This window comes from Callospermophilus lateralis, chromosome 6, assembly GCF_048772815.1.
Source record: "Callospermophilus lateralis isolate mCalLat2 chromosome 6, mCalLat2.hap1, whole genome shotgun sequence".
Lineage (NCBI taxonomy): Eukaryota > Metazoa > Chordata > Mammalia > Rodentia > Sciuridae > Callospermophilus > Callospermophilus lateralis.
The window spans coordinates 148,681,377-148,753,465 of NC_135310.1; the positions used below are offsets into that span (position 1 = coordinate 148,681,377).

General features: G+C 40.9%; 1 pseudogene; it reads left to right on the forward strand.

Moving 5' to 3' along the window:
- The first annotated feature begins 40,849 nt into the window (after positions 1-40,849).
- On the forward strand, positions 40,850-50,548 carry LOC143402209 (charged multivesicular body protein 2a pseudogene; annotated as a pseudogene).
- Positions 50,549-72,089: the final 21,541 nt, after the last annotated feature.

The following is a 72,089-nucleotide window of genomic DNA, read 5'->3' on the forward strand; positions in this document are numbered from 1 at the left end:
TGTTTTTCTGTTTTTCTTTTTTTCAGGGCAAAATATCATAAGCCAAGTCACAAGACAGATGACAAACTGGGGAAAATATTTCTAACACATTTCACAGGAAAACAGCTGACATCCAACTGCATAAGAAATTCCTAGAGGCTGTTAAAAAATGACCAGTCATCTAGGCAACGAGAGTGAAAGAAAGTTTCCAGAAAATCAAAAATAGACAACTTTTAGATACATGAAAAATCGCTTCACCCCACCTGTAGTAAGAGAAATGCACATTAAAACTATACTGTGATATCAGGCTTTATCTAGTAAATGAACAAAGCCCTGAAATCCATGACAAATGTGTGATAGGACAGCAACCCATTAGTTACCAGGGAGGAACACAAATCTTCACAGCCCTTATAGAGAGCAAATTAGCAATGCTTACCAACATTAAAAATATACTTACTCTTTGACTTAGTAATCCAATTTGAGAAATCTGTCCTACACATCCATCACACATACACCTTTACATAATTATATATGAACAGATTTTTTATTGTGACATTTGTTTTTAAGCAAAAGATTAAAACAATGTCATTCAGTAAAGGACTGGTTAAATAAATCACAGCACAGCGAATGATTGGCATACTATACAGCTATCAAAAAAGGCAGGGAAAGAAGGAGGAAGCAGCTCTCTCTCTCTGATACAGAAATATATTCAGAAAATATTAATAATGTATCAATCCAATATGCTATTTTGATATAAGAACAGGGAAATAAGTACTACTTGAATCTCTTTCTGTGTGTACAGCTCAGCAGTGTTAAGGATATGCTATGCAATGCACCTGCAGAACTTTTCTATTTTGCAAAACTGAAACTTTATGCTAATGAACAGCCATTTCTCCGCTATTTCGTTTCCCCTCCTCCCTCTCACTGTCGTCAACCACCATCCTACTCTCTGTTTCCATTCATGTGACCTTGTCAGATGCCCCACATACTGGAACCTTCCGGTGTTTGTATTTTGGTAGCCAGCTTACCTCCTTTAGCACACGTCCTCGGGGTTCATCTGGGACGGACCAAGTGACAGGGATTCCTTCTTTAAGGCTGGACGTGGACACCACATTTGGTCTTTCCATTCATCCCACCTCGTGGTCACTATCAATAATGCTGCCACAAACACAGGTGTGAAAATATTTCTTCCAAATTCTGCTCTTAATTCTTTCGTATACATATACCTAAAAATGGGATTGCCGGGTCATGAAAACTAGCATATTTGCATAGATACCACTGTGAAAATGTGAATTTTTAAAATAGTTTTTGAAACATGACTTTGGTAGTTCTATTTTTTTTTTTTTTTTTAGAATCTTCAGAGCTTTCCATAGAAGCTGCACCATTTTACATTCCCACTGACCACGTGCAGAGTTTCACCTTCTCACATCCTCACTGGCAATTATTATTCTCCTTTTTGTTTTTTTTTTTTAATAGTAGCCACCTTGATGGGTAGGAGACCATATCTTATTGTGTTTTTGATTTAGTTTTTAATGATTAGTAATGTTGAACAACTTTTACATGTTTTTTGATCATTCATATGTCTTCCTTGGCAAAATATCTGTTCAAAAACTTGGCTGATGTTCAAATCTGGTCAGTTGGTTGTTTTCTGTTGTTGTTGAATTGTAGGTGTTCTTTACATATTCAGATTATATCAGTTTTATGATCTGAAAATATCTTCTCTATTCCACAGGTTGCCTTTTTACTCTGTTGTTTGTTTTCTTTGATGCACAAAACACTTCCCGGATATGACTCAAGAGCATAGGTACAAAAGAAAAAACAGACAAATGGGTCTAGAGATAATTTGTTTTCCCCCTAAAATATCTATCTAGTCATAAATTTGCATCTCTCTCTCTCTCTCTCTCTCTCTCTCACACACACACACACACACACACACAAACACACACACCCTCACCATGTATCCATTGCCATATTTACAGCATCTTCTACCCTCTACACAACCACCGGATTTACAACTCCCTGTGTTTATTGTTATATCTGAGAAATTGGGGACCAAGTTCTTAAAAAGTTGGGATATTTTACCTAACTTATTGTGCCCATTTCATGCCTGGAGAATCCTCTTCTTCCATCCAGGGGCACGGTCCTGCTTCAATTTTCTGAAAATACATCAACTTCTCTGTGTCTCCCCACTTGGAATACCAAACATTTTCTCGTTTTTTACTGGCATCAAGAGACACATTCATTTAATATTGAAATTTATGATGCAGTTGGAAAAACAACACAGTGAATTTGGGGATTACTTTTAACTTTTTCTCTTAGAGCATTGGCTGCCGCAGATTTTCGTTAGCATTTCAATTAATGTCTTTAAAGAAAAACTATTGTAAAATGAATTATCTCCCTTATGACATTTACTCAGATTTATCAAACATAGCAAAATATGTAATTTCAGCAGCAAATGTTGTGCCCCAGTTGCTGAATCACGATAGTTGTTGGCTACCATAGCACAAGTGCTATAGGAAGGCTCTCAGCAGAATCGTCCCTGGATATGTCCCCACACCTCCAGTCACCTGCCCATACCCTAAGTCCTTTCCTGTCCTCATTCCTCTTTGTTCTTTAATAACTACCCAGTCCTCACACTGTGGGGTCCACGCATCCGATGATGGGTAAATATTTACAATATAAATCAAGCTAACAGCTATTACCTAAAATAGGTGCAGCTGACCCTCTTGCAGATTTGGTATTTACTAATTTACCTACTGGCTAAAATTCACCCATAACCCCCTCAATCGGTTCTTTTTGCTTTTATTGGTGCATTATAATTATACGCCACAGAGGACTTCATTGTGATATATTTCTCTATGTCCAGAGTGGTCTCCTCCTCCCCTTGGATCTTCTCTCTCTCTCCTCCATGGATCTCCTTCTCTCTTCGTGAGATCCCCTCTTTCCCTAAGCCCTTTTCTTCTCTGGCTTCCGCCTGTGAGGGCAACCTCTGGCCCTTGCCTCTGCGACTTGCTCCGTGGTCCCTCCCAGACATGCACAGAGGGGTGAAGCGTGTGACTCTGCAGTACCCAGCTCCTCAGCTGAATCTGAACGAGGGAAGCTCTGCCCCGTCCTTCAGCTCTCGTCCTGTACAGAGGTGCCCTTTCCAAGGTCCTTTCAGAGCCATGTTCTCCATGGGCTTCACTGTTTAGGATGGTCCTGAGCATCACGCCGGCAGGATGACACACCTCGTGGACCAGGCACTTGTGTTTGCATGAGCTTCACCAGGCATGAGCGACTGTGCTGTTGGCCAGGAGTTCAGTGCTGACCAATGAGTGGCATGACAGTGGTCCCTCCTTACCCACGGGACAGCCCTACTGGGTGCAGAAACCGCAGGTAGCACCAACTCTGCTAGGGGATTTTTTTGTTGTTGCTCCTCCTCCTCCTCCTCCTCCTCCTCCTCCTCCTCCTCCTCCTCCTCCTTCTATCTAAAAAGCTTCTTCTCAGTAAAAAAAAAATAATCAGTGAGGTGAACAGAGAGCCTACAGAATGGGAACAAATTTTTACCACATACACATCCAATAGAGCACTAATCTCCAGGATATAGAAAGAACTTCAAAAAAACTTAACACCAAAAAAAAAAAAAAAACCCCACAAATAACCCAATCAATAAATGGGCTAAGGAAATGAGCAGACGGTTCACAGAAGAAGATACACAATTGATCAACAAGTTTATGAAAAACGTTCCAATATCTCTAGCAATCAGAGAAATGCAAATTAAAACTACTCTAAGATTTCATCTCACTCCAGTTACAATGGCAATTATAAAAAAAATCGAGCAACAATAAATGTTGGTGAGTATGTGGGGATAAAGGTACACTGATTCATTTCTGGTGGGATTGAAAAACGGTACAACTTTAGAAAGCAGTATAGAGATTTCTTAGAAAACTTGGAATGGAGTCACCATTTGACCCAGCTATCCCACTCCTCAGTCTATACCCAAAAGACTTCAAATCAGCATACTACAGTGACACAGCCACTTCAATGATCATAGCAGCTCAATTCATAATAGCTAAACTGAGATAGCAGCCTAGATACCCTTCAATATATGAATGAATAAAGAAACTATGGTATATATACATAATGGAATACTACTCAGCCTTAAAGATGAATGAAATTATGGCATTTACCAGTAAATGGATGAAATTGGAGACTATCATACTAAGTAAAGTAAGTCAATCCCCAAAACCAAAGGCCAAATTATTTCTCTGATAAGTGGATGCTGATCCATAATGGACAGGGGGGCAAGGGAAGAAGGGAGGAAGTTTGTATTGAGCAGAGGGGAGACAGGGGAGGGAGGGGTGAAATGAAACCAGAAAAATGAAAAGTTGTGCTCCATTTGTGTAAAAAAATAGAATTTAAATTAAATTAAAAAAACACTCTTTTCACTTAAAAGAAGCACTTCACAGCTTCTCTTTGGCGTATCTGAGTTGCCAGCATCACTACTCTTGTGCTTTAGGACTAATATTAAGTAAAATGAGGATTTTCAAATACAAGCTCCTACTCAGACAATCTGGTAACTGAGATAGCTACAAAGTAACAAACGGGCAAGTAGCATATATAGCTCTGATCCACTGGACAAGGAAGATTCATGCCCTGGGCAGGATGGGAAAGGACCTGGACAAGATTTCATCATTCTACACAACTTACAACTTGTTAATTATTCATTCCTGGTATTATTCCTTTTAGATCTTTGGACAATGGTTGACAGCCTGAAACTGAAATTGGTGAAAGCAAAGCCACAGATGTTGGGGGAGTGGGACATCTTTAAACAGAAACACACATAAAACAAAGTTATATATTGATTGTTTGATGAAAATACCGGCTGGAACGAGCCCTGCATTTTCCTGGGGCAGGGTGTACTAATTTGGTGTCCTGTGTTTTTGTAGCGTGTAACTACTCTGAACAATGAGAATCAACTCCTCCTGTCTCCTATCTTAGCCTATACACATCCATAATGACAAAATAAAAGATGTGCATGGTTTTAGATGACCAATGTTATATTTTAAAATATCAAAAGAAATATCAAAGAAAATGGAATTAATTGCCATCATGGGTATCTTGAGGTTCTGTAAAGTAGGATGGCAATACATGGAACAACAATAAAGACACAAATAATCTGTGCATCATCCTCCTTGTATTCTATAGATTTTGTTTTTCTTGCCCTCATTTCAACAAAGACCCTAGTAATGCTGTTGTAATAAAGAGCTTCATATAACTTATTCTATGGTCAAGAATAAACCAAAAAGGATTCAAAATATAATTGTGTGCAATGCATGTAAAAATGAATATATTTTTATCTAAAAAGCAAATTCAAATAAATGCGAACATTTCAAACGTTGAAATTATTTTCACATCTCAAAGTTATTTTCCTTCCGAAACATTTCAAATTTTCCATTGAAACTAGAAGCAAAAGCAAGTGATTTGTGAAATAAAAATGTATAATAAAAACTAAATAAATAGAAATCATGATGAATGAACGGCAAATATTAAGTAAAAAATTTTAAATAGAATCTATGTGTTACATTTATTAAGTGTTTTCATCAAACTCTTCACAAGTGTACGTTGGAGGGTTCATCCAGCTGCCAACAAAGACTTGATATCAATGATCACCATTTAACATAGAGAAACATCTCCGAATCACTGTGTGAAAGGACTACGGATCCCTGAGGGTCTCCAGGGCCACCAGTTAGAACAGGAGGAGAGGCAAGACGCGGTCACCAACTGCTTCAAAGACACCGGACAAGGCTGTGGGCCAGTGCGTGTCTGCAGCATGAGCAATACCAGTCATGAGAGGTATTTGCACTCTCTGCCTGATGCCAGGTTAGTCCTAAGGAAGAGAGGGAGCAGCCATATTGACGGGGACAGTGGCCACAGCCATCTCTTATCTTCTGGGACCACTGACAGAACAAAGCCAAGTGGAAGTCCCTGGGTGTCCATCTAAGCCTCCAATTTGCGGGGCTACACCCCAGATATGAATGACATATTTTTCTCCTGACTGTCCTGCTTTTACCCTAACAGGGGACATCTGCTCCATTGACTATGAAACCAAGTAATACCGCGAGAGGTCGAGCAGTGTCCATGTGGTTCCAGGGGTGCATCTCACTGTGGGATCTCGATTCATTGACTGGGGAGGATCGGTGGTCTCTTGCAGGCTTGTACTGAATTAAAGCAACACTTCTCTTTATTTGTAAGCAACTTTTCTTATCCCTTCTATCTTGGGCAGCCAGGTCCTCTCTGTTTTCTAAGTGTGACAGTAGACCCTTTTCCTGGGGCTAGTCTAATTAATGACAATAAAAACACCTATTAGGGTAGCGTTTGTGTTTACCAAGTGCCAGGCGCTGTCTTGGGCACATTAAATGTATGAACTGACTTCTCTCACAGCAAGCCCAGGAGTTGGGTATGATTTTGTCCAAGAGGAAACTGAGGCACAGAAAAATTCAGTCACTTTACAAAGTCCTATTACACAGGCAGCCTCTAGACCAAGTTCTATATCACTCACTCACTACCTGGTGCTATCGAAAATGAAGAAATGATGCTTTCTATGCACCATAAGCATGTTTGCCTTATTTTATAGGAAAAAAAAATAGATTTTCTTCTAAATTGGTCAAAAATGATACAATCAAGAAAAAGTGTGACATATGTTCATTGGCTGCTTTTCCTTCTGGGAGCTGACGCTACCGTTGATGTCGTTAATACCAGAACTGGCTGTTATCTGGAACTCCTGCCTAGCATTCTATTCTACAAAGGGCCTCGGGTGCTCATGTAGAGAAGTAGACCCAAGAAAGCAAGAACACCATCAAACCCACGGCCCCAAACCAACAAGGACCCTGCAAACCTTAGGGACATGTTTGCCATGCCCCCAAGTGTCACTGACCACAGGGCAGGAAGCAGTGAAAGCATTTTCCCCAAGGTCACCGTGGATGTCAGTGGAAGACGTGGGCACAGAGCCCAGTCTCTGGCTCCTCTCCCTGAGTTTCAGGAAGAGAGTCACATTCTGACATTTAACCAGTAAGACGTTTTGTTTGTGTTTAAGCATTCCCTCCCAAAATTTGTAACCTGACCCCTGCAGCATGGAGTCAATGCTGAGAAACTGGGAAGAATATCCGACCTGAAGCCAACGTACAGGCCAGTCCCCAGATGCAGGAAGGGTAAAGTTAAATCTAGCCACGTTCAGGGAAGGGTGGCATAGAAGTGGTCTGCTAAGGCATTCTCTGCCTAACTCCCACTGTGAGCCCAAGTCAGATAAGATCCTAATAGGTATAACCATCATAGTAAAATTCCCGACCTTTCCAGGATAACCCTCTCTGTTATTCGATGCAACCAAATTCTAGGAGATGTTCTGAGAACTTGCTGCAATGGCATTTGACCTTCACCTCACTAAGGTACCATGGCACATCTGTGAGTTGAAGGCATGGCATATATGGTGACTTGCGATGAATAGGAGGGAATCTGTCTCTTTTCCATGACTCTGAGAGCCAGGCCAAGCAGAGAGCAAGAGAATTGCCACGGAGAATGGATGTGTTAGGCCTGGATCTGCTCGAATACAGCCAAGTGTCTCTTTCCCACTTGTCCTGGACAGAGGGACAGAAGATAAAAGCCACCGGATGCTGCTTTGTCCCTACAGCTCCCGCTCCTTCCCTTTAGAGGGTGATTCTATTGATCCGGTTTGCAGAAAAGCATCCCCTCAACTCTTCCCCAGGGTCCTCCTTGCCTTCAAAGAAAGTGTCCAGCGGGCACCGCTCGGAGACTGTGGGAAGATGCGCGGAGACACGAGGAGGAGGCCCCAGGCAGGCTGGCACGGGGTCCTTCCCCTTCCCTTTGCTCTCACACAGGTCGTCGGCCAGGATCCCAACTCCTTGCATCCCCGGGACTTTTCCTAAGTCCCTCATCATCTCCTAACTGGCCCTGGACCTCAGGATGTGCCCCTCCTGGTCTACGGAAACTCTTTCTTCCCAGCCCTGAGAGACTCCACGGACTTCCTCCTGCATCCAATTCCAGAATGGCTGCCCCTGGCACAGGGAAGTCACAGACTGGGTGGTTCCTGGTATACCCCAGCCAACCTGGGCACAGTGATGTCAGGAGGAAACACAGAAATGTTGGTGGGGGCTTAGGACACCTTTCCCAGGAGTCACCTCCACACCACACCAGACCAGACCACCTGTTGCCCCGGTGCCCACCAACCTGGGCTCCACTGATGGACACACGCCTTAGGGGTCCCTCCAGAACTCTTCTGAAGTCCTTTCAGAGATCCTTGTACCTTTCAAATTCGATTTTCTCTGTATTCTTTGTGAGATTTCAGACATCAGCCTCTACATTTCCAGAAAAATAGGTCGGATTTTTCACTTGACTTTTCTACTAACCATATGATCCAGACAATCTGCTACCCTAAAGTGACAGAATGAGGTAATAACTTTGTTTCGTATTAGCCACGTGACTCCCGTCTCATACTGAATAAGATCCCTGAATTGTTAATCCTTGGAATTTCTCCCTGGAGATGGCCTGCCTTCCTTCCTTCCTTCCTTCCTCCCTCCCTCCCTCCCTCCCTCCCTGCCTGCCTTCCTTCCTTCCTTCCTTCCTCCCTCCCTCCCTCCCTCCCTCCCTTCCTTCCTTCCTTCCTTCCTTCCTTCCTTCCTTCCAACAATTTGAAGTCAGGCCCCGAGAGAAGAGTCAGTTACAATATTAGGCAATGCATGCAATGATAGACGTAAGCATACAGCTATATTTGAAAGACCTCATGGTACTTTTTCAGGTTAAAAAAAATGTTAATTCTACAACAAAATAGACTGCAATTGCCTTTTGAAATCGTCATAAATAATTTATCTTTAATGATTTACATCTGTTATGTTTGTTAATTATATTCACAGCCTGATTGAATTAAAAGTTCTCTCACATGCCAATTGATTGCAAGGTAATGACTAAAAGAAATACAAGATGCTCGTGGACACATATCTGTATAGATGCAGGTATGTATTCTGATGTTTTTGCAATCATGTCCACATATCTACACATACATGTGTGCATGTTTACCCTAATATTTAGAAAAGAATCAAACATGGGTTTCTCAACATAACATAGAGAGATGATTGCATTAAGTAATACATACTTAATGGTTTCCTTTATAAGTTCAATACCAGGTCTCAATGATCATTAACATGACTCAGTTGGTAGGTAGTACATTGCTATTTGATAAATGGCTCTAGATCTTGAACACAACCAAAGTGCTCTCATCATTAATCATAATTTGGGGGTGACTATCCCAAGATCATTTCTCATACAGACATTCTGGAAGATGGAATTTGAGTTTTTACATCCTGTACCTAAAATCGGTAAACTATAAAAATACGAATATATACCATTATTCATATTTATATTTATACAAATGTGTGTTTAGTGACTTTTTGTTACTATCATTTGTTTCATTTTTAAAGTTCATTCATGCACTATAGAGTTATAGCCAGAATGAGTCATTGACTCACCTAAGTGACATTGTAAGTGCCAGCCAAGACAATCCCTACATTTTCTGAGCTCATTTATTTGTTTTTCTTCAAGGCATGTTCCTTTCCTTGATGTTAATAATAATAGCAAATTGAAATGTTTCCCCCAAAATATATCATTTGAAAAATCTAAACATCCAGACAACATTGAAAATTGTTTTGCATTCTCTATAAATTGCACTTAAAACAATTTTAATAATTATAATAACCTAGTGACTTTAATACTTTGATATATGATTTTATAGTTCATGGAATAAATAGTAATAATCATGTGAAAGTATTCCTCAAGGAGAAAAGTTTAACATTTAGGAAACATTTATTATTTAAAATAACCTGAAGGCAAATGTACTTTCCGGAAAAGGTGCTTTTATGGGAAATGTTTCCTTTTGGTGATTTCTAAAATTTTCATCAAGATAAAAACATACACAGTCAAAAGTCAGATATTTCATAATGCAAAACACTAGTTCCTAACCCCTGTCCTTCCCCACTTTCCCAGAGACGACATTTCCAACTTTTCATTCTATTTTCTGGTAGTTACACTCATATTCTAAATAATACTCCTTTGCTCTGATTTCTCAATGTACCAATTTTAGGTATTCTCTGTTGACTTCGGATTAGCGCAATCAGTTCTCTCACATCACCATTCACTTTTCCCTCCTGTCTCCTCTTTTCTCTATCAAGAGACATATTTGACTAGTCAATATTCAGTATTCATTCTGATTTTATAAGTATTGCTCATTTCTGAGCCAAGATGATGTTCCCTATCTCAGACAATGTTCTGGGTTTTTCTGAAGATGCTGGTCACCCCTCACATTTCTATTCTTCGTATCTAATTCTCCATCGGTGCTCCAACAGATTCAGTTGTCATTCATTCATTCAACAGACATACAGGTAGTAAGTTCTTTGAGTGGGTAATCCTTCCAGGTTCTGCAGAACATCTGTGCAAGAATCCCTGCTCCTTCACGGCTTAAATTCTAGTGGGGGGGGGGGATAAATATAATGAACAAGTATCATTGGTTTTTTTTTTCAGAATATGAATTTTGCGCTGACGATAAAGTTGCAAAGCTCCGTGCCAATCAATGACCAGGCTCAATAGGGGTGGGGAACCGAGGGCTGCATTTCAAGCACATGGGCAGGGCAGGCTCTCTGAGCTCCCACGTGAGCAAAGAGTTGAAAGAGGTGAAAAAGTGCGGCCGGTAGGATGCGAGGGATGATGCAGAGACAGCTACTGAGACAAGTAAGGCCCCAAGGAGGGGGCACGTTGGGGTGTTCAAGGACTTGCAAGGAGGCTGATGACCAGAAGAAAGGGAGTGAGAGTGCGGGAGGCGAGGGTGTGGGGCCAGAGTGTCCTCCAGTTTGCAGGTCCTTATGAGGATATTGGCTTTTCGCTCAGATGCACTGAAAGGTTTGGGTTTAGCTTCCAATGAAAGTCAATCATAAGGTAAATGCTTAATTTACCTCTTAATTAACAGAGTACTTCTAACAAGAGATGCTAAGTGGCTCCAATGGATGTATGATAACCAGTCTACACTACAAACGAGCAACGACACAAAGTTCCAGTTTAGGCCACCTATGAGGTCATTAGCTCAGATCCAACGGAACACCCAAGTCACCCAATCATGCACGTCTTTCCATTCTTACACTCTTGGTCCAGTTACCATCTTCCAGAGGGACCCAGTTCCCAATCTGATGTCAACACTGCATACAGCATTTCTCCCTTCTCATTCCCAGGGAAACAATCCCAAATATATGGGGTTGTTTTCCCTCAGCATAGCCCCTGAGGCACCATCAGAGTCAAACCATAGACTCCAAGACACAACACTGATGAAACCCTGTTTCAGACTGTCTTCTAGAAAAAACAAAACCTGCCTCTCTTAGTAGGGTACATATTTATCTAGCTCCTTTGCTTTATGACATACATTAAAAGCTGTTTGTCCAAGGTATAGTCTCAGTGTCACATGAATAAAGTAGCACTAAGGGACCAACATGGAGGCCTAGTGGCAAAGACTTAGCCTCCTGGCTTTGCAAGGTGTCTGTTGATTTAACAAGGAAACTTGGCAGAGCATTGTCAGAAAAATCCATAAAATGCCACCCTCATCCCTGATACTCCTGCTGGCCCCTGTGATCCTGTGGCTGCCCAGGATTTGTGTACCACCACCTACTTCAGTTTTCAGATCAATTTGGTTTCACAGAAGTAAGCCCAGGACAAGGTAGGATCTGAGCTGGTGGCAACCTCTCTCCAACAGGAGTGAGCCCAGTCCTTGGTCCACCAAGAAATACAACCCGGTGGACAGGGGTTATAGCTCAGTTGGTAGAGCGCTCGCCTCGAATATGTGAGGCACTGGGTTCGATCCTCAGCACCATATAAAAATAAAATAAAGGTATTGTGTCCATCTACTACAAAAAAATATTTTTAAAAAAGAAAGAAATACTGTATGGTTGCCCCTTGGTATTCACACGGGATTGTTTTCAGTCCACAAAAACTCCATGGATACCGAAATCCATGTATCTGAAAAAAAAAATTTAATATAAAACGATACAGTATTTTTATATGACCCACGCACATCCTCCTATAACTTAAATCATTTCTAGATCATTTATAATATCTAACATAAATGCAGGGTCAATAGTTGGTGTGCTATATTATTTATGAATAATGACAAGAAAAAAGTGTCTGCACATGCTCAGTGCAGATGAAATGTTTTTCAAATGTTTTCCAACCATAGTTGGTTGAATCAGTGGACGCAGAAACCTCAAATGTGGACAGCCAACTATATACGTCTTTCCTCCCTCCAAACCCACAAAATATGGTCTAGTCCTTTTCCCCTGGATACTCTGAGCTTCTGCTCACTCTCAAAGACTAGGTTAAGATTTTAAGGTACCAAAACCTCTCCTAAGTGTTCCTAGGAGAAAGCCTATTTGAGTTGAGGTAACTCTCAGAAAGGAAAAATTTGAAAACTAGAGCAAACTGACAATTAATATCCAAGAGACCGTCTCCAACCCTTCTCGGGGCTACACGGAAGTCAGCATAAAACAGGATTGTCTCGATTCCCATCCAGGGGCTCATTGCTGCCGATCCCGGAGAACACCTTGTTATACCAAATTTATGGTGTGGCAGAGACCCCATTATGGAGGGTGAATCCAAGTTTCCTTTTACAGAGGAAAAGAATGTAGGGACCTTTGCAAATCCTAAAACGTCTCAGAAAAGGAGTGGACCCAGCAAAAGATTTTGCAGTTCTTGCATTTTAGAAATAATGTGATTCTCAAAGGCAGCCCATAATAGAAACCACTGAACAAGAGTTGTCCAGCTCCCCAGGGCTTAGCCTGATTGGGCAGAACAATTTAACTCAGAAATCCCACTTTGCGATTCAGCAGAAAACCGCAGCCCATATGTCCTAAGAAATAAAGGAAGGACAAGAGGAAATTCTGTGGTCCTCCTCTGTCTTGCCTAAACCCTTCAGCCATTTGGGGTTTTAGCACAGCCTCATCTCATCAGCAGCAGCTTAGGAAGGTCTGCACGACCACAAAAGCAGACTCCCTTCCAAGTCTCTCTCTCTGATTACCCTGGGACTGACTAGGAAACATGTGATGGCATTCCTAATTCAAAAACTTCCCACTTCAGACTCACCCAGAGCTTTCATTTCCTATCTTGAGCCCCGAAACACGTCATGATTAGCTCTGAACCAGGGCTGCAGCCTGCGTCAGAGAGTTTCAAGGACGCTCCTCTCTGCACACCGGCAGATCAGAAAGCAGAGCACCTGCAAATAGGTTAATGAGCCTCAGAATTGCCAGAGTTGTCAAGACCAACTGTTGAGAATTCCCGTAGAGTTAAGTAGGATGTGCATCCAGCTCTGAGTAAATATCATTACCCAAGCTTTCCCACTCCTGAGCTCTGGTTTTGCAGCACACTTGGATATTTTGTTTTTGTTTTTTTTTGTTTTGTTTTGTTTTACCCTTCAGCTTAACTGCTTGGTGGCAGTCAGATTGGGGAGGTGGCAGGAATGTCACTTAAAATGGCCCCCTTTGGGGTAGAGCCTCCTGAGGTTCATTCCTGGAGCTTTCTAAGCCCTAGAAAGGGCACTTTGGAAAATTCATCACATTCTATTCATGTTTATATCCCAGGGAGGCAAGAAAGCAAGCGATCGGCTTATGTTCTCAGGAAAAAGACCAGCAACTGGCCACTTAGTGTCACATTTTGATGTCTAATAGACATGGAACTTGGTAAACAAGAAAAGAGCCATAAACACTGCTTGCTGTAAATACAGGCGGTTTTAGACCTCAAATACTTACAGTTGACCTATGCGGAGAACAATTTCAGCCATCTGTCAACCTCTGATTAGATCATAATCTGTATCATGCGACAGAAAGTGCACAATATTTTAGCTGTACGGCGTAGTGCAGCTTCGCAAAAACCACACCCACATGGCTGTGACTGAGATCAGGAAGCAGGAGTCAGGCACCCAGGGGCATGCAGCACCCTGGATTCCTTCTTCCAGTCTAGCCCCTCTAGAGTAGTCCCTGCCTTCCCACACCTGGGATTCTTTTGCTTGTTTTGAACCCTGTACAAATGGAATCAGACAATATTCATTCTTGCATCTGGCTTTTTTCAAATAGGCAGCAAGTTGTTTTTTTTTTTTTTTTTTTTTTTAATTTTAACAAAGCCTTCTCCATCACTGTCCTGTTGATGAGGAAATCATTCATCTGCAACCGCCTGCGCTCTCCAAAAAGTGTCAAGAAAAGACATTCACTTTGGAAATAAATGTATACATGGCCCCATTACAGGCTTCAGCCTGCCAATAAGCAGGTCCAGTTTCTAACAGAGGAGAGGAACTTCCGGCAGATTTTTTTCCTAAAGGAGAAAGAGAAAATGAGCTTTGTTCTGCAGCCACAATGAAAAGTTAAAGGACAGCAGGAGACCAGCTTGGAAAATTTTACTCTCTGAGATGGAGCATAGAGCTAGTGTCATGCACAAGAAAGTGAGATTTATTGCTTGAAATGTTGATGGACCAGAATGGAAAATGAAAACTGGGTGCCTAATTGCAGGTAGTGCTATTTCCTTCCATCTTCTATCAGTATGTTCCCAATAAATAGGCCACTGCAAATGAGAGCTCACTTCCTGCAGTCTGTAGCTGGCTTATCAGACAAGTGATTTCCTTAAGCCATTGGTCAAGGCAAGAACAAGAAGAATAAAATCGTCTTTTATGCTTGAGCTGAATCAAAACGGCACAACAGCTTCACTCATGATAAAGTGAAGCAAATGATTTAAAACAGTCAGAGTCCTAATGGCAAGCTGCGACCCAATGAAATGTGACTGCTGGGTACAGAAATATTTAGGAGCCCACTTTACAGTGCGAAAGTTGTGGGATTATCCAATCATGGGCACAGGGACAACGTATTGCAATCTCAGAGTTGTTTGACCACGCAGCAAGCCGAAGAACTGAGTTCCAAGTGAATCAAGCACTTGTTTGGAAGAAAATATAATCAAATAGGGATTATTTCAGTAACAGCCGGAGAGTTTCCCCCGAGTTCCCTGCCAGCCAAGAACAGGGGATTCATGCCACTCATTTTTTGAGCAAACCACATTTCTCTAATATGGCTGATCCCTCCCAGTCTAAACATTTTCTTTGAAAATGTGAAACCCTGCAATTAAATCCTCCTCCCTGAAGAAAGGAGAGTTCACTGAGCTGAAAAACCAAGCTCATCCCCCATTGAGAAGACTGCGGCCGACCGTGCTGTCTGCTGGGGAGCCTGCGCCTGGGCTGAGAGCAGAGGGTGGTGGAGGAGAGAAGAGGAGAACACTGTGCACATCTGCTGATCTCAGGTACTCAACACACCTGCGAGTGTGCCCGCGCACGCGCACCAGTGCACTTCTCCCCGAGAAACCGAAAATACTGCTGATACTCGGGATGGTTTTTATGCCCAAGATCCAGCGTAATAAGCTTGGCTATAGACTGTGCTCCTTTCAGTCAGGGTTCGCCTCGCAAAGGAAAGGAAAAGGCTTCACTAAGGAAAACAGTAGATCTATTAATAAGAGAATGAAATGGCTCATTGGGTTGAAAAATGGCATCTAATGTTTCTCAAATGTGATTTTTTCCTTTTTGAGGATCTCATTCCCTTCGTGTCTAACCATAGTGGCGGTTGTACGGAGGGTTGCTTTGGGACAGGTTCAGAAATGTGTTTTTCCTCCCGGTCATCGCACTGGTAATAGTGAGGGGATCCTTGGGAATAGGGTCAGCTCTCCAGAATGTAATAAGCCTGATAAAGATGATGCATGCTCATGCCAGTTGCCCAAGACATTCCCTTATTATCTTATCCTAAATCCCCCCCCATTAGGGTAAACTAAGGCAAACTACCTCCAGAATGCCCCCTGCTTAAATTATGTTCATCACACACCCCGCACCCCCCAGACATGATTCAGGCTTAAACGTTGCCAGGAATAAGAGGAAGAGAGAACATAGTGTAGTCACCGTCTCCAGCCGCTGGGATGTCTCTTTAGCTGAGAAGTGACCTGATTCTGAGTTTTAGAGAAATCACCCTGGTGATTAGACACCAAATGGGAGTTGGGAGAAAGGAAACCCGGAAAAGACTCAGAAAGCAATTGTAATGGCCCAGCCAGGCAGGGAGAATGGCCTGATCTCCGGTAGCAGTCAACGAGATGGAGGCTCAGAGGAGGATTTCTGACACACAGCAGCCGGCCCTGTGCCCTATGGTGGCCTCTGATCACCTGTCACTACTCTGATTAAATTTTAATTAATCAAAATAGCATTAAGCTTTTAAATAATAGAAAAATCGCAGTTGCACGGGTCCCATTTCAAGGATTCAATAGCCACTCTTTGCTGGAGGCCACCTTGTCCGACTGTGCAAACACAGCAAATCCCTGCATTCGTGGAACACGCTGCCTATGGAGGCTGTGTCAGCAATTGCTCTTTGGAAAACCATTGATTAACTGTGAAAGTTGGCGACAGAGAATTTGTAACGGTGGAGGGACACGGATCTGAACCCTACCGTGGACCCATGTGGGAGATAGTTACTTAGCTCTTGGTGAGTGACATTATCTCTACTCCCATCAGAAATGCCATCTCAAAGACACTCTGTGACGATCATATTGTCCAGAACATGTTTGTGTGCATGGTGTTACATAGTAACACAGGATGGTGTGTGAGACAGCTACAGACCCATCCACGTGTAGACGTCTAGCAAGATCTAGACATAAAAGATGGCTTGTGATGATGGTGTTAGCTCAAGGCCTCTGGAAAACAGGGCTAAGGTGGGGTTGGTTGTGCAGGAGAGAAATGTCTGTCAACCAAAAGGGGCCAGAGAACCAGAATGGGTAGGTGGAGCCCCCAGGCCACAAAGCTGGGGGGTGGGGAGGTCCTGAAGTCAAGGAGAAAGGAAGTCGGTGGAGTAGAAAGTCTTGTAATATTCCAAGAAATCTTCAAGCAAATTCCAAGAAAGTTTCACCCAGGCTGATGGGAATCACGTCACTGAGCAGAAGGGTCCCAAGGATCTCAGACAAGAGGCCTATGTTCGTCATCCCTGTTGTGCTAGCTGCTTGCAGAATGGGTAAAAAATTTTTTCAAACTATTTATCTAATAAGGGATTAATTTCCAGGCCGTATAAGGAATCCAAACAACTCCATAGGGGAGAAACGAACAAAGAATCCAATTTGTTAAAGGGCAAGTGACCTGAAAAGACATTCCTCAATAAAAGTTATGCAAACAATTAATGCATACGTGGAAAAAATGCTCAACCTCACCCATGATCGGGGAAAAGCAAATCGAAACCAGTATGAGAGGTCATGTCACCCCACTCAAAATTACTACTAATAAAAAGAACAAAAAGAAAAAGACGAACGCTGGGCCTAGATGTGAAGAGAGGGGAACTCTCAGGGGATGTTGGTAGAAACACAAACCAGTATAGTCATGATGGAAAACAGTATGAAGAGTCCTCAAAAAAAACAAGAAATAGACCTAGCATTTAACTCAGCAATCCCACTACGGGGTCTGTCCCAAAAGAAATAAAATATTCAAGAAGTATCTGCATTCCCATATTTATTGCAGCACCATTCCCAATGGTCAAGTATGGAACCAACCTAGGCATTGTATACATGTATTAAAAGGTCACACTGTACCCAACAAATATGCACAATTATTTTTATGCATCAATTAAATCTAAAATATAATTTAAAAAGAAACTCACTTCAAAAGTAACAATAGAATCACATTGACAGGAAAAGGACAGGAAAAAATACATATCCTACAAATTAATCAAGAGAAAACAGAAGTGGCTGCATCAAATCATGGAAACTCTAGGGCAAAGAAAATTACAAGAGACAGGAAAGGAAATTATAATTATAATGATAAAAAATTTCAATTCACCAACAAGACATAACATTCCTAAACATGTATGCCCCAAACAACAGAAGTGCAAAATACATAAAGCAAAAGTCAGAATTGAATAGAGAAAGAGATAAATCCACAATTTGAGGTAAGACCTCAGCATCTCTGTCACAATAACAGAACTCAACACCATCAATCAACGTAATCCAAGGGATATTTATAGAATACTTTACCAGACAACAGCAAGAGATACTGGTCACATAACACACGTCAACACAGACCATATCCTGATCCATAAAACAAACTCCAATAAATTTAAAATAACTGAAATGTGGATTAAGAATTAAAATGATAGTCCAATATTGTTTGCTGCTTTGATGTCTGGTAAAACTGAAAGGGCCCCGTCTGGCCTGACCACAAATTCCCCTTCCCACTCTGCTGTGGTGGATCAGTTTCCCTAGCCAAAAGTCTTCCTTACCTAGAACGCAATTCTTGCATATCCCTAAGTAACAAAAACTCCCCGAACATCTATGGAATTATTCACACAAGTCAATCACATCTCCTGTGGGAAGTCAGAAGACACCTACCCTCTTTTTAAAAAAAAAAAAAAAATGGTACATTACAAACATAATTACACATACTAGTGGATTGATTTCGTGGTGCCCTATTGTACATGCAGGTTACATGATTTGATCAATCTCATTCCCCTTCCCTCCTCCCCAACCTGCTTCCCAGGTCTTGAAACTTCAAACCTATATTTTAGTCAGCTTTTTTGCTGCTGGTGTGACCGAGGATCGGATCAGAACAATGTAGAGGAAGAAAAGTGTATTTGGCACTCACAGTCTCAGAGGTCTCAGTCCATGGATGACTGACTCCATGGCTCTGGGCCTAAGGTGAATGTCATGGTGGAGGAAAGCAGCTCAGGCCCTGGCGATCTGGAGGCAGAGAGAGTGTTCAGCACGATGGTTCCCTCCATTTCTGAGTATAATCCCAGTGCAGCCCAAATGGTGTGCCGCCTTCCCCCCCTCCCAACTCTGAGCAGATGTGACTAGTAACTGCTTAACCTGTCTAACTAGTAACCGTCTAACCTGTCCAGCCTCAGTCTCATCAACGTAGCCCTCTCTGTAACCCTAGGGTAGTGGCTTCTCCCTTACCAGTGGGCGGAGTAGGAGATGACTCCAACATGGAATCCCACGGAGCTATTTTCTCCAAACACCAGGGTGTCCACTGAAACTCAGTAACAGAAAGAGAACATTTTTTCCAACATGCTCTTCTCAGCCAGTGCTGAGGACAGGCCTCTCTTGGGACAAAACACATGATCGTGAGCAAGAAAAGGCCCCTACCATAAAAAGTGGAAGTATGAGCTGGGGTACCCCGCTGCCAGCACCGGCGGCAACTGTCCCCAGCTGCATGCACCCAGTCCATCTCCAGGTTAACAAAGAGGCCATGCCTGAGGCTGAATGTGGAAACCGCTCCTGGGGCTCAGAGCACTGTTTTCACAAAATGAGCATCAGGATGGTGTCCAGAGTGCATCCAGTGTTGAGTCCGCACCAAGACCCCGGTGCAGAACGGCACTGTGCTCATGGACAGCCCAGCACGCGGGCTAAGATGAGACCCGAGGATGAAGAGATTTGTTTAAAAAGTGAGATCAAAGAAAATTCAAAAGAAATATGATGAAAGGAAAAAAAAAAGGATTCCAGCACCCACAGTCCTTTAGGGGAGCAGGTAGGTCCAACAGGGGAGGCCTGTCATGCGAGCTGCATCGAGAGCAGCTGGTGTGGCTGAGAGATGGCTGTGACCAGAGGACGCAGATCCACCTGGAGGCAACCAAGAGGAGAAAGGCCAAGAGGTCCTTCCTCGCCCCCGTCCAGGCTCAGGTAATAAAGGGGCTGATTGTTCTACATCCCTACTGCCTCCCCACCCCAAAAAAGAAGTCTTCTAACACCCAGAAAATGACACACTGTTAAGTAATGTGTGGGTAGAAGATGAAAATCTGAAGGGAAATAGAAGAGATTTGATGAGGGACCAAATAATGAGAAGGAGGAAGGAATAGAGGACACCGTCCAGTTCAGATGATGAGAAGAGAAAAGTGAGCCCTGGCCGGTCATCGCGAGAAATCAACACAGGTTTGTGAATTCTGCTAACGAGTTGGCCACCTTGGGGGTCTGAAGGTTCAGCGTTCTGAAGGGGAAAGTTGATAGGTGGAAGGTGGACAGGGAAAGTTGGAGCAAAACCAGGACGGTGCTGACCAGAGACAGAGCCAGGTGAATCACTTCTGCAGGATTCAGAAACAACATGGCGGAGGGAGGGAAGGGCCCAGGCTGCCATGGGCCACTGAAGGTGTCCCCCTCCTCTCTGACACCTGGTCTCCCAGGGATTGGCCCCATTCAGTGGGATTACTCCAAGGAATATTTTGAGTGTCATAACAGGATGGAAGTTCTCTTTAACTGGTCCACTCTGGACAAACACAAGTTATTACCCTTTCTTTGCCTTGTGGAACCCTGGGTTCTTCTGCCTGTTCAGAGCTTGCAGATATGCAGGAGAGTGTTTTATAATCATCTCCACAAAGGTTTGGGATTAGGGAAGGACACAAGCAGCTTAAGTTTAAATTTTCATTATTTTATATCTTAATTATTTCACTTAATGTATCCCACCAGACTCTCTCTACGCCCATCAGATCCCCTCTGCTCAAACCACTGCAGATACGTTCCTGTCCACCAGTAAGCCAACCTCATTTCTATCCCCAAATTCCTGAAAGTGAATTAGTTTTGCTCTCTGACAGAGTAGGAATGGCTGACCTTTGAAAGCCAGTGTAGCAGAGATCAGCAGCTTGTACTGTATGCAATGAGCATTATAAATACATGCCTAATTACACGAACCATTATATTTGAGTACACATAAACATACACATCGAGATATGTGCACAGATTTATATATTTCTACATTTATATGATTATAACTGACAGGATGATTATGAAGGTTATTGACATTTATCCCTGGGTTATGGCTTACATGTGAGAACTAAAGGGGAAAAGGAGTTTAGTCAGCAATTACTACACACACAGCATCCAGATCAATTACTGCAGGGATTCCCATGGGCAGACATGTACACACACCCACACACACACACAAATGCATAATTCATTTTCAAGACTCCTTCCAGTTCACTTATAAACATCTTCATCTGCAAAATATTCTGAAAAATTCTGTAAAGTCTCAACATATCTGGAATATTAGGAAATCATAATGTTCTTTATTCGACATCATGAACCGTGACTAGATTACCATGAGGTGCTTTGGGGTAATGGAGAAAGATTCATATTCTCCAGAAGGATCCTCTTGTGACTACCTTCCTTTGCCGATCTAGGAATAAGCAAAATAGTTTCACCCACTTTCCTATAATTGTTCAGCTATCTAAATATAATAAAGAGCATCAAAAATTATTACAGAAAAAGATCACTCTCTATTTTTTGTCCATTTTCTTTTGTATATTGCATTTCCCCTTTGCAATACATAGGAAGAAATTTAACACAAAAAAACACAACTTAAAATTTCTAAGTTGCCAACAGGACAATAAAACAGATGTAGCAAATAAGAAAACACTCTATGTATTAATAGGCACACTCATAAAATCTCTGCTATCACAACATTTTTTTCTCTTTTATGAGAATTTTGAAGACTATTAGTTATCCTCAAATATTTGAGAAGTGTTTGGGTAGCTCAAAAGAAGGAAGTGGAAGAGTGTATAATTTATAAAAACGTGCCATATGTAAAAATGCTGATGATACAGCAAGTTCCTTAAAAGGAAGAATACAAAATTCTGCAAATATCAAGGAATCATAAGGTCAGAGTTATGCAAATCCAAACATATCATAGCAAAAAGACCAGAAGGAAATACATCAAAATCTTATTTGCTTGAGCTGGAAATTAGTGAATGTTTGTCTTTGTTCTCTTTTGTAGATTCAAATTTTTCTCTGATGAGTTTATCATCTTTCTGTTGAATAAAAAAAAAAAAACACACAACACTTTGTTGTATAAGGTAAAATTGCCCTGTAGAGCTGAATTTTTAAGTTAAAAAGTTACATTTTCAAAACAAGCCAATCCCAGAAAAACCGAAGGCTGAATGTTCTCTCTGATGCGCAGATGCTAACTCCCAATAAGCTGGAGGCAGGGTGGGGGCGGGGGGCATAGAAGTTCATTGAATTAGACAAAGGGGAATGCAGAGAAGAGGGGTTGGGAATACGAAAGAAGGAATCAGACATAACTTTCCTATGTTCTCATATAAATGTGCAATTGGTGTAACTCCACATCATATACAACCACAAAATGGAAAGCTATACTCCCTGTCTGTATGATATGTCAAAATACATTCTACTGTCATGTATGCCTAAAAAAAACAAATTAAAAAGTTACATTTTCAGCTTAAATTTTAATTGGAGTTGTTTCTTGTAGGAGAGATGTTGAAAGTTGGAAAAAACAATTTCTGGTGTAAGCCAATATTTTTGTACTCTAAGTTCTGTAACTAAAGCAATTTTATATTTAATCCTGTGGTAGAATTGGTTGCTAAGGTACTGAATTACCAGTTTATATAAGTCTCAGCTAAGGCATTGATTAGAAATGAGACAGAAATTTTAGTAATGTTTTTTTTTTTTAAAAAAAAAAAAGAAAACCCCTGATTAAAAAAACTTATAAATATTGAGAAGTAAACATGGTTATAACAAGGCATTTTGTATATTCAAAATCAAGTCATGGCAGTAGCACTAGGAATATCATAGCAACATAGACATTAGAGTCAAACAAACCATTGTTCAAATTCCTCTCTGCTGTTCCCTGTAATTTTTCCGAAAGTAATTTATTCCCCTTGAACCTTACCTTCCTCACCTATAAATGTCAGATAACCGTGACTGCCTCATTATGTTTTTGTGAAGATAAAGTAAAGCAACATATACATATTTGAAAGTTCCTGGAATAAAGTAAATATTAGGAAATGTTAGTTTCTTTCTTATATAAACAAAGCTGATTATTCAAGAAGTTATACTCTTGTCCATTTTCTTAGAGAAACCTTTTACCTTTTCTTCTCTTATCACTTAGGAATGCATTGTCATCAACTAACAGAATATCAGCCAAACAACTGTCTCATATAACAAGATATATATTGGAGATGGTTGCCAGAACTGGTTCAATTGTTCATTCATGCCACCATGGACCAAGTTTCCCCCATACCTTATCCATGATATTGCCTCCTGGCTACAAAATAACTGCTACAGCTCCAGATATCACATAAAAATTTAAGACAGCAAGAAAAACATACAGGGCAAAGTGCTTGCTACTGAGAAATTTCTTCTTATTATTTAAAAATAAAGTCCTTTATAAGAAATTTCTACTTATATATGACTAGCCAGTATCTAATCAAATTACTGGGTCAGGATAATGAGTTTTAAGATATTCCTTCACAGCTATACTGAGATACAACTCACATACTATAACCCACTCATCTTAAGTGTACAATTTAATGCATTTTATGCATTTTTAGTATAACAAAAAAGTGGTTCAATCATCACCACAATTGATTTTAGAACATTTCCTTCAGCCCAAAATAAATCCTGTACCTATAAGCGGTCATTATCCACTTCCTCTCAACTTACCCAGGCCTGGGGCAACCAATTATCTACTTTATGTCTCTACAGATTTTCCCATTCAGAACATTTTATAAAAATGAAATAATATAATATGTGGTATTTTGTGGCTGACTTCTTTCACTTAGCATAATCTTTCAAGATTTACCTAGGTTGTAACATATATTATTATATTTTTGCCAAATAATATTTAACTTGTTATAAACAAAACATTTTATTATTTTTCCACTTATCGGTTAATGACATTTGAATTGTGTCTACTCTTTTGCTATTATGGATAAAGCTCCTATGAATATTTATGGGTAAGTCCTAGATGGAACTCTGCTTTCATTTCTCTGGGGTGTATACCAAGAAATATAATTATTGAATCACGTAGTAACTTGGTAATCCTGTGTTTAAACTTTTAAGGGACTCCCAGACTGTTTTCCAAAGTGACATTTTACATTACCATCACCGTGGTCAATCCTGGAGAAATTCCATGTGTAATTCAGAAGAATATGTGCGATGCTATTGCCGGATGTCCTGTACAATCTTAACTGTGCATAATATCAGGTGGTTTATTAAATCTAGTTTGTTCATATTATTATTTGACCTTCCAATGGCCTTCCTAACCTTGCTCCTAGTTGTTGGATCCACTACTGAGAGTGGGGTCATTGTTGAATGGTCTACTCCTCTCTTCAGTTCTTCATTGGGACTAGTATCTTTGTGGTATACTGTGATAGACTGATGCTCTTGTCATTATGAGATATCTCTCTTTATTGTTAATAACACTCTTTGTTTATAATCTATTTTGTGAGATAATAGCAAATCTACTCTGGCTCTCTCGGGTTGCAATCTGTGTGATATATATCTTTTCCATTCTTTCACTTTTAAGCTCTTTGTTATCTTTGAATCTAATGGGTGTCTCCTGTATACAGCCTATAACTGAATCTTGCTTTTGATAAAAAAATCTCATCAGTCTCTGCCTTTGATTGGATCATTTAATCCATTTACATTCAATGTAAATATTAATCTTACGTTTTGTTGCATTTATATGTGCCATCTTCTTTTACTTCTGATCGCATGATTTTCCTTAGTTCTTCAAATATATTTATAATATTTGCTTCAATTTTTGTTTGTACTAGGTATTGAACCCAGGGGTGCTTAACCAGTGAGATCCATCTCCAGCCCTTTAAAAAAAATTGAGAAAAGGTCTCACTAAATTGTTGAAGCTGGTTTCTGATCTTGCAATCCTCCTGCCTCAGCCTCCCAAGTTGCTGGAAATACAGGTGTGCACCACTATGCCCAACCTGCTTTGAAGCAGGCTTAACATCAGGGCCTCTCCAAAGCAATTCTGTTTCCTACTTTTTTCTAGTCTATGGGTCATACTTTTCCTCTTTCTTTACATATCTTATAATTTTTTTGTTGAAGACCAGACATTTTATATAATATTTTGTAGAATCTATGAGTACTGGCACTTTCCTCAGACTACTGTTTGTCATAGTTAGTTGCGTTTGTTTGTTGAGTGATTTGACTGGAGCTACTTCAGTGAAGTGCATTTCCCCTGCCTTGTGCGGGCTCTGATTCCTTCAGAGGGAGAAATGTCATGCCATGGCCATGCATACAGTCACCCTGGGATGACAATGGTTTCATAGGTTTTCTTTCAATATTTCCTTTCCATGATCTCTCTGGTAAGCTTCTACCTTGTCTGCTCCTATTGATATCACAAGGTATTTAATTTCTGGCTGATTTTGCTCCCTCGTTTTCCACAATGTCCTAAATTTCTCTGCCATCTGATTCGGGACTATCTCTTTGCAGGAGTAGTCTTTGAAGACAGACAGTAAGACTTGTTCTGACCCCAAGGAAGGCTATTCTTGGCTATTTCCTTCCCTGGGCCACTCTGTTAATCTTCTAGTTGGTCTATGATGTATCTGGTTGTTATCCTGGGAAAACCACCCAACTTTAGTTTCTCACCCTCAAAGTCTTCATTGATAATAGCAAATCTACTCTGGGCTATTAGGGCTCTCAACAGGGCTCTTAGGCTTCAACACCCACATGTTCTGTCCCAGATAAAATCAGTCCCTCTGCAGAGAATTATCAAGTTCTGTGTTCTTATGACCTCTCTTTCCTCTGAGAAAAACCTCTCCGCACCATGTGTTAGAGCTAGAGGCAGAGACAGTGGCTCACTCCCCTGGGGTAACATTTCCAACTTACAAGAAAGATGCTGGATACAGGAAAGAGCGTCTCAACTGTTTTTTTACTGGCTCCGTGCTTTAGTCAGCTTTGCATCACCATGACCAAAACACCCAACAAGAACAACTTAGAGGAAGAAATGTTTCTTTTGGCTCAGTCTCACCTATCGGCTGACTTCATAGGTCTGGACCTGCGGCAAGGTCACCATGGTGACAGATCCTGGTGGAGGAAAGAGCTCAGCACACAGCAACCAGGAAGCAGAGAGAGGGCTCTGCTCACCAGGAACAGAATACGGACCCCATGGCACGGCCCCCAGTGACCTACTTCCTTCAGCCACACCCTACCTGCCTAATGCATATCAGAGAATTAATCCACAGGATAGGTGGAAACTCTCCTGATCATTTCACCTCTGAACCTTCTTGCATTGTCTCACACATGAGCTTTGCGGGGGATACTTCATATTAAGACTGTAACACTATGAATTTCTAGGGTGATAGGTTTTTGTTTTAGTTTTTAGTACTTTACACATGTCGATCCATTGTCTTCTGGTCCACATTGTTTCTGGTGTGAGTTCAGCTGTCATTCTTACTTTTTATTCTGTATGTACTATCTTTTTTCTCCTAGTGAATTTATGATTTTTCTCTTAATTGCTCTTTTAAATGGTTGCATGCTGATGTCATTTTTTAAATGTTCATTCTACTTAAGATTCTGGAAGTTTATTTTATCTGTAGGTTTATAGTTTTCATCAAATTCATAACTTTTTGACATTTCTTTCTTCAAATAATTTGGCCTCCCCGCCCCACACTTTGACTCTGCTCTTCTAGGTGCCCAAATACATATGTGTTATATTGCTTAATTTATTTTCCACCAATCATTAAGCTTCTATTCATTTTTTGAAAATTTTCTGCACTTGCTTTGGATATTTTCTCCAATTATATCTTCAGATTCACAGATTTTGAGGGGAGAGGAGGTTTTAATTAATACCATCAGGTTTATTTTTCATTTAAGATGCAGGTTTTTCATATCTATAAAATTCTGTTTGGACCCTTTTATTCTTCCACTAACTTCAGTGTGTTAACAATTTTTAGCATCCTGGAGCACATTCAGCATATTTAACATTGATAAAGGTCTAGGTCACTAATTCTATCATGTCTGTCATTTCTTAATCTGTTTTTACTTATTTGATTTTGTGCTTATGAGTTATATTTCCATATTCCATTATATTTCTCTTAAATTTTGGTTGGATGTTAAACATTTTGGATTTTCACATTTCTGAGGCTTAGATTTTTGTCTAATTTTAAAGAGTGCTAGAATTTGCTTCAGCTTGTTGCTATTTGCACATCCGTTTGTACCTATTTATACTCCTTTCGTGCTTTTGAATCAAATCTAGAGGAGACTTGGGGAGTAATTTAGCCACGACAACGAGGCATTACTGCTCTGAGGTCTCTAACAAATACCCTTTCCATTCTGAGGACACTGCTTCTGGCTGGTGCCATTGCAAATTATTCCCATCCCTGTGTGAACTCTAGAAGTCATTTGGCTTAATTAACTAATGGTGGATAAAAGGCTGAAGAATGGCTGTCTCTGAGGGTAGAGGTAGGGTCTGATTAGGAAAGGGCATGGAGGAACTCTTGGGGGAATGAGGTCATGTTCTATATCATAATAAGAGTTGAGGTTAAGTTTCCTGGTTGTCCTTTCCTTGGCCTTGACCACCATCCATGTAAGGGTAAGAACACATAGAAGCCCCAACACAAGGCTCTGCTGCTCCTGTGTGCTGTTCCTTCTTCTGTAAAAGTTCACAGATGCTATCCACCTCTGCCTTCTGGAAGACTGATCACCATCTCCTCCACTCAATGGGACTGGCTGGTGCTGCTTGGGTTTCTTCTCTCTGCTCTGAAGTTGCACTCACGATGCTTAGTTAGTATTCTACTGGCTAGAGTTTAGTCCCGTGAGAATTCCCAGAGAAAGAATGGCTGAGAAACCTAGCTAATTCTGGCTCCTCCCAAACTGAGAGTCCTGTTATAAGAAACAAGAAAAAAAATCAGATAGATGCAGATTGATAACAATCTTTTACATATGAATCTCTTAACCCTCCAAGTGAAAATAGATTCTATTTTAGATTTTTTTTTAGATTTTTAAAAGTCTTTAGAACATTTCTTATTCCTCTAAGATTTCATCTCACTCCAGTCAGAATGGCGATTATCAAGAATTTAAGCAACAAGAAGGGCTGGCGAGGATGTAGGGCAAAAGGGTACACTGATTCGTTGCTGGTGGGATTGCAAAATGGGAAAACCACTTTGGAAAGCAGTTTGGAAAGTCCTTAGACAACTTGGAACTGAACCACCACCTGACACAGCTATCGCACTCCTCAATCTCTACTCAAAGGACTTAAAATCACCTTGCTACAGTGATGCAGCCACTTCAATGTTTATAGCAGCTCAATTCACAATAGCTAAACTGTGGAAACAGCCTAGATGCTCTTTAATAGATGAATGGATAAAGAAACTGTGATTGAGATATATATATATATATATAATGGAATATTACTCAACCTTAAAGAAGAATGAAATTATGGCATTTACGGGAAAATGGATGGAATTGGAGAATATCATGCTAAGTGAATCCCAAAAAATCAAAGGCCAAATGATTTCTCTGATAAGTGGATGCTGATCCATGATGGGGGGGGCGCGGTGTGGGTAGGCAAGAGAAGAATGGAAGAACTGGGAAGAACGGAGGATCTTTGGATTGAGCGGGGTGGGGGAGGGAAGGGAAGGGAATGGGCAGTAGGGGAGATGGTAGAATGATATGGACGTTATTACCCCTATATATGGGAATGATTGAATAAATGGTTTGACTCTACAGCGTGTACAACCAGAGAAATGAAAAATTGTGCTCCATTTGTGTAAAAAAATTAAATTAATAAAAGAAAGTCTCTAGAACATTTCTTATGGTTTGGATATGAGGTGTCTCCCCTCAAAGTTCCTGTGTTCATGCAGGAGGTGAAATAATTAGATTACAAGAGCTGTGACCTGATTAGTGGATTAATCCATTTGATTAATTTGAATGGATTCCTGAGTGGTAACTGTAGGCAGGTGGGGGCGTGGCTGGAGGAAGTGAGTCCCTGGGAACATGGCATGGGGATTGTGTATTTTGTTCCTGGCTCATCGCACTCTCTGCTTCCCATATATCGTGTGCTGTGTGGTTTTCTCCCCCACACCCTTCCGCCATGTTGGTCTGCCTTACCTCAGGCCGAGAGCAATGAAGCTGGCCCACTACAGACTGAATTTTTGAAACTGTGAGCCCCAAATAAGCATTACCTTCTCTACATTGTTCTGGTGATGTGTTTTGGTCACAAGGACAAAAATCTAACTAATATATTTCTTTATCCAGAAGTTTATTGATTTTTCTTAACATATTATTGGCTATGACCTCCAACTCCAATAAAGTTATTGGATTCCACTTTGAATATTCCTGTGAGCTGCATTATCTAAGACCATGAAAGAATTCAAGATTTCATTATGTCAGACATAAATTACCTTTAGTTCTATTAGTATTCAAATATCAAAAGTCTAGAGTTAAAAGGAATATGGATAGACTTAAGAACAAGGGAAATAAAAAACCAGTCAAACAGAGTAGGAGGTACAGGTTTCTGTGAGTTCAAAGCTATCTATGTAATATGTGCCTAGGATAACAATATGGTTTAAGTTTTTGTTTGTTTGTTTTCTACCAAGAATTAAACCCAGATGTGCTTAATCTGAGCTATATCCCCGCTATATGTTTTTTGAACTTAGCATCCCATAATAGAAAATCTTTTAAAAGATACCCAGCAATCAATAAAATGATTTATATGTAATGTTCACAACAACTTTATTCATCATAGCCAAAACTGGAAATAGTCTAGAATATATCCACAAGTTAATGGATAAAACTGTGGTATAAGAATACAATGGTATATACATTCTCAGCAATAAAAAGAAATAAACTATTGATACATGCAATATTGTGGGTTAATCTCAAAAGCATTATGCCAAATGTTTTCTATAGTACATGTTGGGTTATCCATTAATATATAATGGCAGAATTAATTTATGTTAGAAAAAAAGGCCAAACTGAGGTTTTCTGTGGGTGTGGGAGTGGGGATTGATTAGGAAGGGATATGAAAAAACTTTCAGGGGAGATTGTCATGTTCTGTCACTTAATAATAACTGTGGTTACCTGAGTGTGATCATTTGTCAAAAACTCAGTGATCATATACTTAAAGTGTATGCATCTGATTAATCATAAATTTTATATCAAAAGAAGAAATGGTGCTGATATTGAGCTGCATCTAGTTCATGTCATGTCTGCTGATGTGCTTAGGAGGAAGTGCCCTGGTGTCTCCAAAGTCCTTTTAAATATATAAAAGTCATAGATGGATTCAACAGACGAGTGACTGAAGGATGAATATTTGATGATAACAAGTGAAGTCGAAAGTTAACAGAAGAATCTTGGTGGTGTGAGCATGAATATTCCCTGTATAATTCTTTCAGTTTCGCAATGTTGGAACATTTTTATATGCTGGGAGTCAAAGTGAGTGTCTGAGTAGCTTCAGGCAAATATCCAAATAGAATTATTAGCCAAAATAACTGCAGTTAACCAGGATGGTAGCTGTCTTCTTTAGAGTCTATGTAGCTTTGAGCCTGATTAGGGTTTGAATATGAAATACACACCCCCCCCCCCCCCGACACTCCTGTGTTAGGTGATACAGGAATGTTCAGAGGTGAAATGATGGGATTACGAGATGTAACTTCATTGGTGGGTTGATCAATTTGGAGAGTTAACCATTTGAAAGGATTCCTGGGTGATCACTGTAGCAGGTGTGTGTGTGTGTGTGGTGGGGGTTGGGGGGGATTGAAGGAAGTACATCCCTTGGGGCAAGCCCTTGGAGTGCATCTGTCCCTGGCCCCTTCCTCACTCTCTCTGCTTTCTGGCTGCTAAAAATGAGTCACCTTCCTCTGCCATCACCTGTCATGATGTTCTGCCTCTCCTCAGGCCCAGCGCAATGGAGTTGGCCAACCATGGACTGAAACTGTGAGCCCCCAATTAACCCTTCCTCCTCTAAATTGTTCTTGTCACGTATTTTGGTGACAGTAGCAAAATGCTGATGAACACACCTGGAAAAAGTGTAGAAAAGCAGCTCAGGAGGCTGAGGTAGGAGGATCACGAGTTCAAGGCCAGCCTCGGCAACTTAGCAAGACCCTAAGCAACTTAGCGAGACCCTGTCTCAAAACAAAATATAAAAAAGGGCTGGGGATGTGGCTCAGTGGTTAAGCACCCCTGAGTTTAATCCCCAGTAACCAAAAAAAAAAAGCATAGAAAGCTTATAAGATCAAAACCATAATATTAATATTTCCAGATTGAGAAATCCTCGGTGCATGTAATATTTCAGATTGATGTAATGTTTAAGATTTTATCTAATCGAATCACCACACCACTTTGCAACCTAAACTTTTAAAATGTAAATAGCAAAATATGTTTTTTATATTAAGCTAAGATCTTACTAAATTTATTTTAATATTGGAAAATTCACAACATGAATGAGTTCAGTACTCAGAAAAGATTTAATTTTTGTTGCGATTGTTGGAAAAATCGAAATACAATTTTGTAAAATAAAATTAAATACATCCAGTTTATGAAAGAAATTTAAGATGTTTGAACCATTAAACATTTTAACTAAATCTAAATATAACCAAACTCCATTCAAAAATTCCTTTTAAAAACAACTGATAAAGCTTGCTAAACTTAAAAGAGGGATAAAATTTTTAGGCTAAATTTAAAGCCTATGAATTGCATTTACAAAAAAAAACAAAAAACCACTTCCTTCAAGTTCTGCAAAAAGCTCTTATCAACAGAAAGGACTCACAACGTTTCTCAAGGAATATTCACTGGGGTAGGCCAAAGGTAGCTAGTTCCCAACAGATTTCTCAAAGTTCATTGAAGATACCCACCCACTCCCCAGCTAGGCTATTTTTTTTTAGGCTATCTTTTGAAGTGCATAGGTCAGCATATTCCAGGACTTTTATGATGAGCTTAATTTTAATCATAATAGCCAAACACTGGAAACAGTCCAGGATCCATCTACCAGTTAATGGATAAACTGTGGTCTATGCATACAATGGTAAATGCATCCTCAGGAAAGAAAGAAAGAAAGAAAGGAAGGAAGAGAGGGAGGGAGGGAGGGAGGAAGGAAGGAGAAAAGAAACTACCTGATACTTGCAACATTGTGGACAAATCACAAAAGCATTATACCAGATGAAAGACGCCTTATACAAAATAGTACATGTTAGATGATTCCATTAACACAAAGTTCTAGAAGAGGCAATTTCAAAATACTGTTACTTAATGCTATGAAAAATTCAGAGAGACAGCACTATTTTCTGGGTGTATTGGTGAGCTTTCATACCTGGAAAGAACAACTTAGAGGAGGAAAGGTTGGTTTGGATTCACAGCTTCAGAGAATTCATTCCATGTCCGGCTGGCTCCAACTATGGCAGAAAACATCATGGCAGAGGGGCATGGTGGAGAAACACTGCTGAGCTCAGCCAGAAAGCAGAGAGAAGAGAAGGATCTGGTGCAAGATGAACCCTTTCATGGCCAATGACCTACTTCTTCAAGTTAAGTCCCACCTCCCACTATTCCATTCAGCTATCAGTGGAGTAATTCATTCCATAAGGTCAGAGGCCACGCCATCCGCTTTCCCAAAGCCCCTCTCCCTGCCCCGTCTGAACACAGGAGACTCTGGGGGACACTCCAGATACAACCCATAATACTTGGGGTTGCCTGAAGTTTGTGCTGCCCTTCCATTTCATTCCTCCAACTAACCTGAACTTTCTCCAGGATGAAGCCAGACCTTCTGAAGGCTGAACTCCACCCTTCTTGCCTTTCCCACTTAGAACTTCTTGGAAGAGGCTCTTTTTTGTGTGATTATGCCGTCAACCTGCGTTCATGTACACTGTGAAAAACAGAAGAAATCTGGGAACCCCCACCACTGTACCATATATAGTTTCTTGTCAAGGACCAGGAAGACATTCTTAAGGTTGATATTCCTTATCCAAAATGCTTGGGGCCAGAAGTATTTCAGATTTTAGATTTTGGGTGGTATTTTTTTTTCTTTATTTTGGAATATTTGCATAAATATGATAAGACCCAGGTCAAAAAATAATAATAATGTATGTTTCTTAGACACCTTATATACATAGCCTAAGGGGAAGTTGTAAATAGTTTTAGTGGATCTGCGTCTTGATGGTGACCCTTCATATGAGGTCAGGTGTGGAATTTTCCACTGTGGTCTCATATCAGTGCTCAAAAAGTTTCATGTTTTGGAGCATTTGGGATTTTATGTTTTTGGATTAGGGCTATTGAACCTGTACTATGAAAACTTGTGTCTTGACCTGAACTGTTTTGTGACTCAGATAGGTAATCATTAAAATTTCTTTCTTTGTGTTTGCTGCTCAAAGCTACATTCATGGTCTCCCAAAACCTATTGTTGTCTTTTGGCACACGCTAGCAGAGCCTCTCCTTTGATTTTACTTTCCCAGGGCTTGTTTTCATTTCACTAGATCCCGTTCACTTATTTTCGTCTTGCGTTTGAATGTGCGACTAGGAATAGACAATTACATGAGCTGTCAGCCTTTCTAAATCATTCTCAGAACACTTAATAGAACTCCTAACTGTGGAGTTCATGGGCAAAAGGAAGTTTTAAAACCAAAAGTAGGTAACATAGATAAGGATGGAGACAAGAGGACCCTAAATGACAAATGAAAATAGTTGCAGAAACCTATTTTTTGAAAGAGGAAAGATGCATTGTTTTGAATTATCTTCTGGAAACAGTTTGGGGCACGGAGGCTGAAGGAGCTGAGAATATGTGGGAATTCTATAACTTCTTCAACACAATAACTACATCTCATTATTCTGTGCACATTTCATGTTTTAAAATGTCTACAGAAATGCCAATTTATATTTTCTGGGGTTTGCAGTACAGGAAATCTCTATAGTTATTGCAACTCCTATCTCTTGTTCAACTTAAATTAATACCATATTTGCTCAGGGAGGTCAAAACCAAGTTACACTGTTGAGTCATCATCCATAATGCTTTGCTTCGCTCCTCACCCTTTCTGTGCAGAGAAAAAAAGAAAAATCTTGTGATTGCCGTTGTTCTTTAAGTTCTCAGATGTTTCAATATGTTCCAAAACACACCTAATGCTACAGGGGAAATGGCTTTTAGCGAATGCTACTTCCAGTGGACAATCTAAGCTTTGGGTGGCTGAGTACACCACGTATGTTGCTTGCTCTTAGGTAAAAAGACTTCTGGAAAATTCCTGTCCTGTGCTTCCAAGATGGAGAGGAGTCCTCTCCCAGTTCCCACAGTGGGGTCTCATTGATCTTTAAGCCAATTAGCAAACGTCATACCCTGGCCATCGCGATTGACTCATATTACACAGTCATAATAATACACCTTTGCAAGCCCACTGGGAAAGATTAAAAAAAAAATTCCCCCTCTTCCACTAGATTTAATGGTATGAGGATTTAACTATCTGGAGAGAGCCTGGACTACCAGAAGCCTCATGTGTGGCCCAGATTAGTGCTAACCCAAAGGAGAAAGAGCCTCAGGTGGGAGTAGAGGTGGCACTTAGAGCAGGAAGTGCCCGTGCCCAAAAACCTTCCAAGTAATTGAGCCAAAACATTTCTTTTTACTTGAACCAGTTTTGAGTTAGTGTTTCTGTCAATTATGTATCACCTAAAAATATCCAGAGTTGTATTTAATTTTACCTTCCGGCCTGCCATTGGCAAATAGAAAAAAAAAAAATTTCTTCTGTTTTTCTGTATCTCTTCTAACCAAATTACAGGTATCATACTTACTTGCATGATTTCCGATGTTCTCTTATCTCCCATCCTTTCTTTTATTTGAGCTGTATGTGATATTTTTCCCTCTCTCTCTGTGTAATTCTTCCTGACAGTGAACTTTAGGCAGTTAACTGAAAGGTCCAAGGAGGAAGTCCTAATGTATGCTGGAAAACAAAAGAAAATGTTTTAAAGTCCCTTTAACATTTCCTAAATGGCTCTTACCAAGTCTTCAAAGAGTCTACTGCATGAGGGCCCAGGACGTAGTCTGCAGTAGATCCAGACCCCTATGTTGATAAAATTTGGTCCAGGGTCCCTTCACATCAGAATTGCCTTGGGTGAAGTCCCCAAAGCAGGTGCATGTCACAAAAACCTCCTCCTGGGCCTGAAATCCTAATCTCTAAGAGCATGGCCTGATAAACTCAGTTTTAATTAACTCCCCAGGAGACTCATGTGCAGGGCAGAGTTTAAGAACTCCTAGCCTAGATTTATACCATCAGCAGCGGCAACACAGAAATTACCTAAGTAATGATTTTCTACCACGATGAAATAAAAAAAAAATAGTCCATTGCCCTTATTCATGAGTAATGTAAGCTGCTTTTAAATGGAAAAATCATGTAAGTAATTGCAGTAATGAGAAAAATTTAACCAGTTGGAGTTGAATGAGATATAAGGAAAACTGAAGACATTTCAAAAATACTTAGCACTTAATTGTTTATTTGGGTTGTCTTTATCAAAATCAGTCATTCTTAGTTGTCACGTTCCACGTCAAAATATTCAGGGTCACTCCAGGTGAATTGGGCTTGCATGAAATAAGCACACAGGGACAGAGAAATACCTTTTTCTTTGGGTCCTGTGACAGCTCCTCTGACCTTAGGGGTCCGTGGAAAAAGAGAGAGAAGCACGGGCTGAACCCTTTTATTAGGGAGGAGCCATTCAAATGAGGCAAGGGGCAGGATCACAAAGCAAGAGGTGAGTGTAGCTCAACCCCTCTGAGTGCCACCGAGTCCTAGGGCCAAGCCTGGTTATCCAAGCTAGGGAAGAGCCCCAGTCACTAGTCACAGCACCACCGGGCCAGACTACAGTGATCTTTCAGATCCCCGTGGTTCATCAGGGCTTCAAGTGCATTCGAAGTGGCTCGCCACACTTAATCTTGGTTCCGCGTCCGCTTCCTCAGATGACACTGCTTAGGCTGCCTCCAGAGAGATGAGTTCAGAATCTCCCAGGATGTGACGCAGACATCAGTCCTGTAACCAGGGCTAGTCCACCGACCTGAGTAGGCTAGACAAGAGTCATAAAGATCATTTTCAAGACTGCAGAGACAAAGTTCACTATCAAGAAGAACTCCACTGGCCCAGAGATCATAGCCTGTCTCCCTTACTATGACTTTTACTCTCTCCAAAATATTTCTTTCCTCCTGCATACTTGCTCAAATCCTGGTTTTCTGAGCCTTTGGAGGCATATTTGGTAGCTGATTTAATGCAAGAATTTTCCAGGGCCAATAACACTAGGTAGAGGTTTGCTTTTCATGATTTACTATACCTCATTCAATTTCGCTCATATCATGCACACATATGTGTCTGTGTATATGTATGTGTGTGTGTGTATATATATATGACTATGGGTACATATTTATACACATTGTTTCAATTTGTCATAACTTTAAATGGAGACAAAACTCATAGGAAAAGAGCCATCCTTTCCCATATCCACTGAAGGATGCTGAGTGTCTTCGATGGATAATGGATACAATTCCCATCAAGGAACTAATGGCCTTAATGAGCAGAGCAACGTAAAAACTGCATTGGCAAAGACATCGCATAGAAAGTGCAAGCATTTCCTTTTTATTGGTGGCAGAATGTCACAGCATTACAGCTGAGCTGTGGCTTGGTTAATTGATTTAGAATGATTCCCGTTGAGCAATCATCTTCTGAGGGAATGGCAATGCAATCTGCTAGCGGCCATCACTTTCTATCAGGTATAAATTATGCTGGGTAATGGGTTCAGGTGCTCATAGAAATCGACTGTCATAAAATCCTCCTGTGTGATATTGTAGTGAAATCATCTCATTCAGATGATGAAAGCAAAAGAGCAGATTGGTGACAAGATCAGGGAGATGCTAACCTCCCCACTGTTGATGAGAAATGCAAGGTCCAAAACTGCTACTGATCGATGCCTCACCCAGCAGGACAATTAGAAGCCCCACAATATTCTCATGCACGGTGACAATGCTATGAGAAAAGATAAATAGAAAATTTTCATCCTCCATTGGTGTGAATTGATGACAACCAATTGTTAATGCCTTTTACAATAGGTATGGAGGTTTATTATTACCTGTATCCTTTGATGTGCTAATTTCCACTTTTAGGACTTTACCCTAAGGAGATAATACAAACAGATATACACACAAGTCTTCATTATAGCATTGTCTAGATTAATAAAAATGGAGAGGCAACATAGATGCTTATAGCAATCTGTTGTATATAAGAATGTGCATGGTGCTATAAAAACATTAAAAGTGATGGTAAGTGTCTATAAATGTCTTGACTGCAGTGACGCACATCTGTGATTCCCACTCAGGAGGTTGAGGCCAGACAAGTTGGAGGCCAGTCCAGGCAGCCAGACCCTGACTCAAAATAAAAATTAAAAAATAAAAAATAAAAAGAGCTAGAGATGTAGCTAAGTGGTAGAGTGCTTGCCTAGCATGCAGAAGGCCCTGGGTTCAATCCCCAGCACAGCAAAAAAAGGGGGGGAGGAATCTATGAACATATTGACATGGAAAGATATCCAATACATTTAATTGACTGCAAATAAAGTTTATAAAACAGTATATATAGTTGTGCTACATTTATGTAATTATATGAAATAGAGGAGTATCTCAAAACCTGTTCACCGAAATTTTAATCATTTTCACGGAATTGTAGAACCAAGGGTGATTTTTACTCTCTTCCTTGTACTTTTCCATGTTGCTTGAATTTTTACAAGGAACATTCAGCAATTTTACAAAACAATAAAGCTATTTAAAAAGAAATGAATATGATAAGCAACTTCACGTGAGAACAAATGAGATAGGGACTTGAAAGGGTTCTGAGGATTACACCTCCATTCAGAGACGGAGATAATGACGGTGATGAATTGCATAATAATCACATATGATAGCAAAAACATTAATTTGCAATTTCAGGGGGAGTGGCGATAAGCACTCAGCTCCATGGAAACAATAGTAATAAACGGACTCTGAGCTGAAATTAAATATAAACTCGAGTGCAGAAGCATTTACACTGGGGAGATTGAGAAACTCATCCATGACATCTGAGAAACACAGTGTTGGAGGAAGGAGCCGTTTCACACCATCCAGGAGAGTTTATCTTAGCCTAAGAAGAGCTCTCAGGAGGAAATGAATGTGAGAGGTGAATTTAAAAACGTGAGGTAGACAGCTTGCTGGAGAGGAAGTCAAATAGAATACTGCATACAGCTTAAAGTCAGGAAGAAGACTATTTTTGCCTTGGGGTTTCCAAAGGAGAAATGTGAAAGGCATCCATGTTCTGAGGTTGGAGCCAACTTTGAAGCCTGGCTCCGTCAGGACCCATTCCTGCCTCGAAACGCTCTGGCAGGTACATGGTACAGAAACCACTGCGGAGAGATCACTTCAGGGAAGTCACATCAGCAAACACTTCCGGAAGCTCCTCTTCTCTCTTTCAGACTGCAGAGGTGTTACTGAATGCACGGCCAGAACACGACAGAACTGTTTCTTAACATAGTAGGACAGTCTTACAAGCAAGCAGAATCCATATCTTCTAAAATGATGCCATTTATTTGGTGGGGCTGGGGTTGTGGCTCACTGGTAGAGCCCTTGCCTAGCTTGTGTGAGGCACTGGGTTTGATTCTCAGCACCTAAACAAATAAAAAGTAAAGGTCCATCAACAACTAAAAAAAAAAAAATATTTAAATGCTATTTTTGATGATGATATCAACTAATTATTCTCTTCCCCACCCATCCTCTGACAGAACCTTTAAATATTCTTTTTTGTGTATGTGTGATGTTACTGTACCTCCGGACAAGGGTCAAGGAAAGAGCTCTTTACTATTGGGTAATGACCCAGCATAGTTCCCTTTAACAGAGAATAGAATGCAAAGGGACTGGATACAATATAATTATTTTGATGGAATTCAATGACAACATCCCATCCTTTGAATGTTACTAGGCTAGGTCTGTACCCAGATGTAGCCAAGCATTTTTTTTAATGTGATGTTTTCATACATAAAATGTATTTTAAATAGAACACGTACATAATGCCCTTTGGTTCAAATGTACGAAGACACAAAATAGCTTAACAACTCAAACTTGAGTATGATTCTTGAGATGGTTTGCAGTCATTTGTCCTTTGTAGAGTTGTAATTGTGTATTCCCTGCCTTCCCCTGTGGTTGATCAGCTCCTTCATAAGCACTGAATCAGATCTATTTTGCTCACTTCTGCAACTCCAGGAGAGAGCACCTGCACATGGTAACTGCTCAGTAAATTCATCAAGAGATAGTAGAATAATAAGGTCCCAGGCAAAGAAGACAGCAAATATCCAAGATGTGGGAGGAACTGAGAGAAAAGAGTTGGAGGAAAGAGTGACCCCCAGAGCAGTAAAAATATCTGCTTTTGAATTTAGTTTACCTGATAAGGTAAATATATATGTATCTATGTATAAATATTAATATATGTGTATATGTGTTTGAGTGTGTGTGTATATATATGTATAAACATATTCAGTCATTTATATCTATGGGTTCCACATCACAAATTTAGCCAACCACAGAGTAAAAGTAATTCAGAGGGAAAAGAACCTGGGCCTGTAGTACAAATATAGAGAATTTTTCTTGTCACTAGGTAGTATAAGAAATCAAGTCGGGTGAGGTGGTGCATGCCTATAATCCCAATGGCTCACAAGGCAGAGGCAGGAGGACTGTGATTTCAAAGCCAGCCTCAGCAAAAGTGAGGCACTAAGCAACTCAGTGAGACCCTGTCTCTCAATAAAATACAAAATAGGGCTGGGGATGTGGATCAGGGGTTGAGTGCACCTGAGTTCAATCCCTAATCATCATCATCATCATCATCATCATCATCCAGAGATGATTTAAATTACATGGGAGAAAGTATATAGGGTCTATGCAAAAACTACACCATTCTGTATGTGGGACTTGAACACAGGTATCTGAGAGGCAACCTGGAACCAATTCCTACTGATGCTGAGGGACAGCTTATCTACTACTTCTGGGTTTCCTGCCATGAAACTTTGAGATGAAAATTGGACTTTCCCCTGCAAAAACCCCCCAGTGAATTATGTTAATTAATTTTCAGAGTAGAACTCAAAAAGGTCAAGGTCATAGGAATATGAGGCTATCCAAGAATGGTAGTTCATAACTTCCCCTCTTGGGTTTGTGTTTGCTGTGTGTAAGTCTGAAAATATTACTCTTTCTTCTTTTATTTTTTATGTCAGATTTTATTGTTATTGTAAACATTTAACCTTTGATTTCCTGTATGTTGGTGAGGTAGGCACCAGTTTTTGTAGACTTGAAGTAGCTCAACAATACCAGGGAGTCGTCCCTATTTTCCTATAGGGTGCCTTTATTTCCTGCCATATTACCCATAAAAGAACAGGGGGCTTAGTTAGGCTTCCTTTTCGTTAGTCATCCCTCCCCAGAATACAGAAATTTGTTTATTTAACAAATATTTACTGAGTGCCCACCCTGGGCTTGTTCCTGGCTTTTGGTACCTGGTGACGTATTTGGAACAAAATAAATCCCCAAGAGCCAGCATCCCATTCACCCTGAGCTAGTCTTCTCAGGACTGAAATTTGGTTTTTGTATGTAAGTTTCCTAAAGTATGAAACAGACAACCACCTTTTGAACATATTACAAGGGGGTTGCCTTTGCCTTTGCCTTTCCCCATGGAGAGATTAACACCATGGAACACACTCCTGTCATCTGTGTCTCATGCCTAAGTTATTAGTCACCGTGCACTGGATGGGAGACCCGTGGTTTAATTAAAAGATGGGTAAGAGCAAGATTCCTAGGAAACCTCGATGACCTCTTAATGCAGAGTGACTCACAGTGCCCTGTGTTTAAGGAGGGCTATGGAGAGCATGTACCCAGTGAATGTTCTAGTTCCCAGGAGGCTGTTCAGGGGAGAAACGAGATGCAGGTACTACCCCTTCTTTTTAATTCCTCATCACAGGATACCGAGTCTTTGAGGGTTGTAAGACTGGGAAAAGAGCAAACAGACATAACATCCCTTTCTTCTGCACCCTGTTCCCAAACATGGCGGGAATGTGAGAACAACCATTCCCCCCCCCCCCCGCATCTGCAGGGGATTGTTCCAAGACCTCCCACCTCCATGGGACCAAAATCCGTAGGTCATCAGTCCAGCAGGACACACTAGAGGGACCTGGATGTTTATGTCCTGTGGAGAATGGTCTCCAAATGTAACAACTACTATTCCTTCTGGCTGAACCCTCAGGCTGGCCATTCCTCACCACCAGAAGGGAGTCTGCTTCTCCCTGGCTGAGACCAAGACCGACCAACAGAAGGCAGAGGTGGAAGTGATGTTCGTCCAGTTCTGAGTCAGTCAGACCCCTGGAAGCTGCCACTTTCGTACTCTCTGGGGAGGCCAATCACCATCTTGTGAAGAATCTAGACTCATCGACCCCAAAAGTGAGATGCTGTGTAGCCAGCGAGGCCCCTTAAAGGAACCCCCAGGGGCAGACAGGAGGGAAGAAGATTTTTGGACCCTCCAGTCCTCCAGCTTCCAACTGAATGCCACTGAGGAGGGACCGCAGGCCACACAGCACTGGTGACTACACAGCCGCGCCATGCAGAAAGGTCTGACCCGCAGAATCAAGAGAAGAAATAACCCACGGCTGTTGTACAAAGTCCCTGAACCTTTTCTTAGATCTCCAGCACACACCCACCACGGTCCATCATCGGCCAAGAGTTGCTCCCAGGGGTGTTAATTCTTTGGGTAGTGAAACCAGTGGACAAAGCTGGTTTCACTACCCAAAGTAATGAAGGGTCCCTGGTCCTTGGAGGAGAGGCCTGTGTGCAATGAGGTGGCAGAGACCCAGGGACACAGGTGGATCTATAGAGGCAGGGATTCTAGATGGAATTGGCCAGTGTGATCTCAGGGTTGCAAGACAAATTCTTGTCTCCCTAGAGGGTAAAACATGGCTTCTCCCTATTGCTGCTCCCTTGAAGCTTCTAAATCACCCATTTCTTTCCCCAAACATTTAACATCTCCATGCCGTTTGATTTAAGGAAAAATAAATCCTAACTTAGTACAAAGTAGGGTATTTGGTACTATGGCTGGGGCGGGGGTGGGGGATGGAACGTACAGGTGTGTGCTGAGGGGCCAAAGGATTCCAAGGAAAAGACTCCAGTCTCTTTTTCCAAGCCGTTGAGTCTAGAAAGAGGTGGACCCCAATATGGCAGCGGCTACCATCCAGCCATAGGAAGATAAAATCACTGCACAAGTGTGCTGGCTTCGTGGATGAAGCCAGGCTCCATCTAAAACAGAATGCCTTCTGTTTTCCTTTTTTTTCTAAACTGGTAGTGATGAGGTCACCCAAGGGACCCAGTTTCTCCCCTGGTTGCCCTGGTAATCAAAGCACATAATTAAAAGCTAGCTGGGGAGAGCAACGGATGTTATTCCGTGACCCAAGAACAGTTTTTTCCCTAAACAAACTCATGAGATCACATTAAATCCACAATAGGTTTAAATTCACCAAGTGTACGCTGCAGGGATCATCAGTACCGGGGTTTTCACCAAAGAGTATCCTGATTTTTTTTTTTTTTTTTTTCTTTTCCCAAAGTGAGGAACTCAAGTCTAGGTTGGGTCTTCTAGCACTTGCACAAGGCAGGAGTGCAGAGATCCTGGCAGAGACCCTAAAACCTGAAGTCAGTGGCTGAGAAGAAGGAAGAGAGAAGGGAGGACGGGAGGATTGGAGGGAGGAGGGAAGACGAGGAGGATGGGGGAGGGAGGGGAGAAGGGGAAAGAGGTGGAGAGATGGAGGGGGAGAGGAGAGGAGGAAGGAAAGAGGGAGAGGGAGGAGAGAGGGGGATGGAGGGATCGGAGGAGGAGGGAGGAGAGACAGGCATCCAAGAGGGTCTACAATGAGGGGACAATGAAGCTGGAGGAAATGACGCACCCCCCCCCAATCCCATTTGCATCTAGAGGATGAAGTCAAGTCACAATTAATTTTGTATTTTCTCTCCCCTACATGGCTGGTTCAGGATGGGGTATCAGGAACTTTTTTAAGTGGCTCTGAAATGCCAGAGCTTATTCTTCCACCCTGTCGCTGACACTGTAGTCTTGTGTCTTTTGTTTAGTAGGGTTTTTTGTTGTTGTTGTTTTTATTTGTTTGTTGGTTGGTTGTTTCGTTTAATTGGGGGAAGGGGAAACTGAGTAAATTCCAAATGCTCCAGCTTTGACCAGGTTTTGACGGTTTCCCTAATCACACGTGTAAATAGGCTGAGAACCAACGCCCTTCAGCAGCCCCTGGATGGTCCCCTCACCTGATGTCCACCTAAAGGGCAGGAAAGGAAGGTGCCGGTGGGTGGAGCAGCTGTTGCAACCTGCAGCCTCTAACCCAGCTGTCAGCCTTCAGAGGGAGGCTGGTGGTCCCTCCTGGAGGTCAGAGAGTAACCCCGTGGCTTCCTAGACTGGGTTTGAACCTGCCTGACTTTAAGCTACTCGTTAAAATTCAGCCTTCGTGTTCTCACCTGAATAACAGGGTAGTTAGCTCCATCTACCTCACAGAGGTGTGGTCAAAGGGCTGTGCTTAGTTCCCACGACATAGCCAGCAGTCACTGAAAGCTAGCTGTTGCTAACGTCATTATTAACAGTCTGCACGGGCCCTGCAGGGATGAATGACACCATGTGCTTTGAGAGGTGCAGGACAATTTCTCAGCATGTTCTTGATACCTAAATTGCAAGTTCAAGGCCAGCCTCATGACCCCAGGAGAAATGACCCATGCCACGGTGTGTTATGCAGCTAAGTGAGGATGTGTTAGGGTAGTGCATTCAGTGCATTTTCAGCTTGATGGGATTTTTAATTTACTATGGGCTTCTCTGGAAGTAACCTCTGCACCTCAATCCCTTATAAGAAAACTTCCTTGTTTTTTGAAACTTTGTCCCTCATTTGAAATGCAACTTAGCATCTCCAGAAGTTCCCTGAACTTGCTGCCCCACCCCATGAATAAGTGTGTTGTAGTCAAAGACATATCCCATGTTGGGTGCAGCATCCTTTACTTTTTAGGAGGTGTGTGCACATGAAGTTTAGGTAGGCTCCCAATTTTCCTGTATTTAGCAGTGTATAAACTTGGTGTAACACAGAAGTTTTTAAGCTGTGGGCTTAAAAATCGGGCATCAGGAGCTCTGTGAGTCTCCTAAAATTAAATGCAAACTTGTCTTGGTGCATTTATATGCTTCAAGGGCCAACAGATCCACAGCTGGGGTTGGATTCTCAAAGGGCAGTATGGCCAAAGAGCCTCTGTAATGGGAACAGCCACCAGGAAGCAGCACTCCACAGTCTATTTCAAGGACAGTGGGTTTGCTGAAGGTCTAGAGAGGTCTGGGAGTACATTCCAGTTTGGAAGGAGGGAGGTGTGGAGGAAGAGGCAAAGCAATGACATCAGTGGCAATCAGATGAACCCAGGATGCTGCAGTATGTGGGTATGAGAAGCAGAAATCCCATAGAGCTTCCCAGCGACTTGGGAGGCTGAGGCAGGAGGATTGCAAGTTTGAGGCCAGCCTCAGCAATGTAGCAAGGCCCTACGCAATTTATCAAGAGACCCGGTCACAAAATAAAGAATAACAAGGGCTGGGATGTGGCTCAGTGGTTAAACACCCTTGCATTCAGTTTCCAGTACCAAAAAAAGAGAGAGAGAAGAGAGGCCTCCTAGAGCCAAACCAAGCCCTGCCAACCCAACTGTCCCCTGCACTGCCTGAGGGAGCATACAGAGGGAGAGTCCAAGAGCCAGTGTTCTCAAAGTCAAGGGCTGGAGCTGGGGTGATCCAGAACCTCAGGGGCACGAAGGTGCAGGCCCAGCTGTCTGATCTCACACCAGTTCTCCATCCGTGACTGAGGAGATCACGTTAGAAAGACCTTAGTATTTCTTCCAGTTCTAGAGTAATGATTATAATGATTCCTTCAGTGTGCTCATGGAGTACTTCTTGCACACGAAAATACCTGGAAGAGCCAGATTCTCTAGAATCTGAATCTTACTTAACAGCTATAGGATTACTGAGTAAATTCCTGATGCCTGATTAAAATTGAATTTCAGATAAGCAACAAATAAATTTCTAAATATAAGTTTGTCCCAAATATTGCAGAGGACACACTGATCCAAACAGTCTCTCATATGTCCCGGTTCGACTTCATTGTTTTTTACTTAAGATGATGAAAAGATGGTACGCATTCAGTAGAAACCATGGTTCAAAATTTTGCATTTGGATCTTTGCCCAGCCTGGTTTCGTGGATCCCATCCCCTCTCTCAATGTTAGGCAGCGGTAGCAACTGCAGCCCCCGCACCCCACCCCGTCAGCCCCATGACCCCAGGGGAAATGACCCAGGCCACAGTGTGTTATGCAGCTAAGTGAGGATGTGTGGTAGGGTAGGTGCATTCAGTGCATTTTCAGCTTGATAGGATTTTTAATTTACTATGGGCTTCTCTGGAAGTCACCTTTGCACTGAAAGATTGTTTGCCTTTTACCTAAAATTCAGTTAACTAAGACTCGTATATTTTTATTTGCTCCATCCGGTGACTGTGTCTGCATTCTTTGCTCTAAATAAAAGCACACAAAATTAGGAATAACGATGGCGGGATGAATTCTGATGCTTTATCGGAACAACAAAAGAAATCACAGTAAACTATGGAAGCCTTGAAGGGTCAGCTCTATTTAGGTGATTTGAAAACACGACCACCTCTGGAACTCCAAGGGCCTCAGCAAAGGAGGTGCCCTGGAGCCCAGCCCTCATGAGCATCACCGCCAAGTCAGATCTGCTGGGATTCTGACATCTGGGCTGAAAGTCCCTCTGTGCTCTGACCTCACCTGGTTTTCATGGCAATCTCTCAAATTACACAAGGAGGTATTTCTGTAACTCTATCTCTAATTTTTTTTTCCCTCTCTTCTGGGGGTTAGATTTTTTAGGTCTCTGATTTTATCTAAAAAGAGATCTTAAATAAGTTTATAAGGCAATATAAGCTTTTCAGATTAGAGTATTTTAGAAACATCATAATATTATGCTAATTATGTGGGCAATTTCGGTCACTTTTATATATTTTTTTCTATATTTTACAAGGTCTGAAAAGAGAAACAAGGACTAATAAATTTTTTCTTCACATAGGAACGCTTGTATAGAAGCATTTAATTTTGACCGTAGCCTGCAGATATATAAAGTCGTGTGGGTCTATAAATAAATATGTGTGTATGTTAAATATATTCTTGAGTGCTCCACAGAATTACCCTAAAAGCACAACTAATTCCAACATAAGGATAAACCTGTAGGAAACCAGTTCAGTCAGACAAAGCTGTTCTGTCAGAGCTAGATAGAGTGTTGTGGACAACCTGTGTGTGTATTTTAAGTAGCATACACGGAGGATCCTGGAAAACATTGTGCTCTTCTTCGTTTTGAATTTCAACCAGTAGGCCCAATTCGTTTTTATTATCGAAAGACAGTATTTTTGAGCATTATTGCATTATTATGGCACATAATGTTTTTGACTTTGAAAATCTCTTCCTAATAGCGCTAGAAATTGACTTAAAAATGTAATGTGATAGAAGATGAAAAAGATCATGAAGGAAAGCAATTTAACATAGTAATACAAGCAAGAGGAGAGGAAGAAGGCACAGCAAGGTAAGCAGAAAGAAAGAAGCTGAAATGTCAAAAATGAAATCTATTTAGCAACTTTTGATGAATGGTTGGAAATAAATTACTTGAGGCATTAATAGACTCACAACGGTAACTGAATATAGAAGTTCTGGATGTATTCGTCATCCATGTGGCCATTTGCTTGCTTTTTCCCTCTAAAATATTTGAGATATCACCTTAAGGTGTGTGTGTGTGTTTGTGTGTGTGTTAATAGTGGCAGGGCTGGGGGTGAGTGCCTCGTGACTATTATTAGTATTTCAGAATATTCACCTTGGTTTTTATTGTCTAAATTAACTATTACGGTTGAAAACACTAAGACTTTCTTTTCCCAAAATATTTAATACAGAATAGAATTCTATTACTGCCTAATCTTTAAATCTGCCTTTCTTTTTGAATAGGCAGTTAATTAAATACCCCATAGTTATTTAGACAATCTTAAGGTTCTCACTTTCTCTTTTTGCTTTAAATTAGCTCATTTCTTGTGAGAATAATCATTCAAGAATCTTCCACGTGTGTACATTTAAGGCTTGTGATTGTTTTTCTTATCATCAGTGAATGACGGCCGATGACATTGTTAACCATGTATACAACATTAACTAAGGGGACACACGACCCTCACAAAAGGCCCGTTCTTTATTGCCCAAGATTCACAAATATTATTCCAAAGCTTGAAGTGACTGAAAATTGCCTCCTCTCTTTTAGGAAAATCCTCTCTCTACCTGCTGAGCTGCTAATCTATTTGTTCTTTCCTGAGTGTACCTGGCCAAAGTTTGTTTGCTTATTATCGAGCAGCTGCTTATGGTTTGAGGTCACTGCATTTTCAAAACCTCTTCTTAATTGTGGATATTCAACTTTGCACGTAGCAGATTCCTGGCTGTTTTGTTGTTCTAGAACTTTGTGTGACATATCCTGGAATAGTTTAGTTGTGATAAATGGTATTTTGCAGAAGGGTACATGTTTAGCTGAAGTTAGGGATCACTGAATATGTTTTTCCATTTTTTGGAAATAGGCAAAAATCTAATGGGAAGATAGACATTTGCACTCACAAAGATATCCTTTTTGTTAATAGATGGACACAAATAAGTGCATTCTATGGCATTGGAAGACTTAAATGAATATTAGATGTTAGCAATAAGAAAAGTGTGCATCGGTCTTGAAAATGCAAGCCTGTTTTTCATCTGTTATAGGCTTTTGGGGTTTTGTTTTTAAATCAGATATAAGACAAACTTTGTGGATGAATGAAAGCTGCCTGAAGGAACAGGAAAGAATAATTGAGGAATCCGACTGTCTTCCTGGCCATCAGATTTGTAAAATGTTACTGCTTGACCATACTTCAAAGCATCCTTGTCCACTGCTGGGAGCAGGGGAGGGATGCATAACCAAGACAATTATTTCAGGGATCACTTGACAACAGGAAGTCAAGTGGAAGATGTGCACGTCCTCTGGCCCAGCTCTGTAACTCGTAATATGTGTCCCAGAGAAACTCCAGCCTATGTTCTCAAGAAGAAAAAATGTCTATCCCAACTGTTTTTGTGACGTTGAAATGCCTGTTGTACTATATCCAAATAATAAACCTGGGATATATGATGAAATCAGATGTTTGAAAACATTTCAGTATATCCAAATGATGGAATATTACACAACAGGTATTACAAATGAACTATGTGCATTACCACAGGAGAGAAAAATAAGATTGATAAAGAAAAGCTGTTTGCAGAAGGCTAAACTCAATGCAGTGACATTTATGTAAAGTTTAGAGCCGTGGAAAAAAAATATTGAGTGTGCACACAAAGACTTGTAGGAAAGGATGAAATTGTGCAAAGGAAACAAACAAACAAAAATAACCAAAGGACAGTAGTGAATCCTGTAAAAGAAAGAAGGGGGCATAGAAAAAAAAAATAAGTGATCTTCTTACAGTAAGTGAATGAATAGATAATGAATATAATAAGAATAAAAATAAACAAAATCAGATACCATTGACAGAGACAGTGAGTCAACTCTCCTACACTCAGTTCGATAGAGAGGAGCTAGAGATGGCTATGCGGGTTTAAAATCATGGTCCTTCACTCAATAGCTTGACTTTTTAATTATATGTATTTATTTAGGTACTGGGCATGGAACCTGAGTGCTCTCTACCACTGGATTACCTCCCCAGTCCTTTTTATTATTTATTTTGAGACAGGGTCTTGCTAAATGGCCCAGGTTGACCTTGAACTTGAGGTCCTCTGCTTCAGCCTTCCAAGTTCATGGGCTACAGGTGTGCAGCGCTACTGCAGCTGTCACTAGTTTTAATACGGTGGATTAAACGGTGTTTAATTGTGAAGGAGACAAAAAAAAAAAAAGAATGACATTCTGAAACTACCTCACCAAGGCTTATATCTAAAAGCTAAGTGCTATTAAGAATCTTTTAAATTCAATTTTCTGAGGCTATTTCCCTATTAACATGATTTGACTTTATCATATTTGATTTTCTGACTGGCTTTCCAAGTAACCTTTATAGGCAGAAGGTACACTGGCCTGCAAAATGAGTTATGTTGCCCCAAATTTTGATCAAGGTAACAAAATAATGAAGATGCGCCCCTCTCCCACCCTCAGCCCTGTTTCTCCCTCCTCCCAGCCCCATCCTGCCAATCAACACATTCACACAGCGGCAAATAAGAATCCCCAGGCCTGGCCCTGCCCTCCCCTATCCTGGGCCGGCACACCAGTCTCCAGCCCAGCCTCGCCCCAGGACCCTCCGCTGCCTTCCCCTGCCTCCTGGGGCACCAGCTGCAGTAAGTCACTTGTAGTCAAAGCCCCCTAGTTTTCCACACCCCCCAGGAGTCTGCGCTCACAGTCTCCCTGTCTAGCAGACCTCCTCCACTGCCCCCTGCCATTCTTCCACCAGCTTCTTTCAAACTGAACACTCTTGGATCTCCTGTTTTGTCAAACTGTACTGGAGAGTGTCGTCTGTCTGTCCTTTCCACTAGATCTGTATGCTTCCCGAGGGCAGGAATCACAGAATGTCTGAGGCACTTTTGTCCACATGTCTACCCCATTGGATGGAAGGCATGGTGGATGTTCCATAAACGGAACTGAATTAAGGGACCATTGCTATCCCAGATTTGCTACAAGTTGTTAAGTTTAAAAATATGTTGTGCTGGTGACCCAGAAGCAGAATCAAGTCCCTGTGCCAGAGTCAAGTCCCAGGGCCTGCCAGCAGGCTCCAGCCACCATGGACACCAGAGGAGCTACTGTGACAGAACCAGCAGGCCCTGAACTGCACCATGCGGGAGGTGAACCAGGAGAGACAGAAACCAGAGACCCAGGAGAAGAAAATCATTGCAGATATCAAAAAGGTGGCCAAGCAGGGCCAGATGGATGCTGTGCGCATTATGGCAAAAGCCTTGGTGCGTACCAGGCGCTATATACGCAAGTTTGTGTTGATGCGTGCCAATATCCAGGCTGTGCCCCTCAAGATACAGATATTGAAGTCCAACAACTCAATGGCACAAGCCATGAAGGGTGTTTGTTACCAAGGCCATGGGCACCATGAACAGAGAAGCTGAAATTGCCCCAGATCCAGAAGGTCATGATGGAGTTTGAGAAGCAGGCAGAGATCATGGACATGAAGGAGGAGATGATGAATGATGCCATGGGGACCAGGAGTGCTGCAGTCCCGGCTGCAGCAAAATAACGGGGAGTAGATTGACACAGCAGGAGTGGGAGCCGTTTATTGTAGGACAGTAGGGGTATTTATACATTCCACACAGCTTATCCAATTAACATAAACTAGATACAGCAGTCAACCAATCAGGAATCTCCACACTTAATGGCTCGCTGACCACTCCCCTCTGGCAAAATGCCAGGCGCCATCCTGACTTGTTTACAGACTCTGACAGAGGAGGATGAAGAGGAGAGTGATGCTGTTGTGTCTCGGGTCCTAGATGCGCTGGGACTAAGCCTGATGGATGAACCCTCAAACCTCCCCTCCACTGGAGGCTCACTGAGTGTGGGTGCTGGTGGGAAGAAGGCAGAGAACACAGTTTCAGCCCTGGCTGATGCAGACGCAGATCTGGAAGAGAGACTCAAGAACCTAAGCAGAGAATAACCACCCCACTGCCAAGGGGGATGTGGGGGAACAGACACCCAGGGTCTTCACCATGCCCCTCTGTAATAAAATTGGACACTTCTTCCCCCCATCCCCGAAAAAAAAAAATGTTGTGCTCACTATTGGCAAAATCCCTATCCAAGAGTGATTGAGTCTCTAGCTGAGTCCTAACTATATCCTTATTTTCTGTTGTCACCTTGACTTCCTATTATCTGGGATTCTCTCTTGTTTCTCTCTCTTTCTCTCTACCTCTCTGCCTCCCCTCCCCCCTCTCCCCCACCCTCTCTTTTCGTCCACTCTGTACACTAATCTGGATTGAAATAGTCATTCCCTTGCATCTGGGCTGATAAAATAATTGCAGAGATTTTTCATGCAATTAACTCAAGGGGTAGTCTCCAGCTATTATGCAGGGTTTTCTATAGCACCACATACTGCTATATCTAATTTGCAACTATACAAATCAGTGACATTTTGGAATTTAAGGAGGTTCATTAGCTTACAATGTTTATTCTGCAAAATCTTGGCTGCTATTAAAAAATAACCTCCCCCACTTGACAAAAAATTGTCAGATCTCTTTATGTTGCTTCAGGGTTATACCATCAGCTATGTGTCAGTGTGGCACCTGGAATCTCAGTTTCTCAGTCTTTTCTAGACATTTGTGAGTGGGCTACAATGAGGCAGGCAGGCTGCCGACAGGAAGTCACAGAGATGAAATCTTATGTCCCACATTGGAAAGTCTTAGCACCTGGCAGAATTATTTTGGTCCCCAACCCATTGTTGGGTCTATGCCCAAGAAAGCTAAGGATGGAATTTGCAAAGCTAAGTATGGAAGTTGGGTGGCAGAATATCACCAGTGTGTCCTTACTGATTAGAAGGTAGAGATGGGGTAGATACAGGAAGAGCCACTGTAGCAGTACCACCAGGATGATGCACCCTAAACCAACACTATACTCTCTCTCTCTCTCTCTCTCTCTCTCTCTCTCTCTCTCTCACGCACACACACACGCACACATACGTACACATTCTACTGGATGCAGTCAAATCATCGTCCACACCTGCTATGCTTGTGTGCAGGTCCTGGAAGTGGGACCACCATGAAGCTAGGAGATGTTTTGAGGGGGGGAGAATTAAAAACTAGAATTAGGCTCAATGCAGCAGAGGAACAGAAATTCGTGGTGAACTAGAAGGGTAGAGATGGAATCTGTTGACCTTGAGAAGCATTAGAAACTGTAAGAAGAGAGGGACACATAAGGTTTCTGAGGACACCCTGCCCCAGCCATGGCACAGAGCTGCCCAGCACTCCGTGGTTAAGACTGGCTATTACTGAAAGAGAAGACCATCTGCTAAGGATGGAGTTGCTGAGGCAGGACAGAAAGGTCCTATGGCTATTTGGAATACAGAAGTAATTTCCTACCTGGGGAAGCTTTTCATACCTAAGAAAAATTCCAAGGTGGGTAATCTTACTTAAGAGTGTAGGACATTATTGCAATTATATATATTTTATGGAAATTATAGTTGTGACATTTAGCACTACTGTGAAAATAACAATAAAGTCTACTTTGAAATGGTTTTATGTCTAGAAGTATTTTTTTATTCAAAGGAATTTTTTTTTGCAATTTATGCTTTAAAATCAAAATGGGAAAATATGGTCATTAACTGTAAAGATGTGAAGACCCAAGTTTCAACATCTAGCGAAAATGTCTTAATGCTTATGTGATGTGTTAGAATATACACTTTCTGATAAGTTTCTCTCTACAAGAAAGTGAAGTAGCTTTTAAATGTCAACACAGGTCAAATAAAAAGGTAGCTACACTCCCCTGGAGCGTGGCCGGCTGAGCCCGAACATCTGGATCCTTGCACACCATCAGGCTGCATCTGTCCTCCACATTGACCAAGGGACAGCCATCCACAATGCAAAGACCCAGACCCCACAGACCCCTTCACAAGACCATTCACGGTTCTAACAGAGCCTAATGTCACAGTTCCTGTCAAACCAGAGGTCAGAACATAAGTCAACCTGACACAGAGAAATCTTCTCTTATTAAAAAGATTACAACACAATGATACGTACCTGAGTCTAGACAGAAGAGTCAAAGTTATCCCTTCAAACAGAAAAACAGAATAAATAAGTTTGCCACCAGCACGTTACTAAGACTGACATCACTTTCATAAAATTAACCATATTTTTCCCTGCAGTCATTGTGCTTATATTATAAATAAAGGTGTTTGTGTCACAATCCCATGAACCACATCATCATCATGTACACCACTTACTCTCATATGGTTTTTGGACTTTTGTTATTGTTGTTTTTGTGCAGTGTGGGGGCTGGAATCCAGGGCCTCACACTTGCCAAGCAAGCACTTGGCCCTGGAGCCACATCTCCAGTTTGTCTCAGAGTCTTTATATTGGCAAAGTTCTCTGCTCAATCTTCAGTGGACACTCTCTAGGGAAGGTTCACCCACATCTGACATTTACTTGACAAGCAAAATCCAGCTGCTGCTCCATGACAGCCCAGTCCAGCAAAAGAGGACAGTTGTTCAGCTCCCACATGGTTTCTGGAGAACATTCATTTAAAACAGTTCTTAGGAGTTCCTGTTGGTAAGTGTGTTCATAAAGGAAAATATTCCACTACATCTGTATATAATCTGCTATACACACGAGAACCAAGAACCCAGGTAGGGCAGGATGAGGGATCTAGTGGTTCCCAAAGTGTGGTATACCAGGGTCCCCATGACCTTTGCAGGGGATCCACAAGGTCAAAGCTGTTTGATGAGAATGTCAAGATGTTATTCACTCTTGTTAAATGTCAATGTTGCACAAGGGTGTCATGAGATTTCCCAAAGCCTCCAGCCTGTGACATCACAGCCAACTCAGCTACTGAGTACGGAAACACATATGAGAACTGAGCTCTCTTCTCTCCAGCCAGACATTAGAGAGATTTTTAAAATGTAAAGCAACATGATTCTTCTCCATCATTATTATTGTCTTGGAAAAACACGGTTACTTTTCGAGAAATTATGTTATTGATAGGAACATAATGGTTTATTGTTGCTGTTTATAAATGAACTCAATTACTACTGAAAAAATGTCTCTCAGGGGAAGGCTGGGGTTGTGGCTCAGTGATAGAGCACTCGCCTAGCAAGTGTGAGGCCCTGGGTTCGATCCTCAGCACCACATTAAAAATAAATAAAATAAAGGTAGTGTGTCCAACTTAAAAAAAGAAAGAAAAAGGAAATATGTCTCACTCTTAATTTCTAGCACAGTAAATATGAATAGATACAGCCTGCATTGTCAAAAGCTCTCAGGGGTCACCCATTATTTTCAAGTACAAAACATTCCTGATATCAAGTGTGAGAATGGCTGGACTCCACAAATGGCTTGGATACATGAATGTCAACTTGGGAACATTCTTCTCTAAATCTTTTTTTTTTCCCCAAAAAAATAATGTTGCAAAAAGACAGAGGGGAGTTGCATGACTCAGAAGGGAGTTTTCCGATAGGCGCCTGTTGATTGGCTATCAGTTGGCTGCACCTGGGCTGGCTTGCCCCAGACACTATCTTTCACATCCCTCTGGCTACCGGCAGGCACACAGCAGAAGAGAGCACGGGAAGTTCAAGCCTGACCACATTGCACTCTTGGCAAAGGCTTGCCCTGGGTCCAGGCCTCCTCGGAGCTGAAGTCAGAGAAGGCAAAACCTTCCAGAGAGGTCCCACCCTCTCCATCTGCCTATCTCAAATTCATCATGCTTGAGCTCTCTCGGAGTAAAAACAGTCATTCCAAAAGACATGTCTGATTTCTGATTGCGTAAGAATTACCTGGAACATTTTTAAAACACAGAAGTCCCCTGGCCCCACCCCCAACCTGAGGAATCCCTGACACAGGACTGGAAGGAGCATATCTGTTCCTGGAGACAAGCTCCACCCATGACTCTTAATGCACACTGTCTCCAAGAGTCCACCTCCTGGGCCCGGAGACATAGGGAAGCCCAAAGCAGAGACAGCACCCAGCACCCAGTACCCACTGGGAAGTCAGGCCTGGGAGGGAGTCTAGCAAATGGTAACCATGCAAGAAGTGGGCCAGGAGATGCAGGGCCTTGGGGAAATCTCTGGATAGGGTGTGGTGATGAAAGGGAGGAAATTAAAAAGAAAAAAAAAAAAAGAAGAAAATGGGAGAAATACCATGTCAAAAAGGAAAGTTCCACCTGGGCACAGTGACGCATGCTTGTAATCCCAGCAGCCCAGGAGCCTGAGACAGGAGGATCATGAGTTCAAAGCCAGCCTCAGTAAAAGCGAGGCCCTAAGCAACTCAGTGAGACCCTAAATAAAATACAAAATAGGGCTAGGGACGTGGCTCAGTGGTCGAGTGCCCCTGAGTTCAATCCCTGATACTCAAAAAATATAATAAAATAGGAAGATTTCAGAAGTGAGAGCCACCCCCAAGCCTTGACTTTAAAGACCCAATGCAGATTTGACGAGGACCCCAAAGTCCAGCCTCAGTGAAGGCTCTTAGGAAACATGAACAGAAAAAAGTGTTAAAAGCCAGTAAGAGTGATATGACCTAGAATGTTTATGCAAATAAGCATAGAAGTGTTCCTGGGAAAACTTTGAATAGGAGAGCTGAAGTCAACCACGTTTTCACCTACCTAGAGTGTGTTTCGAGGAAGAACCCCTGTATCTTCTGTTCTCCCTGCTTGGATCAGGGATCCAGAGCATGAAGGCTTTAAGGCTGAGCCTTCCAATGTCATTACTGTAGGATACCTTATTTAAATAATAAATAAATAAAACTTAGCCAGAAGCAGCCCAGGAGAATTTATAGGCTTTATTAATCTTTTCTTTATTAGCAGTGCCATGAATTTGTCAGTGACGTTTAATGCAAAATAGTTTAAGGCACAGCCAGACACTAACTTCCAAACCTCTCCTAATCTTTTCAGTCTTCAGTTGCAAGTTGCTTTCAAAGAAAAGTTTGAGCTGATAGCCTTTGGCTTGGTCCCTGAGCACCCTGTGAGCGTTCAGGCCACTCCCGTATTGATGGTTTTAAAGCTAAAACTATCACCTGATGAATTTGAGAAGAGATGGTTAACAGTAAACTTCAATTTATTGGGTCGGGGTTTGGTTGCCAGAATGCTTTCAACTTTCACTTATTTTTATTGCATCGGCAAGATTGGACCGCTCTAGCCAGTCCTACCCCGGTTTTGCAACACATTTACAAGCACAAATCAGTGTGACCAAGAGCAGTTACTGTACTGTGCGCAGCTTTGACAACAAGCCGAGGAAAGAGGAACTCCGGGGAGCCCAATCTGTAATTCCTCTGCAGAGCCCTCTGCTCTTTTTGCCTTGACCTTCCCCATTCTCAAAATATAAGATAGGAAAAGAAAGAAATGTTCACCCTGCACAGACCTTTCAGGAGATAGGCTGCAGGATCAGAGAATGCTGAAGGATCCACCAATCCTTTCTCACCAGCTCAGGCTGAGAAGGATCCCCTGCTGAGAAGGATCCTCCTTCTTGGAAAGAGATGCTTTTTACTGTGTCAGATGTATTTCCACAAATGGCCTTTCCAGTCCTGTCTGGCATTGGATAGTCCAAAAGCATTATGGCATCTTCAGTAAACATTTTTTTTTCTCTCCAAATCAATACTTAGTGGACTTTACCTATTTATCAAATATCACGAATTTCATGAAAGTCTGCAACATTGGTGATGCAGTTGATCAAAACCATTAGTAACTTAATTTAGGATGGATTCTTTTAAGTCCATGATCATTCCCCACCTCAGAGGGTTTTCTACATCACAGGTCCTCACTGAACCGCACAGGAAGGAAAGTGACCCAGGGCCCCATTTGGGAACCTGGTTGATCATGACTCAGGAAGGAAACCTCTTGGGTCATCATGGAGCTAGCCCCAGATCATGTACTCAAGGAAGGCCAGGCCTCCAGGGATCCCCAACCTCCATCTGTCCTGGAGAGGACAGAGTGGGGCCCTGGAGTGCCAATGGACTGCACTCTACGGCCACTCTGCCCATTGACGAGAAGGACCTCAACTCCATGTGCAGCCTCTCTTGAGATCACTCCAGAGTTAGTTCTCTCTCTTCCAAGATAACATCCAACATTGTTTTCCCTGATATTTTAATTGTGTACTTTATTATATTTATATATATATACATATGTATATACGGTTTTTTTTTTTTTAGGCAGGCATTTGTAGGAGAGGGAGATACCCCTCTATATCGCGCCCCCACCAACTCCACCTTTAGCATTCATGTGGCCTCTGGAGCTAGATTAGAAACCCAGTGAATACAAAGCTGATTAACGAGGGGAAAACATGCAAATTTGGCTAAATTTCATAATTTAAAAAACTTCATAAGAAACGGAAATTCAAGTAAAAGATAGAGGCATGATGTTTTATAGTTTTTTAAAACAAAGAACAATTTGTAAAGGAGCCCCTGCAGTGGAGCATATCTATAAACCCAGCTACCCGGGAGGTTGAGGCGTGATGATTCCGAGTTCAAGGCCAGCTTGACCAGCCTAGGTAACATGGCGAGGCCTTGTCTCAAAAACAAATCCATAAATAAAGAAGGAAATAACTTTTAAAGGGATGACAGGATAAATGTACTGCCATAGCTCAGGGCAGTAAACTGCACACTAAGAGATACACAGTGGAAGATAAGGGTTATGCCATAAGTTTATTCATTCAGATTCATTACAATCTCACTACTAGTCTCTAGTGATTAAGGCTGTTTTCCAACCTTGGTAGTAGAAGATACTCTTCCCAAGTAAAGCTTTGTTGCTGCATGTAGAAAACAGGCCGGACAGTCCTTTCCAAAGTTAGAGTTCCTCCAGTGATTTCAGCTTGAAAAAATGACTATACCATTTGAGCATCTTTTGATGTGACATGTCCTTAACTCTTTCATATTAATTTATTTATTCATTCAAAAACATCTACTAAAAAGTACATATCTATTCAGTATCTACCTGTTCTGAGATCTGTTGATTTCTTAAGGACATATTTGATTTATGTGGTATTCTGGGTCTATGCATGTGATATTTATTTATTTGCATTTTATTCACTTATTTTTCTATTTATGAATTTATACTCGACTTGACGGTAAAGGATACTGTTTTCCTTATATTTGTATCCCTATATCTTATAGACAGCAGGTGCTCAATAAATGTTGAAAGAATATTAAACAAATCATACCAACTTCCATAGTGGAATTAAGGTTTATATTCCAGCAATCTAATATTTGAACATCAGGGAAAATCATTGATAAGAAATGGGGAAGGACATTAAGATATAATCAATGCAAACTTGGGGTATGAATTAGGCTCTGAGCTGTATGATAATCAGGGGTAAGGAATATTTGCCAACATACATTGAACATAAGGATTGTGGATTCAGAGATATTGGGTCCTGGATTTTAATACATTTCAACTACTAACAAATATTTTATTATTATTTTATTTTACTACAGGACTTTCCCAACTATAATAACACATTTTTCTTGGGATAAATTTGATTCCACAGTCAAAATCTTTTTTGTATTTATAAGTACACTGGGTACTTACAATAAAATTCTCAAATAATTTATGAAAAAAACAAAAGTATATTTTATTTAAAGAGAAACTTTTCTTAGCCTGTTTCATTCAGAAATAATCAGATTATTTATTTCACTGTATGAGACTGTAAACTTGACATATAATATGTGACAACTGCAAACCAAAAGCCTACCTCCAACCCCTACCAGTGAAATACACCTCAGAACAAGATCAAAACCCCTGGAGTGGTCAGGCAGCCCGATCGGTAAGGTAAAAGTGGGACTTACCCATGAGAAATTTCCTCAAGTGGTGATTTAGAGTAGCTCCTGAATAAATAGAACCTCTTGCAACCACTCAAAAGAGGAAACTAAACATTTCAGTGAGCTGAACGCTCTGATTGCTAATTCAGAACTAAGAGGAGCCTTGACCTTCCTATTTCTTTAGTACGCACTTGGATCCAGGCATGGTGGTATACACCTGTAATCTCAGGGACTCAGGAGGCTGAAGCAGGAGGACCACAAGTTCCAAGTCAATCTGGGCAACTTAGCAAGATCCAGGGTCAAAATTTGAAAAATAAAAAACAAAAAGTTTGGGTGTGATAGTTCCCTGGCAGAGTGCCCCTGGGTTCAATCCCCAGTATCACAAAAGTAAATAAGTAAAAGATAAATATGCACTTGGGGTCAGCCCTCTGGGCTCCAAGATCATTTAATTTATTCAGATGATCCTACAAAAGTGACTAATCCTATTTGAAAAATCAATTTCTTATCCAGCAAAAATGAAAATCATTTTACTTATTTAATAAGAAATGAATGCAAGATGCAGACTATAAATTCTAAAGGTATAATTTTGGTTCTATAGATTCCAGTGTGGACAGGCATCAAATTTGAGTTGGTAAAGAAGCAGCCTTCTCACAACCATGCCCACACCATGAGTCAAACTAATGTGATCTGCTGCTGAGATCCACTTAATTTTTCTTTTGCTCTATAAATGTATGCAATTTTAAAAGACCATTGAGTTCAGTGGCTCAGATAAATCTATGTTCAAACCTTATTAAGCAAATTGATTTCATATTTTAAAACATTTTTTCTATAAGAAGCATGAATTCACAGGGACTTTCTATACATTCGATAGTTATCTATTATCATCACACTATAGTTCTGTATGTAATGAAGTTCTGCTTCTTTTTCCAGAATATTCTTTTCTTGGCTTTGTTTACACTTTACCTGGATAAACATATTTAGATAATTTAATGATTCAAGGGATTACACCACGCTTAGGAGAAAAATTGGCGTACATAATTATGCTTTTAAGCAAACTGGTTTGACTGTTCTCAAGACAAAGCAAAAACCCTAAACACTCTCACTAATTTTTTAAGTGACCGCACCAGCAGGTTGAGAAGCAATCAATCAGCAGCCATCCCATTTCAGATAAACGTCAAGGCCAAGATGGAAGAAAATAATGAGCTTCAGCGGACGCACAAAAACAAGCCTTTAAGTGAAGGCAGAGATCACAGTTACCCACCTGGTGAAAGGAGGCTGATGATGAGAGAAATATGGCAAGAAAATGAGCCAAACCTCCCCTGCCTGGTCTGCCTTGCTGGCATGCAGAGCTCAGAAGTTGTCACCAACAGAGTATAGGCATAAATGGGGGACAAGGTATCAAGGACTTGAGAGTTTCCAATGGCACAAGGGCAAGGAAATGAGCAATCACCTCATCCTGATGATATGTGAACAGGCCCCGCCACCACTGGGTAACAAGTCACCAGGTAACAAGTACCCAGACAACAGGAGCTATAAACCCTAAGTCTCTCTCCCTCCAAGGCGCCCATTGTCCCCTTGTCCTGATTAGGCCCTCTATACCCAGCCCTCATCTGCTTCCAATTAGGTAACAACTGGGATTGCAAATGTTTCCAGATTTGTTTTGTTTTAATTTTTGGTATTTCATTTCCTTCATCTCCTTGCTTGTGTCCAGGAAAGAACCTACATACCTAAAGGGAAAACCCTACACAAATGACATCTATTTCTCCATACAGAACTAAAGTGTGTGACCTCTGGGGCTAGTTCCCTTCCCATGTATACAGAAGGCAGAGATGAATAATAGTGCTCAAACATGCATACAGCCTGGTGTCAGGGTGTGTATACTTAGATTTATATTTATTAATTGGAGGTTTTAAGCTTAATGCACCATAAGTCATACAGGGTATTCCTTGGCAATAGCAAGGAACACCATTTATGGTGTTTCACAAAATCCTTAGTCCCTCCATTTATAAAGATCACAAGTTTAGAAATAGCTAATATTCCTAATAAGTTGTGTTATTATAAGTAGTACTCACGTGTGACTCTTCAACACATTAGTTGTAAGAGTGTACATATTTTACTCAGACATCACTGAAACAATAATCCTAAAGGATTAATATACTCTCAAGGTATTAGTATGATGGATATAGTGGCATTTATAAGTATTCTATTTTTTCCTACCTTTTTTCAGCCTCCTTATAGTTAAACAGTGAAAAACTAAACTTTACTATGTTAAAATGCTGAGATTTGGGAGATATTTATTCATTCATTTATTTGTTTATTTATTTTTAGAAAACAAAACCAAAAAGACTTGATTTTTATTCTGAAAGAAAGTCATTTTAAAAATATTTACCATTATTTTGGTGAATAATTTGACATAAGATATTTTATCCAATTCCTATTTAGACATAGTTTATATGAAAAAAATATAAAATAATCAGATGTCATATATAAATATTATGCAACAAAATTAAATACAACAGACTGTTTATATGTATTTATATATAGTTGATTCTTGTTATTTGCTGTAGTCAAGTTCCATAAAGTCGCTACCAATACTGAATTAGCAATTATTGAACCACTGCTCCGAGTGTACACACATACACATATCTTACATAGATCATATGATCTTAAATCCTAAACAAAAGTCATCCTGAGAGATTCCATTTGGTTTTTATATTTTCTAGCATTTTTTTCCTATTCTAACTTTACAGAGAAAATTAGGTACAGCAATGTTGCAACTTGCGGGAGGCCCAGGTCTCAGCCCTGTGAACTGGGATTCAAATGAACCACAGTTGCCCTGGCCTCAGACTGGAGTTTCTCATTGCACACTAGGCTGCCCACTGCCCTTCTCCAGGCCTGTCATCTTTTTACAAGAGCTGAAACAGAATGCAGCAGCGGCCTTGTTGACCTCCTCTGGGACAACGTGCATGGGGAAATTCAAATTCTTCCCCCCTCTGCGCATGTCCACAAATGACCAGGAAAGTGCTGCCATATTGATCTTGTAGCCACAGATAGGTTTTAGAGAGTTGGCTTAATAGTAAAAGTGAAATACAAGAATAACGCAGTTTTTACCAATCAATACAGCTCAGGTTTGAACAAATTAAACCAGCAGCAAATAACCGGCATGGCTTTATTGACATGTAATGTTAACACTCTGAATTACCCCAAACTCTTAATGTCAGTAAGCTTTCAAAAGCATATTTTCTGAGATGGGGATTTAGCTCAGTGGTAGAATGTTCTCCCAACATGCTCAGGCCCTGGTGGGAGATATTTATTACTGCAGCAAAGCATAGCCTGTCCTGGCTAATAGAGATAGTAAGCATGAATTTCAGACTTGAAATCCAAATAAAAATCTACTCTTAGACTCTTAAACATTTTCAATAATTTAAAGACTTAGTTAGTAGACTATAGTTAGTAGACTATAACCAGGATTGGCAAACTTTTTCCATAAAGGATCAGACAATAAATATTTTAGGTTTTGGGGACCTGATAATCTCTGACACAACTACTCTACGCTGCCATTACAGCTCATAAGCAAGCAACCATAATTCATAAAGTAATGAACATGACTACGTTTCCATAATACTGTCTTTCTAAAAATAGGTACTGGGCAGCATTTGGTGCATGTGTGAACAGGCCCCACCACCACTGGGTAACAAGTCACCAGATAACAAGTAGGACCAGGGGTTCACTGACCATGGTCCTACTGTTAAATGTAGAAATGGTGAACAAGTTGGGATGTTACATTCTCAGGGCTTCAGTAATAAAGTGCCATTGGATGGATCAAAAAACCACATATTTGTTATCATCTCACAGTTCTGGAGGCCAGAAGTCCAAACAGTAGTTGTTAGCAGAGTTGTTTCCTTCTGAAGATTCTGAAGGACAAGCAGTTTCTCGATCATTGCCAGAAATCCTGGGCATTCCTTGGCATGTATAGACATCACTCCAATCTCTGCTTCCCATTGCCATCTTCTCCCTGTGCATCTTCCTCTTCCCACAAGGACATGAGTCATGTTGGATTAATGTCCAACCGTACTCCAATACAACTCCATCTTCACTATCTAGATTTGCAATGACCTTATTTCTAAATAGGGTCCCCTTCTGAGTACTAAGGGTCAAAATTTCAACAAATCTTTTGGCGTACACAAATCAACATGTAACACTTGGATATTTCTCTCTTTCTCTCATTCTCTCTCCCTCCCTCTCTCTTTTCAGGGCTGGAGACAAGGCCCCGGGACTCAGATATGCTAGGCAAGTGCTCTGCCACTGAGCTACCATTCCAACCCAATACTTGACTTCTTATAGAAGTTAGTTCACTTAGTAAACTGACAACAATATACATGAACTTTAGAGCTCATAGACCATGGCTGTACTCAAAGAGATCCACTCATCGATTTCTTTGACAAGATTAAAATTTTAGGTATCTAACAGATCAGTTAAAAGAAAAACCATGTGGACTGGGGCTAGGGCTCAGCTGTAGAGCGCTTGCCTTGCATGTGTGAGGCTCTGAGTTCAATCCTCAGCACCACGTAAAAATAAATAAAGTAAATAAAGATTGTGTCCATTTACAACTAAAAAAAAAAAGAAGGAAAGAAAGAAAAACATGCTCATAATTAGAATAATAAATAGGACTTTGTCATGCACACTTACCATTTGGTATTATTGTTCAGGCTCCCACTTTTTCCAAATCATTGATGCTTTAGATGAGTAAATTGGATTTGATTGACATATTTTAAGTTATGTCTTGAGACTGTTATTAAAGCCTGGGATTGAGGAAATGATATTCCTAAGAGTCCAAATTCAGACACCTATGAGAACTTATGGAATACAAAACTCACAATTTCCTTAGCAGATTTTGGAACCTTAAAATCTGAGAAAGCAGATGAACAATCAAATAAATAGGTGCTCTAGCCCATACATACAAGGAGAAGGGTGTACCAAGACCGTAACAGGCCCTTCTAGGAAGAGGAGGCACCTGAGCTCCAGGGAGGATCTGATATGATCAAAGGCAGGAAATGATGTATGTGTGTGTGGAGGATCAGCTTGATTTGAAACAGCAGGAAAATGCAGGGGCAAAACAGGTGTTATAATTGCAGAGTGGTTAAGACTGATATGAAAGTCCTTGAATGTCAGCCTGAAAAGAGTTCTGATTACATTTATGAACACTATTTTTCTGAGTAAATAGCATCAAAGCTCTGTGGAATAATATACAAGGCAAGTAAGGCAGTAAATCAATGAGGGATTATCACCGTAGTAGCTGTGTTACCAAAAAGAGGTGGTGAACAGTGTGGTGTTGCAGGATAGTAGGATAGAATTAGATCCTCAGAAAAAATTTTTTTTTTTAAATTTCAGTGGGTCTTGATATTTGAGTTGTGAGACAGTCTTAGTTCATTTGTGCTGCTATAACAAAATATCGGAGGCTGTGTAATTTATTTTTTTAAAAAGGGTCAATAACCACACAATTTAGAGGCTAAAAATCCAACATCAGGCAGCCCCATCTGTTTGGCCTCTGATGAGGAGCTTCCGCTGCATCACAACATGGAAAATAGAGTAATAGAACAAGAATGTGTGTTGGAGCTGCAAATAGCACACGTGGAAGAGACCAAACATGTTGGGTGGCTCTTTTCCACATGTACTATTAAGTCTGTCTTGTTCACTAAGCCTGTGTATAATTCTGTGATAGAAACAAATACATCAGGAGTTGATAAATATAGTTCATATCATAAAATAAAATTCTAATCAAATAATGGATCCTTGTGAGTTGTTTTCATTGGTGATTGGTTTGATAGGTGATTGTGTTTTTAGGAATTTGAAATGTGTGTAACCAGTAATCCATTAATCCAAAACTATGTAACTGAACGCCTGTAATCGAGTCTCCTGGTACCTACAAGATGCCATAGGACATACAGAGGAGTCTCATGCAAGTTTTCAAACCTTTTAAATATTAGTGAAAGAAATAGATAACTAATCTTAAGACAGTGTGGTAAGGGTTACAAGAGAGTAAGGACACTTACCTATCTGGAAAGATCTAGAATCCTTCTCTCCTAGGTGATACTTAATCTGATGTTTGATCTGTTTATTTAACCATTAACCAGGATGGATTGGAAAAGAGGGGAGGTGATTCTTGGAAGCAAAACAATTTAACAGTTAGGCATGCAAAGAAGAACCCAGCTTGCTTGGAGAGGTGTAATGACCCTGCTTGGTTGCAGGACCAGGTACTGTTGGACAGAGGTGGAGAATAAGTCAAGGTGTTCAGGGTACAGGTTGGGCATAGGACTGTGGGACTGTTAGGGAGATACCCTGTAAGCTACTGAGAGCCATTAAAACATCTTGTAGTTGCTTTTGGGCTTATACATGTTCTTTTAAAAGTGCTACAATATTTTTTAAAATTATCTACAATTTCACTATCCACAAAGAATTACTATATAAACTCTTTCATTTGTTTACATATTTATAAATGTTCTATCCTACTTCAATCTTGCATCTACATTTTTTTTTTACTTAGTATCATACTTACCTCACAGTCTTTGAATTATTTTTCATGATATGGTTTCTCAAGTGTGATGAATCTTATAACAAATGAGTCTACTATTTTTTAAACATGGCTTTACTGCTAACTGTTGGGCCACTCCAAATTCTTTAAGTACAGCTTAATACACTGAATTGCTAGGTCAAAAAGAATGAAGTATTTTGAAGATTTTTTTTTTTTTACAGATTTCTAAATTTATTTCCATAAGATTTTTTTTTCTAATTTGTACCTAATTTGCCTCAGTAGTAGAGTAAAAATATCCTGCTTCTTTATAAGTTTATCAGCAGTTCAAATAATTTGTTTTTATAAGTAATCTTTGCTGAAATTCTTAGCAACATACGTTTTCGAAAGACACTTTTATAAATAATCTTTGTTAAATAACCAACCTGTGATTTTTTTTAAATAAAAGAATTTTAAAATAGAAGTTCACTGAATAAACGTTGGGGAATAGAGGGAATTTTAAGAAGTTAGATCATTTTAATCTCATTCCTATAGCTAAGGTCTGGTAACATCTTTGTGTTTAGCCTTTCAGATTTCCAGCTCTCTCTATCTCCCTCTAAATATGTGGAACAAAATTGAGAACATATTGTATTTGCAATTGTATATTTTGCCTTTTTCGTGTAGTATTAGAGAGCAAGTACTACATGAGATCATTCATTAGTCTTCAAAGCATGGCTTTTGGAGCTGTGTGACATTCCCTGGTATGGATGGGCTGTTGTAAATATTCCCTCCTATGTTACTGGAGAGCACAGTCGTTCAAATCTTCCATCTGCACATGGACATCCTCATGCAAACCTGTTATTAGTGCCTTAACCAAAAAATACTAAAAAAATGGAAATGCCAAGTAAAAGATTTGAGCATTTCTTATAACTTTAAATTCACTTTTCAAAATGGCATCCTGCCTGCTCCTCACACACACAAAAAATTATGCCTACAAGTAGACCAAGCTCTTCACATCATGAGAGATTTCAGAATTTTGATTTTTCCTGTTGGACAGCACAGGTTTTTTTATTCTTCTTTGTCTTCCTTATTATAACATTAAATATCATTTTATGTCTTTATGAGCTATGTATGCCTTATCTTCTGCCATTTTTGCTACTATTCAAAGACTTTTGTTTTGTTTTGTTTTGTTTTGTTTTGTTTTGTTACTGGAGAGTAAATTCTGGGGCACTTAACCACAGAGCTGCATCCCCAGCCCTTTTTTAAATTTTTAAAATTTTGAGATAGGGTCTCACGAAGTTGCTCAGGGCCTTGTTAAGTGGCTGAGACTGGCTTTGAACTTTCAATCCTCTTGCCTCAGCCTCCCCAGCTGCTGGGATGGCAGACATGCCCCCTTGTACCTGGCTCAAAGCCTTTTTGAAAAAAACCAAAATTATTACTATGTGATGTGGGATACAGCATTTTTGGACCACATCTTCATCTCTCAAAATCGGTAGCCACTGCCTCCTGATGTACATGCAGTGGAGAAAAAGTCTGAGGCTGACCTTTCTAATGTGATGACTAATTTTATGTGCCAACTGGATCAGGCCACAGGGTGTCCATAGATTTGGTCCCTGTGATTCTAGGTGTTCCTGTGATAGTGTTTTTGCATAAAACCAACTTTCAAATTGGTAGACTAGATAAAAAAACCTTTGCCTTGCTTAATCTAGATGGGCCTCATTTAATCAGTTAAAGGCCTGAATAAAGCCAAAAATATCCCCGGAGTAAGAGAGAGAATTCCTCTTGCCTGGTGGCCTTGGAACTGGGATGTGAGATCTTGGAACTGGGATGTGAGATCTTGTTTTTGCTTTTCTATTGTTATGGTTTGTTTTGGTTTTGGTTTTGGTTTTGGTTTCCTTCCCTCAGACTCAACTGAAACTTCCACTCTTCCTGGGACCCATGCCTTTCTGACTTAGGACTTGGGGCTTACACCGTTGTCGGAACACACATGCACGTCCTATTGATTCTGTTACTCTAGAGACTGCTGGTTAATACAGTGTGTCACCTGGAATTTTTTTCTGCTTCCATCCTTATAGAATTTATTCTCTCAATCCATCAAATTTAAATTTTTACTTCTGTTCTTGGCAGTGTGTCTTTTTCATTCATTCTATTTAGAACAACAACAACAAAAAAAAATGGTCTAAATGAGCAGGAAACTGAAGAGTTCCACATGACAGCTGTCCACTCTGTGGAGCACAGAGAGGATGGTCATCTACTAGGAGAAAAGAGGATGGTGGTGGGGATTTTAAATTCCATGCTGCGCCTTTAAAGTTCATGTCCCCATTCTCTGTGCCTGTCCTCCCCATTGGCATTGGTTAAAATCCCCCACTCTCCGCAAAGCACTCGTCTTCCACTGCTTTGATGCAGACGTGATGAAGATTCAACCAATAAGACTTCTGCCCTTTGCATTTAGTGATTATATTTCATATACAGGTTGTTATGGTGTAGATATGTGGGAGCACCCAAAAGCTCATGTGTGAAACAATGCAAGACTGTTCAGAGGTGAAATGATTAGATGGTGCATTATAAACTAATTGGTGGATTAATCCACTGATATAGATCAACTGGGTATTAATCATCGCAGGCTGGTGGGGTGTGGAGCTAGGTCATTGGAAGAGTGCCTTTGGGGCATGTATTTTTTTCCTTCTGAGCAAAACTTCCTCTGCTTTCCTCCACCACAGCCTTCTGCCATGATGCTCTGCCTCACCTTGGGTCCAGAGCTAGAATTTGCAAGCCACAAACTGAACCTCTGAAAAGCCCAAATGAACTTTTCCTCCTCCATGTGGTTCTTGTTTTGGTTACAGTAATGAAGAAGCTCCCTTAAATTCAGATAGTCCCCAAAGGATCACAGTTTGACTCAGAAGTGCTCTACTACTGAACTCCGTTTCCACCCTTTTTATTTTATTTTTTTAGTTTGAGACAAGGTGACATGAAGTTCAGGAGCTGTCCTTGAACTTTTAATCCTCCTGACTCAGCCTGCCAAGTCACTGGGATCACAGGTGTGCACCACCATGCCCAGCTTCCACAGAGATTTTTAACGTACAGCATCAAACCATGCTACTTGCACAAGGTATCATAATCAAATTTAGTAGCCTGTTGGTTACAGTAAAATGATGGCTTTATGTAAATGATGCTATGCTTCATGATTCCTAGCTACTAAAGTGGCTGCATTTAATAGAATTCTTATTCACCCAGACCACATGGTGGACTTGATCTCTCCTCATTTTGTTAGGGTCATTTTTGTGTGTTCATTTCTCTTATGGACAGTCTAATCCCTCGGTGGGAATGTGCACACTTCCGTACATAAATAACCACATTTGCCTGAACAGTGACCCAAGGTGCTACACAACTCTGCAAGGAATTCTGGGAGCTCCAGCTCACCCCCGGGGCCCTGGGTGCTAGGCATGCACTTCTTTCGCTTTCTTGTATTTATCCAGCCTATTTTTGTCTATCTAGCTTCCACCTCCCTCCTAGGGAGGTCTTCAAAGCTGCATCTAGTTATTTCCTACCAATTACATTCGCTCATTGGTCACTCGCTGGACCAGTCAGTCAGCAAATATTTCCTAGAAGTCACACAGCACAAAGAGACCTAAAGAGACAAGGAAGTTTAGACTTTTCTTGAGAAGATCACAATTTAGTTTACTGCCCCTGGGGGTTATTTTCCAGTGTCCTGGATTCTGTGTGTCCCCTTGAAGTTTATGTGTTGAAACCCCAACCCCCAGGGTGACAGTGTCCCAAGGTGGGGTTTTGGGGAGGGAGGCTCCATTATAAAAGAGGCTTAAGGGACTGTGTCCCTTTAGCTGTGTGAGGACGTGCAGAGGAAGGTTTCAGGCAATGGATAATCTGATCGTGGAAAAACTGCCTCTGGCAAGAGTTCCTCCCTACAAAAAGAGGAGGTGGCTGGTCCAGTGTGGGGGTGGGGAGGGAGCCCAGCACTGCAGAGAGACTTCACAAGGCCAAGACGTCTCTGAACCCTGGGGCTCGGACAAGAAAATAAACAACAGACCAAATATTGAGCAACACCTCAAAACTGTCGTCATTCCTGTTAATAGGCTTATAATAAATCCAGCTGGACCAGCCCCCAGACAGCAAGAGCAGAACAGGGAAACAGGGCCATCTCTCCCAACACCCAGGTCTCCATGTCATTCTAAAACAACTCCTGGATGAACCTGCTAAGTCCTCCCTGTACATAAAGTGATTTGATTTCCTAGATGACAAATGATCAATCAGCTCAACTTCTTACACACACACACACACACACACACACACACACACACATGCAAATCCACAGTTTTGTTAGCCTAACATTATTTTATCTGTAGGCCAGTCTTGAATTTCAATTTCAAGTCAGGAGACACTCAGCCAGAACAATGCTCGGAGTTGACTTGTAATTCAAGGGGAAGCTGTCCTCTGCAGGCAACAGCATGTTCACATGGGACATGGAAGTGAGACACAATGAAAGCAAAAGGTCAGCGAATTTGGAGCTTGGTGGTTCCAAAAGTCATCCCCACATGCGTCATGGTTTGGGCCCTGCGCTGTGAACTGCGGTTGTACAGAAACTGGCTCAGAAATATTTTAAGTTACCTTTATATCTGTATGCTTGTGGGAAATATTGCTTAAAAAGGTGTATGAGTCTATTCCATCTGCTGTAACAAAATACCATATACTGAGTAGCTTAATAGAAATGTGCTTCTCACCATTCTAGAGGCTAGAAGTCAACACATGCTTCATTTTCTGAAGCTAAGATACAATGTCTTGACTAGACATTATAAATCTATTTATTTCAAAAATATTCTCTGATGAAGTTTCCATTGCCGTGACTAATGTTTTTGAATGCCCAGCATGAGCAAAGCCTGTTCCACACCTTTGCATACCCACCAGTACCCAGGGAACAAGAGAACCCCGGGATAGGAGAGATATTTTTTCTACCCTAGTTCCACCAACCTTGCCGTATATACTTGGGACAAACCATAACACATCGAGGACTACTTGGTGTTCTCAGTTGGAATATTCATTCAGGGCCCTAGGAAAGTTCTTAGTAAGAATGTACGCACACTAGCCCCCTCTTCAGAGTTAAGTAGTTCCTTGAACCAAGATGTCCAGTGGAGGTCAAAGGCCCTGAGGTGTTAAGATTCTCTGCTGTTTCATCTGCTATGTTTATCTTTGATTCATGGACCAACACCCCAACACAGAAACTAAGAACCTCCAAAGGGTAACTTGCTTCATAAAGAATCTCACTGGCACTCATTCAACCCACCTGGGAACACCAGCCGTGCTGTTTGTCCTGTGGCGTGTGTGCATGAAGTTGAGCTTAACATGGGCACAAAGGCTGGGAGACCTAGTGAAGAAAATCCAAGTGGAGTCAATTGTCAGGCTGCCTAAATAATGGTGAGGAAGGATATCACCTAAGTAATACGTACATTCCTTTAAGAAAATCTCACACACTTACTTCAGTATATACTTAAGCTCTTTTCATAGTGTTATTTAAATATTAAAGACATAAAAGCATATATAAATACCTAAGGTTTATGTCTCAGCTCCATCTATAGAATTATAAAAAAAATACAATTAAATGCAAATGAAAATATATCAATAAAGTTAAAATTAAAATGCTTTTTTCAAGTTGGGAGCTCTTCAGTTAAATTGCTGCTGGTAACATGATTTCATGAGATGGCATAGCATTCCTTTCATCCTGAATTATGAAAATTTTGATGGTTTTATGTTTTATAGTTATGTATTCATAAATCACATTATGTTTAATATAATAAAACTATGGATTATATAACTTATATTTTAGATGATAAGATTTATGCAGTTAAGTATGTTTATATTTTATCGTAAAACTAAATAACAATTCTTATTTTAATTTTATAATTAGTTTTCTAAATTATGAAATTAAAGGAGCATAAAACCAATTAAAATTATCCAAATATCTAATATGCAGAGATCTACCCAGTATTTTTTTTCTTCTCTTTTTAAATGCACAATGTAGAAGGAAGAAATAGGAACAGTAAGTCAATTTATAGACAATTTTTTTCATGACATCTCTTGCCTCAGGCTGGGTGATCGACCCTCTCCGTTTACTGGGACTGTGAGGTTTCCTGGGACGTGGGGCTTGCAGCACTAAAAGCAGGACAGTCTCAGGCAAAGATGGTTGATTACACTTTTAGCATTCTTCCTACTAAATATTTGCATATTTTGAGCTCTAGCTCTCTGGCCATTATGGTTGGATATGAGGTGGCCTCCTGCAAAGCTCATGACAATGCAGGAATGCTCAGAGGTGAAATGATCAGGTCATGAGAGCTGTAACCTCAACAGTCCATTCAAACTAGGAGGGGCAGTTACCTAGGCAGGTGGAAGGGGGTGGGTCACTGGGGGAGTGCCCTGGAAGAAGTGCTCTTCCCATAGCTGCTGCACCTGCTGTTTCTCTTTCTCTTTCCCCCCCTCCTCTTCCTCTTCTTCTTCTTTTATTTCTTAAGTTTCTCTTTCCTGATGCTGCCATGAGCTGGTCACCTTCACCGTTCCTTCACTAGGGCCTACCCCATCGTGCTGGCCCACCTTGGGCCCAGAGAAATGGAGTCAGCCATCAATGGACTGAGACCTCTGAAATGGTGAGCCCCAAATAAATTTTTCCAGCTCCAAGTTCCTGTTGGGTATTTTGTCACAGTGACAAAAAAAAAACTGACTGAAACCCTTGCTTTCCTTCATTAGTGAACACTCTTCATTCAATTTCCCAAATTTTGTTGAAATATTTTAACTCCAGTGTTGCCTGTTTTGTTCTCTTGGACGATCAAGGCTGAGGACTATGTCTGATCTGCATTCCACGGCTGTCATTTTCTTGGGCCTCAGGAGACACAGCTGACAAGCAGGTGCGGTCTGTTCATAACCTTGAACCAGGAACTGTGAGATTGTTTTGAGTTTCATGTATTCAGTCTCCGTGGAATTCCCACGTGTCTCAAGAACTCTCCTGAGTCCATCTTGGATTTAGTCTGAGTGCATCACCATCTCTGCATAGTTTTCAGAGCTCTTAGCCAGCAAAGCAGAACTCCTTGGTTCCAATGCAATCCTGAATTTAAAAAAAAAAAAAAAAAAAAAAAAAAAAAGACCACTAGGTTCACACAGGATTTCTGATTACACAAAACTTATCTAAATGGTATCGAATAGCCACTTTTTAGAACATCCTTAAAATAAGCACGCATAAAATT